This window comes from Zonotrichia leucophrys, chromosome 11 (genome assembly GCF_028769735.1).
Source record: "Zonotrichia leucophrys gambelii isolate GWCS_2022_RI chromosome 11, RI_Zleu_2.0, whole genome shotgun sequence".
NCBI lineage: Eukaryota > Metazoa > Chordata > Aves > Passeriformes > Passerellidae > Zonotrichia > Zonotrichia leucophrys.
This window is the reverse complement of record NC_088181.1, coordinates 15231509-15303597: the sequence shown is the minus strand read 5'-3', so window position 1 is coordinate 15303597 and position 72089 is coordinate 15231509. Positions and strand designations below refer to the sequence as shown.

Genomic DNA, 72089 nt, shown 5'->3' with positions numbered 1-72089 from the left:
TTCTGAGTACCTTTGCTCATCATCTCACCTGATGCTTTGTCATTTAGGAGTTTTAAACACAGAATGGGGGAAACACTGAGGAAAGCACATCAGAGGAAACAGGCAAGAGTAGGCAGGGTGTGGGCTACCTGTGTGTCCTGCTGATCTTCTCAGTCTTATCAAACCTAGATAAACATCTCTCCAATCTTACACTATCACAGAGTGCTTCACACAAATGTGTTGATTCTGGGGAATGTCTGCACATCTCAGTCACAGAGGCATTTTTACCAAAATACCTTTGCTGCACTATACTGAGATTTATTCAGTGAACTTACAAGTTTTCTTATCTGTGGCTGAATGGATGTCAATCACGCTGAAGACTGAAAAGGAGGAAGAGCATTAAAGCTCTCCTTTGCCCTATGCAGCTCTCTTATTCAGCATGTGCATGTTCTCAGCCCTGTGCTGAGAACATTAAAACTGCTTAGCATGGATGTAAAAAATTTTACTACAGTAATTACAGCAAAAGGCTACCTGTCAAGAAAATAAATGCAAGTAATCAAACATAGCCACGAATCTGGCTTTGGGCTGGGAGAGCCATTCAACCATGCTGGAAGGAGGCAGAGCTCCCAGTGACGTCAGGGGCTGATGCCAGAGCACAACTGGGCTGGGAACCAAAGCCACCACATCAAAATCAAATATTCTGGAATTTAACTACAGCTGTCAGGCTGTGCAGCAAAGGGAATTTAGGCCTGCATGTGGTTCTGTTCCTCTTTGATTATTTCCAAGTGAATTTAGAAAGGTAGGTGTATATATATATTAGATATATTATATATATACTATATAATATATAATATAATATATAATATAGATAATATAGTATATATTATATATAATATATTATATATAATATAATATAATATATTCTAGATAATAGATAGAATATATTTTATATGTTATATATTATATTATATATATAATATCTAGAATATATAATATATATAATATATATTCTATTATAATTATATTTTTTTATATGTGTATATATAGGTATATATCAAAATGGAGGAAGATTTTTGAAAGGTTGATAAGGAAATATGAGTTATCTAATAATACAGAGAACGTGGGAAATGCTAAATGCAAATCTGACCATAAAGGTACCTCCCCACTACATGGTCTCACTTTGAGGTGGCTTACCCACACCTTCCAGAATCTGACTGGAGAAACTGCAGATATGAAATCACAAATGAAACTTGGGTGGTTTCTTTTGTCACCCCTTCTAGAGCAATTCACTTGGTTATAGCTGCAGCAAGTATGGTCTATATGTACATTATCATTTTTCACCTGCATTTGAGCTTACTGGAATTTGTACCAGCTATATGATCTGTACCAGCAAGAAGAGGCCTGATTTAGAGCTTGGTGATGGAATCTAAAGCACTGCCATTCCTCTCTTTGGCTTTGGATTAGACCTTAATTTCATTTTTTAAGTTCTAGGGATTCAATCCTGTGTAAATATTTCTTCTACTCCAAAAATATGACAGTAAAATCACATGCAATAGTTTCAGAAAACTTGAATTTAAGAATAATCTCGTAATAAAAGAATACCTTGTTCTTATATTCCATTTTCATCTATACATTTGAGTGCTTTAAGGATATAGTCTCCATTTTACAAATGGAAAATAATTTTTGAACACTGTAAGTAGTGTATCTGTCATTAGGAGAACACAGTACAAGCTCTTGGTTTCTCATGTGCCATTTTACTAAAAGGAACCATTCAAGATTAACAAAGAGCATCAATTCATGGGCATAATTTTAAGAAGAAGTACATTTCATGTATTGGATATTTATATGGGCAGGAGAGAGAGAGCAGGGAGAGGTTCAGTATTTTCCCCACAGTACCCCAAAATCCCAGTTTTTCCAGGTCCCAGCACTGCTGCTGTGATCAGACCCTTTGTACAGGGGTGGAAACTCCTAGAAAAGGCAGGAAGAGGCAATTTAAAGACATTTTTGGGGTCAGAACCTCAGAGTTAAGCAAATGCCTTAATTCCCTTAGAAGTTAGGAGCCCAAATGTCTGGAAGGACATTTAGGTCTTGGTGATTCCATGTTAGAAGTGAGGATGAATTGTTAGTCATGATTTCTAGCCCTGTGCTCCAGCAAGTTTGTATTATGGAACCATTGCAGTTGTGTTAAGGAGAACTTCACCCAGAATCAGTGTTGCTGATGGCCTCTGTCAGAGCTACCTGCATAAAGAAAATCCCCCTCAGACCAATGGGGCTCTCCAGGCTGCTCACAATCCCTGAAGATTTATGGAGTGGAACTTCTGCCATGGTTGGGTGCTGGCACTGTGTCCCTCAGTTTGACAGGATACTTGGCTTTCTTCAGGGGATTCCGGATAGTTACTCTGAATGTTGCTTTTTGGATGAAACCTGCTATTAATCATTTCTAAAAAAATATTGCCAAAACATTCCCAAGATATGTGGCTCTTATGGAAAATGGACTGTTTAATTTCTGTTCTGCTGCATTTTATGTTTGTGCTGTGTGACAATTCTGTCTGAACCCAGTATCCCACCTGAATCCTTGACAGGTATTCATGATGAACTCCTGCTCAAGTTTCTGAAATATTTAAATGCCCTGTTGGTCCTGTAGGGGCTTTTGTAGCCCCTCAAAGAGTGAGGCAATTGTAGAAGTCTCCTTCACTCTTATTCTTTCCTATTTTCCTACTCAGTTTTGAATACTTGAAAGCACCTGGGCTGGAATGGTGCAAATAAATGACATCTGATCCTAAAAGCTGGAAAACATTAAGTTCACTTGAGAGGAACAAATTTCCTGCAGTGTTTAGGGAATCTCCTCATGATATTCAATAGAACTTCCCATAACTCCTGGAGTTGTTGGAGGCACACAAATTATTTTCCTGTAGTTGGGGGTTGAGATCAGGGTTACAGGAAGCTTTTTGAACTGTGAAATGATTTTGACAGAGTAGTCAAAATGTTCTATCTCGAAACCTTGGGCTTATTACTGAGAAATAAAGAATTTCTTCATCCCAATTTTTTTTTCTGTTTCTTTGTCCTGCTGCTAACTCTGATCAGTTGGTTCCCTATGACCTGTCAGAAATGTCTTGCCTTTCATGTGTGCAGGGGCTGTTTGCAAAGTAGTCCTGCACCAAACAATTTTACTTTTTTTTTTGTGGTCTGTATTGCAGTAAACCAATTTATAAATCAGAATTTTAACTTAAAGTAAAAGTAGGATTTTATGACTAAATCATTATTGTATAGCTTCAGAATAGTAAATCAGTCACTTGTATCCTAAGTGGAAAGTGAAGATTTATAAATCAAAGCATTTTATTTAGGAATTTCTCAGGGTGATTTGTAAATCTGCTGTAAAATTTGTAAATCCAGATTGGTGCATGTAAATCCATTTCATGACTTATAATGCAGTTGAATGTTTTAGCTAAATCTAATGTTTAAAATAATGATTTCTGAATCAAAACTTTCTGCTCAAGATTTACTGGTGAGTTTTATAAATCAGAGGCGAGATATATAACTCAAACTGTGAGAAGTTCAGATTTATAAATCCAACTTGTAAATCAACGGGAAAAACATCATGTTTTACACTAAATAATATTTTACAAATGGCACCTCATACATCATGCAATTGCCACAAATCTTCTGCATGGGAGCCAGGGTACATAATGTGTGCCTGAATCAAGAAGAAGAACTGTGGGAGAGGCAGCACAGTGGGGTAAGGGCTGGGTTTGGGTTTTCCAAGGCTGGGTTTGTGCTGCCTGCCAGCCAGGAGCAGTGGTGTGACCTAGGCAGGAGTGGACATTTGTCCAAATCAATACAAGATGGCATAATTCACAACCTTGGCAATTGCAGCAGAGGGGAGGCCCCACACAGGAGTAACAGGGGTGTTGTGGATCATGATTGAAAAGCATTGGCAGAGTTATGTAGGGAACCTTATGCAGCACCTGTCTGCAGTGCACCTGTTATAGCAGGCTGTCCCTTCTAAAGCAGCCAAAATCCACAAGGAAAAATAAAAGTAAAAGCCCTAAAACTCCCTCAAATCCAAAAGACTTATCCCCATAATCTTACAGACCTTTCCACTAATGTAATGACTAGATGAGAGAAAAAAATAAAAGTTATATTCTAGGTGTATGCAGATGTCATTAAAAGGATTTAGGAAAAATCCTCACTTTTCACTTTATAATTTTCAGAGCAATTTTTATTCCCACAGCAGTGCTTAGGTCTAGGGGCAAATATTAGAGAATAAGGTTGGTCTTCAGCTTCTGTAAGAGCTTCACATCAGGACGACTCCAAATTCTAATGCTGATTTGGAGGTGGTGGGTTTGCATTCCCACAGCTGTGGAAAACTGTTGGTTATTTTTTCCCCTTACCACTTATTTAGACCCAAAAACGTGCCTTAGATGGGCAACTGCCATTGTGGTGCCTTCCCTTTTCTTCCACCTCCATGGCTCACATGGAGCTGCAGGTGTTGGATGTGGTCACTATTCTGTTGGATCTGTTGTCAAGATTCAGACCTCTGTGACCATGGAATAAAACTCTGGATATAACCCTCCAGCAGAATCCATCTCCTTTTCCTCCTCACCATTCGCCTGAAGCCTTCGTCCTGAGGTAAAAGGAGTTCCTAACAAGCCTGGACTTGTTCGGCTGCCTAGCTGCAACCACCAGCAAGCTAAAGGTGTCTCTGGGGTGATACACCACAGCTGCCGCCTTTGGCCCAGCAGCAAGGGTCAGACTGGCCCAGACACAATCTACCTGGTAATATTGGGATTCATATTCCAATAGATGGGGTTTGATGTCCCGCACCTGGAGCCCCTGGAGCAGGACAGGCAGAGCTCGGGCACTGCTGGCCAGGAGCAGCAGCAGATGCCCAGGTGCGACCGTGCTCACAGGGGTTCTTGGGTGAGGGAAGGGATGAGGATCTGACTCCGTGTTTCAGAAGGCTGATTTATTATTTTATGATATATATTGCATTAAAACTGTACTAAAAGAATAGAAGAAAGGTTTCATCAGAAGGCTAGCTAAGAATAGAATAGCAAAGAATAAAAACCAAGGTTTGGGGCTCGGCTCTCTGTCCGAGCCAGCTGACTGTGATTGGCCATCAATTACAAACGTCCAATCACAGATGCACTGTTGCATTCCACAGCAACAGATAACCATTGTTTACATTTTGTTCCTGAGGTCTCTCAGCTTCTCAGGAGGAAAAACCCTTAGGAAAGGATTTTCCATAAAAGATGTCTGTGACACCCATGGATCTCCAAGGCTCTCCTGCCTTCCTCAGTGGGAAAATACACTTGAAAGGGAAGAACTGAGGGTTGGTGTCCAAGTCAGAAAACGACTTGCTACAGAGAAAAATGATAGAGGGAGAAGGTATAGCTGTCCTTGATTCTGACAGTGTTTTTCACCTGGGAACAGGTTCCTGTCACCCACCTGCGAGTGAAAAATATCCTGTGTCTCAAGTTATTTTTTTAGAATTCAGCTGTTGGGAGGTTAAAAAATTAACCAGGGATATCAAGCTGAGAATTGTAGATGAGTGCCACTAATTTTTATAGCAGAATTCTTAATTGGCTATTTTTCAGAATTCAGTTGAAGAATACAAGGAGCTCTGGATATTCCCTAATGGAAACATTGAATTAAAGTAGATTTGAAATTGAGAGTACATTTTTGGTAACTTGGGGGTAAAAGAAAAAAAAGAGGGTGTTGTAATTATCCCTAAAACAACAAAATTCAATAGACACAAAGGAAGTTAAAAGAAAGGCAAACATGTTAAAGTGGGGAAATACCTAATTCAGCCAAGTAAACAACCTTCCCTGTGCCCTGTAGTGATGTCATAGAGTAATTATATAGTGACACATTTTATTGGCCACTGGAACTGAGTTTTGATCCTTTGAATTTTGTATTTCTGCCTTGCTGTGCAGCCTCAGTAGCTGACAGGGAGCTCGGGATGTGCTGAGGGGGGAGGGATGATGATGATGATGATGATGATGATGATGAGGGTGCCTTTCAGGGGAGCAGCAGGCAGGAGCCAGGGCAGGAAGGGAGGAGGAGGAGTCATTTGGGGACAGAGGAGTCTGAGGGACAATGGTTCATAACAGAGCGAAACCGGGGCTGGGCAAGTTGGCTTTTTGAGGCTTTTTTGACATTTTCAGCAGCAGAGAGGAGCTGGGCTTTTGGATTTTTGTAAAGCCAGACTGCAGAGTGAGTGAGCAGCAGTGCTGAAGTGACCATGGGCCCGTGACTGGGGTGGGAATGTCTCAAACAGGTTTTGTTCACCAGAGAAGATTTCTGCAGAGCTGCATCCAGAGTCATAAAGTCACTTTTTTTGATTTGTTTCTCCTGTGTCCTTGCCCCAGAGCCATCATCTGTCAGCATCCCATGGAGCCAGAGCTGCCTTCCAAGGGGCCGTGCAGCTGTGCAGGCTCTGTTGGGTGGCCAAGTCTTCCACACTCAGAACTGTGCAACACCAATCAAAGGTTCCTTATGCTTCCACTTGTTACCATTATTGAGACTGTACCATCAAAATTAGGCTCTGAGTGGACATTCCCCACAGCCTGTTACACAATTAGATAGGAAAACCTTTGCTAGATTCCTCAGTAACTGGAGCCTCACAACAGCCCACTGCAAACTGTAACTGCCTGGGATATTTTGAGAGTTTTTAATGCTGCTCCTAAAGCCTTTGAACCAGTGGAAGGCAGAAAGTGTGTTAAAATGCCAAAATATTTTAAATTTTTTGTTGCTGTTGTTGTTAATCAAAGCATTCCTGGACAAATCATTCCAAGTTATGAACTAAGACAGGATATGGTGCAGTTTTCAAACATTACAGAAAGGTGATCCCTCACTGTTAAATGCTTAAACTTATATATAAAGCCTTCAATTGCATTTTCTAGTTTCCTATCTCCCTTTGGATTTACAGTCCAGCAGAGATATAACCTTTTTTTCCCCCTTCCAATACTTGCATTTCTTTAATAACAAAGTTCTCTTGCAATTTTTCTCTTGTAAATGCTGGACAAATGTTTTTGTTTTATCTTCTCATATTCCAAACAGGCGTTGAGTGAGATGCAGTCAGTCCCTTGGAGAAAAACCTCTGACTGAATTTCTTCCTTGGGAAACAATGTAAAACTGTGTGGGCCTGCAAGTGACCTGGCAGTTGTCTAAATACATTAGGATAAACTGCTTTAAAAGGCAAGGTTGTGTCTGATTCCTCTGAAGTGGTTGCAGTTTCCTCAGCCAACCTTCCCTGTTCTCCACAAAGGTCTGGAATCCAGGGGCAATGCTCAGAGAAATCTGGGCTTTATTCCAGGAGGAGTAACAAAGAAGCAGAAACTTAAGTGATTTTGAATGCAGAGAGCCCTATTCAAAGACATTTCAAATATTATTCTACTATTTGTCATGGATTTTTGTCTTATCGAATTTTGGTTCTCAGCAGGAGGCAAAGTTGAGTGGCAGTAAAGTCACATCCCTTAAGCTGTGTGACAATACTTGTGTTGAAGGTGGAGCTGTGTCATATGTGGAATTCCATGATGTGGAATTTCTGATAGCACCAGCCTCTGCTCACACACAGAGTAAAATCTGAGCTAGATATGGAAAGGAAAGGAGGGGATGGGTCACAATGGTGAATGCAAGCACTACCAGAAATCCAACTGATGATCCTAATGCAAAACCAAACACCTCAGGAGGCTGTGCTTCAGTGGCTGCAATCACCAAAAGAAACTGAGAATATTTCCCTTGCACTGAAACTCACATCTCAGAGAGCCCAAGTGCAGTTGTACGGTTGCCTGATTTACAGACACGTTCACCAGAGCTAATTACAGGTTTCATGCCCTGGTGATTTGCTTCCAAATCACAGAAATTGGTTTAAGAATTCCATCACCCCCTCTTCTTCTGGAGGTGCATTCTGAAAATGAGAAATAAAAATACTGAGGTAAAAAAGATATAGAGGTGGATTAGATTACAAAGATGCATGAAAGTTACTTTCCAGTTGTATGGAAATATAATGTCATATTAATACCCACATCTTCTAGTTCTACATGATGCCATTGCTGTTCATATAAGGAACTGAAATTTCTCTATGAAAGTACATAAATGCTCCCCCAGCCTTGCATGTAAAAGAATGCATCATGTAATTTACAGGCATTGTATCCAATTTAGTCAAATCCATGTTAGCAAGAGGTTGAGTGTCAAGTCTTGTGACAGTGTTCAGAGGGGTTCTTGGAAGAGGGAAGAGATGAGGATCTGACTCCATGTTTCAGAAGGCTGATTTATGATTTTATGATATATATTACATTAAAACTATACTAAAAGAATAGAAGAAAAGGTTTCATCAGAAGGCTGGCTAAGAATAGAATAGGAAGGAATGATAAGAAAGGTTTGTGGCTCTCCTCTCTGTCTGAACCAGCTGACTGTGATTGGCCATTAATTACAAACATCCAACATGAGACCAATCACAGATGCACCTGTTGCATTCCACAGCAGCAGATAACCATTGCTTACATTTTGTTCCTGAGGCTTCTCAGCTTCTCAGGAGGAAAAATTATAAGGAAAGGATTTTTCATAAAAGATGTCTGCAACAAAGTGTGGGTATTCAAGCCCAAAACATTGGATTTTAAATAGGACTTTTGGTCACCTTGCAGCTCAGAATTCTCGGCAGTGACAATACCATGAGAATGAGTTACCAAACCATGGTGTCCATGCCAGAAGGGACCCCAGCCCTTCCTCTTGTGTCCCCATCACATACACCTTCAGCAATGATGACAGGACAACATTTTCATGGTGCAGAGCTCAGCTGTCCCAACATGGAAGTGGCACAGGAGAGAGGACCACCCTGCAGGATGTAAAGAAAAGAAAATCTACAAAAACTCCAGAAGAAGTCATGTCACCTTGTAGCCCAGCAGACAGAGCTGGTGGCAGGAGGCTGTGTCACCTTTCAGCTCTGCACTGCTGTCCTCGTGTCCCCTTGCAGCCCTGGGTGCACTTTGCTGTTTGCATGATGTCACTGGCACTGAGAGGGGGGTGAAGTCTGACTTTTTCATAATCTCTAGAATATAATGATGCAGAGTCTGCTGAAGCACCAGCTCAGATTCCCCAGCTGTGGTTGGTGGTAATACTGATGCTAATGATGAGCAGTAATAAGCAGTACTGATACTTAAACTCTTGCTAACATCTTTAGTCATCTTCCTGACCTTTTCCCCTCTCCTGGCTTGCAATATTCATTTAAAAGGAATATATCATTATATAATCATGGAAGATGACTTTTCTTGTGTTTGCACTTTTTCATACTATAAGAGAACCAAATTTTTTTCCTTCTTTTTTTTTTTTTTTGGCAGTAAATGGATTTGCAAACTTTTCGTATCAGAGATTTAATAAAAAATTATTCATCATCTGCTTGAAGCTTTTGAGTGCAAGCACTTCTCATCAAGTCTTTCTTCATCTGCAACAAACATAACTCATAAACTTTGTCTGACAAGGGAAAGTAGTTTTTCTTCTGCTAGTAACTCTTATATTCCAGTTTCAGAAAAAGAGAAAAAAATCCTGGAAAAACAAGGAACTCTAAATGCTTCAATTCATTTTGCAGCCATTTCTTCATCCAAATTTTAGGGATGATTTCTACCTTGTACGCTCTGGCTTTCAAACTAATAATTCAAGTGAAAGACACAGATCTTCCTCAGAGAGCAATGGCTGGTAAAGTGCTGTATGGGTTTCTAATGCCATTACCCTCAGAGGTAAAGGGGAAAGTCTGGTTATTCTGGGTTGCATTCTCCTAATGTGTGTCTTCTGTCTTTGCCTGACAACTTAAATGTCCCTAGCTCCCATTGCAGGGTGATTTTTAGCATAAGATCCATGTTGCAATGTGTTCCTTGCTGCTTGAGAGGCAGGAGTTAACCTGGTGAGCAGAGACTGAGACCTGAGTACAATCCACTCCCAGATTATGGCCCAGAAACCAGAGCAGCACAACACCAAAGGGTGTGCTATTCCACCAGGGTGGAGAAAAACACAACTGTTTTGTGAGATTGACATAAGACTGGCCCACAAAGCCATCTGCCTCAGGAAAAAGGGTTTTGTGTTAAAATTTTTAGGTAAGTACATAAGAGTGTATGATATCATTTTGGCTGAAAAGCCAGCAGTGGAAGCTTTTTTTAGTTTAAGGAACTATCTTGTGTTTTTTTAAGATTTTTGGATTAATGCCCTAGGGATGACTTGGTTATTGATGAAAGATAAAATAATTGCTAAAGCAAACAGAGAAAATGATGCCTCTTGTGTTCTCCACCAGAGAATCACAGCAGGATCCAAAGGGAGGGTTCTGTTCCTTTCCTGGCATTTCCAGCATGTTTTTGCATCCAAGGGTCTTGGAAGACCCCAAACTTCTCTCTCAGCCAGTCAAAGCTCTTCCAGGCTGACATAAACTCTGGATGTATTTTACTTGTTAAAATATGCGGGGCAGTGTCCCACACTGAATAAGTTTCTCCATCTTTTTGTTACCTTTTTCCAGCATTTTCTCCTGTGCTTCATATGTAAAACTTGCAGCTGATTTTTCCAAGGGAAGGAGTGCTTCAGGAGGCATTGGCTGTGCTTGGATCATCCCATGCAAGGCAGGAGGTGTGCAGGGACCCTCCCATAACCTTGCCTTAGCTGGTATAAAACAGCAGTTGAATTACCCCAAAACTCTCATTCTCCAGAGCAAAACAATTTAGTACCCTCAAATTCTCTTCCAATGCCTCCAGTCCACCGGACTCTCCATTACAACTGAACTATGACTACATCTATAGCTCTAAAATGAGTAATTTTGTCATTAAGATGACTTGCCTGTGGGATACTTGTAGCTCTGAATAAATACACAACCATGTTTCTCTCTTTCATAAAATTACCCAAAAGCATTTGTGTAATAAGGATGCTAAAATAATCTTGATTATACTTGTTTATATCAATTCTCATCAGACATGATAAATATTAATGTAAGAATGAGTGTTAAGTAAATTGAGATGATCACAAAACAGCACTTTAAAACAGCATTATCATCCAGTGGATCGCCCTGTCTACAAAGGATGGCAATAAAATGTATCAGTTGACCTCATAATTTGCTTTCATTTGTCTATATCCCTTATGAAACTTGGAAACTGATATGAAATGTGGAATCAAGGCTTTGATTTATTAAGGTAGAATGGGTTCAACAAGTGCTCTAAAGACCACTTGATTCTGATAGTTAAATTTTGTTTGTGTGAGACTCTCCAGGACAGCATATGGCACTCTGCTAACAATGTGTGTTTTTTGATTTTAACAAGACAGTCAGGGAAAATTGAGATGAGGGAAACTAACAATTAGAAGGTGTTTAATGTTAAAAAAAATCCAACAAACCAACAAACCCAAAAGGAGGTTGTACAGAATTACAGCAGTAAGAGCTGCCTGAGTAACATCAGCTATCTGGCAAGCTCTTTCTTAGGAAAGAAAGGGAGCTTGGGAAATTGGGAAATTAGGAAAAGAAAGGGAGGCAGGGAGTGAATGTGGATGGGTCTGCCAGCTCCATGAACTGCCCCTCAGTGACACAGCTTGAGGCTCAAGTAAGGACCATGTGTGTGCACTGCAGCTGAGTTTCTTTGCTGTTTGTTTTGTTGTTAGGTACTTGGTTTTTTGAAAATTTCCTTCCTTGCATGTGGATTGTAACCCTAGGTGCTGCACTGGTGGGTGCTGCACTGGTGGGTGCTGTGGATGCACAGCTGGCACCAGCAGCTCATGGCACCTTCCTGCTTGTACAAACACCAATTCCTGCTCAAATGCAACAGATGAGAAGCTTTAGTGTTTCTTTCTTGTGCCTTTTCTCTGCTGTTTTTTTTTTTTTCCCTTGCAATCACTGATAGGTTTTCTGGGCCATGCCCAGATGATTAACTGCAGTTTAGCTCAAGGCTTCATAAAATGTGGCTTTCAAATGACTTAGTGATAGATGAGTTACACCAGAGTGGTGCATGCAGAGCTGGGAATGACAGCTCTTGCTACTACTTAGGATCATATTAAAAACAGAGCAGGAAATTTCTAATTCAGAGAGATTTAATTTAAGAGATTGTGTTTATTGCCCTGGCTGTGGGAAGCATGTTCCTTATTCCATCATCCTCCATCAGTCAGGCTACTTCCCCTTTAAGCTGGTGGCCAAACTGCTGATTGGTAATGAGGGAGGACAGGTGCTATTGTGTGAAACCAGGCAAACAAGTGCTGCTGAGATGAGGGCTCTGGGGATGCTCCAAGAGCAGCAGAGCTTCCCAGGGGTTCTGTGCTTTGAGCTTTTCCCTGTGTGTGACACCAGGAGCCTGGACTTGGTGAGTCATACTATAGATAGTGTGGAAAACACTTTTAACATGGATTGTTTTAATGATCTTTGAGTACTACCTGATTTTTTTTTTTTCTTATGTGGTACTCTTCCTTAATCCCTGCCCTGGCTGGTGATCATATTTCTGTACAGCAATGAGTAGCATGGACATCTTGAAAAAGTTGATAACTGCCTGTATATGCTGGGAGGTAAATAGGATGTGAAACCCTTCTAATTTTTGAAATCAAAAGATAATCATTGTAATAGATGAAGAAATGGCACAACTCTTTATGCATGAAGAAAAAGCATTGAATTTCCCCATGTCAGAAGTTTGATGATAATAATAGTATTAAAAAAAAAACCACCTTATTGGACATATTCAGGCTTGTTGGGCTTTGTTTTTTTGAAATATGCTAATTGTGATAATGTTCGTATCCGCTTAAAGTGTTGCTGAAAGTTTTTGTCTATGTTTGAGGATTTACGATCATGAGGAACTGAACACCTGTTCCATGAATAATAGGAGGACTCTCTATGGTCTGATATTGGATTAACTCGGTCAAAATTTTATGGAAAAATTATTCAAGTGAGGATTCAAAATTATTTGTTAGTGAATTCAAAGCACATGATGTCTTTTTCTACCTTAGACTGGAAAAACAAGACCAGTTATGCTGTTAGCTGGACTTTGAAAATGCAAATAATTATGTAATTAAGAATGTGCTTCAGTCCTATTACACTACCCATAAAATTTCACAATCTTAAAAACAACATGTTTTAAAATATTTTACTAAATATAATTCATGTAACTGATTTTATTGCCTACCAAGTTGTGCAATTAAATAGTACATGACTATTTCTTACAATTAAAGATTGCAAGGATCTTCCTACATACAATATGATATATTTAACAACTTTTTATGCTAAATAGTTGATATAGTTAATGTTGTAGTCACTTAATTCAATTTTAATTAGCCAAACACTAGTTTGAAAATGTGAGCTTTTCATTAACTGACATTGCTCATATTTTTGCTGCTTGTTTTCCCCGTAGTTCTTTCAAATTATGTATGTATAATGTGTTAACGTTCATGAAATGCATTTATCATTGAAGGCAATGCCAAAATTGGTGCAGAGTGAAGAGAAATATATTTGTGTGTTTTTTGACAAGTGTAGCTTGAGCCTGAGATGATTTTTAAAAAAATTAAAAAACAATTTCTAAGCATTAACTGAGTACCCCTCCTGCAGAAAAAAAACAAAACAGAGGAGTTATCTTGGGCCTTTTGACAATCACAGGTGTCCAGGCTGAGATTTTTGTCACTGAGTAGCCTTGAAATACACAGAAACCATGAAAACTCTGTGGAAAGGGATTTACACCCTGAGCATGGATTGAGGAGAAGTATTTCATGAGGGAGGGTTTCTAAAGGACTTCTATAATTTATTGTTTGATTCTGAATTATGAAACTGGGAAAAGGTGATATTAATTTGACTTTGTTATAATACTTGCTTTGCACTGTTAATCCTACTATCTATATAGCTGGGGAAAAGATACCAGCTGGTTATAGGCTAGAAATTACCATATTAATGTTTTATTTGTGTGGGAATATAGTTGTGTTAATTAATGTTTTGATGTGGTTACCAGCACTTAGTGGTCTCTGAACGTCCCCTGCTGACTTGGGGAAATTAGAAATGCTCAGGTATGAATGTGGTGGGGGCAGTTTTACCATCTCTGCCCCAGCTCCCAGGGGGAACCCCACTTTATGAAGGGTGGTGGTGTGGACTTGTGCCATCAGGGAGAAACCTTGCTGTGCAGGGTGGCTGGGGAAAGGGAAAAGGGGGAGGTGTCGAGTAGAAAGAGGGGATTTCAGCTGATGTGCAGCTTGGCTCCAGCCAGGGATGGCTCTCAGCACTGATGAGAGTTGCCTCACTTCATGAGAAGATCTCTAGGTCCTGTCTTGCTGCAGAAGTGTATTTAGAACTCACAGTCTAAAAGATGCTTTTTGTTTAGTCACAATTGCTTCCAATTTTTGTTTCTTAAAACTGCTGGAGCTTTTCTTTTATTTTTTTTAATGACAAGATCAAAGTAGGGACAGAAAGCCCCCAAAAATACTGTGAAGGAATATGTATGAAGAAAATGAAATGTTAGTCTTGATGTTGCAACCCTCCCTTCCTTTTCCCCTTCCTTTTCCCCTTCCTTTTCCCCTTCCTTTTCCCCTTCCTTTTCCCCTTCCTTTTCCCCTTCCTTTTCCCCTTCCTTTTCCCCTTCCTTTTCCCCTTCCTTTTCCCCTTCCTTTTCCCCTTCCTTTTCCCCTTCCTTCCCCCATTATTCCCAAAAAAGTGTCTCCCAATATAAATATTTTAATCCAGTGGACAGGCACTGTAGTTTTGCCATTGATATCTCTCCTGTTCTCAGTCTGCAGACGTGAAAGAGTTAAATGTACCAGAACTCTGTAACCTAGATAAAAAATATGCATTTTAATTTCTAATAAAAAAAAATCAAGCAGGTATGAATAGCAATAAAATTACTCAAAATGTTTAAATTGAAGGAAAACAATTGGAAATGGATTTAGAAATATAATGTTTAGTTAAGCAAGCTATAATGTTCTGTTATTTTAATCAGTATTGTGAAGCAATTTAAACTATGCTGGAAGAGAATTCTGATGTTTTAACATATAATTCTCTCCCTCCCCCAAACAGTCACCAAAAATTCCTTAATGTTTCAGTCCTATTCTATGGTCCTTGGCAAGAGCAGCCTCTTCGTGCAAAGGTTTTCAGTTTTTGCTCTGTTTGCTGGCTGGCCCTGGCACAGCCAGCCCTGGACAGAGCAGCCAAATGGACCCCCAGGCTGTCACATCAACAAACAAGATGCTTTACATAAGACCTGGAACAACAAATAAACAAAAAAATCACTATCAGAATTAGCATCTGAGAGAGATGCAGAGTGTTGGCAGTGCAGGAGGAGCCTTGATTCAGCATCTCCCCTGTCCCTGCCTGATTGGGGTGCTCTGCCCCAGCTCTGCTGCTGTGCAGGCACCTGGAGAAAGAGCAGGACTTGACAGGAAAAGAGGATTGGCAATTTCTGGAGTCCCCTCCAGCCTTGGTGCTCTGCTGAGAACAGGTGACAGCTCAGTGCTGACTCTCTTCTGCGCCACCAAAACCTTGGGATGTTTAAGGGTGTGTGGCTTGGTTCAGAGAGACCCCTTTGCTCTAGGTGCTTATCTGAAAAATATGTAGGCATATTTCCAGCCATAATTCTGATTTTTTGCGATGCTTCTTGATTTTTTCACCTGCAGTGAGTGAAGTGGGTCCTGCTGGTAATCCGTGCAGCTTCTTGGGAGACTTTAACAAAACTTGTCTCTTTGTCCTCCACCTTTTTCTGCATAAGTTTGTAGGCTTGAGGTACTGGCTGTACGTCTCTGAGGACAGTGCAGAACTCCTGATTTTTAGCACAAATGTTTGCATGCTTTTTTTCTGCTGTTAAGGGAAGTATTTGCTCGTGAGGATTTAGAGGTTTATCTTCTCCGCCTGTCTCAGAGAGCCTCAGCTCTTGGAGGAGCTGGGGTGTCAGTGCTCATCCAGGCTGGGGACACAGCTCTGGCCTGGGCACTGGCTCTGTCCTGCCCAGGGCCCTTCTGGAGGAGCTGCTGTGTGTGCCAGGCTGTGCCCAGCAGCTGCTGAGCGTGCTGAGGGCCAGGAGGCCGAGCTGGCCCAGAGGGAATGCTGTGCACAACGCTGTCCCCTCGGTGGCCTCCTCCTCCTCCCTCCATATGGGGCTGTGGGCAAAGGAGTCTCTCGTGCTGACCCCAGCTTTACCCCACAATTGTTTCTGCCTGTTCATTTAAATTCCTAAAGAAGTGCAGAGAAAAGGGAAGATGCTGCCCTGTGTCTGTGGAGCACCAGCCCAGCAGCCCTGGGCTGTGCCTGGGTGCTGTGGTGCTGCTCCAAAGGGATTCCATTCCTCAGGAGAGAAGCCACGTTGGTGATAAATCACCGTGCCTGAAGCTGCTGAAGAAGGAAAGAGGGGGAGAAAGGAAGCACTTTGCCCTGCCTTTTATTTTCAGGGTGGCTGGGTTTGTGGGATGGGAGCTGTGGGTTGCACAGGGACGTTTCTCCCCTTAATCATCCAATTCTCCTGAGAGGGAACTTCACACATGGACCCTTCAGGCACGTCCCCAAACAGCACACACAGGGACACCTTGGTGCTCTGTGTGCAGCCCCTGCCACTTCCAAACTAGCTTTGTTACTCCTTAGAACGTGTTTATTAAAGAAGATTTGGGCTTTGCAATAGGTACTAAATCTCTGCAATGTGCTGAATTCCCATTCTGTGAGACTCCAGTGCAGGCTCTGAACTGAGGGGAGGCGGGTGAACTTAAATTAACCCAGGAGAGGAGGGTGAATGCTGCTTTCAAGCAGCAGATGCTGCAGCACCAAATAAGCATATTGCACAATAAATAGCAGTCATGGCTTTAATTAGGAATTCAATTGAAGTTGGAAACCACTTGCCTACAGTAAAATTGTCCTATTTAACATTTCTATCAACATATTTTTTTATCATTGGCATTGTTGCTTTTAATTTAACTTTCAATTTTAACTTTCAATGTAATAGATAAAATCTTTTTAAACGCTACGTTAATAGTTCTTTCCCATGCATCTATCTTGATTTTGTATTTAAATCACAGACACTGAAGAAATCAGGGCAAAAAAAATAGGCACATCCTTCAACTAACTGTCCAAAACCTGGAATACCTGTGCTTTTGGATCACTAGGTCTATTTGGAGCTCCAGGAATGTGTGCTTAGCACACACACTCCTACAAAATGCTCTCTCTGAAAGCTCTGGTCTGGTGGATTGGAAAGCAGTTGAAAGGTGACAACCTGTCAATATGTGCCTCAGAATTAGAAGAATACAGGCTTCACTTCCAAACAGCAAACACACACGGGCTAACTTTAGGTATTGAGCTTCCTAAAATGTAAGAGTTCAAGGAGGGAAAACTGTGCTTGCTTTGTTACACCAGTGTGCCTGTAGCTCATCTACTGGAACTGAAATTGATGGTTAACTTAGAGGATTTGCTGTTTATTGTGCTGGCAGGCTGGAGGATCTTTCTGCATTTTTATCTGGGGATCTGTGCATGATAGGTGATTCCTGGTGCCCTTAGAGGCACTTTGTGATGATGGCATTTTGTGTGAGATGGGGCAGATGATCTGCTAGTGGGAATCTCTGGATCTGTCCATGGAAATGTTGGAGTGGGAGGGACAAAGCAAAGTCCCCTCCATGAACCTCCCACCCCCAAAACCACAGTGTACTTGCTGACAAATAAATACATATCAATTATGTAAATATAGCTCTGAAAAAATCATAAAGCCTTTACCATCAGAATAGGGCCACAGTTTTGAAATGTGGAAATATTACAAGAAAGAACTCCTGAAGCAGATAAAAAAGACAAACAATCTTATGAAATCAGTCAATCCTTCCAGTACAGAAGAGACTAACTTCTGCTAGTCCCAAGTTCCTTGTTATTTCACTCAGGGGAATTCTTTCCTGGTACAAGACCTGATTTACAGTAATCCTGGGAATGTAAGCAGGAGACACCAATCAAACTCTTGTGAGAATTTAATACCATCAATAACACCAGTGTTAATACCTTTATCCCCCATCAGATGTGGCCAGTCTGTATTGTGACAGAGGGAAGAGCAAAACCAAATCCCACTGAACTCTGCAAAGGAGTTTTGCCCTGCCCCAAATCTATGGAGAGGGGGTCAGGCAGAAGCTGGGCAGAGCAGGCGCTGTGGCTGGGTTGAAATTTCAGACTGACAAAAGTATGCTAAGTCATAGGCATCCATTTATTCCTGCTCGGGTTAGGAAATAACTTTCTAAAGCCTGGATTACACAAGCAGTGTTTATGCTAAGTTGAAATTCATCCAACATGGAGCTGGATGTAAATTGTTCAAAACTGTCCTGGGAAAATGATATATTAGTAAATACATTAACAAAAAAGAAAAAAAAAAAGTAGCATTGAAGTACCTGCCTACTAGCGTAACTTCAAATATTCTTGAAAAAATACAGTAATATAAAAAGAAGCAGCAAAAAGTTCTTCCTGGTCTAATGAACTCTGAAATTTTTCACTTACTTACAGACAGTTAGGCTTCAGGAGGCAGCCTCTCTGTCAAAAGTTTGACACACAATATTCCTCAAGTTTTCTTAAACTCTAATACAACTTGAATTTACTTGTCAGAAGTGGAGATAGTGGTGGATTTCCAAATCTGTGTAATTTCAAGCCATGAGTCACAATCAATAAACTATTCCCAGAACTATAGTTAGGAAGGGAATAAAAACAAAGTGGAATCACAGAGGAAGTAAGGAAATAACTTTTAAAAGAACTTTAGCTGACAGGATATTGGCTACTGATACTATATCCGTTATTTAGGTAAATAATGTGTGGAGTTTGGTTTGGTCAAAGTATAAATGATTTTCCAATGGAAGGAAGCTTTGGTTTTGTTGTTTTTGTTTTTTTTGGTTTTTTTTCCATTTGAGATTTACCTTTTGGGGTGATCAATTTTTCTGCAATTTCTTTTGGAAACACAAAATTCTGATTTCATGTTTTGCCAAAGGAATGTTTTCCCAGAGAAGCTGTTCTCTTTTTGTGTGGAAAAAAAATTTTTTTGAAGACATTTATAAAGAAATTTTTTCCTAAGAGGTTTCTGAGCCTCATTTTGTGAATTTTTGCAAGGTACTTTGAGATTTAGATACTGCAACATATTTGTTTTTAGTGACTGAGGTTTTTTTGTATGACTGGAATCGATTTTTCTGAGAGGAACATGCACAGACTGAGAGGTGGCTGGAGTGAGATTGTCAATGGGGAGAAACCTGACCAGAGTATGGGACAAATCCTGTGAAAATATACATGACACATGTAGTCTTGCAAATAAAATCCAATCAAATTCAACTCCTGAATGACATCTGTCACACAGGTTAGAAGCAGTGGATATGACCTTTCCCAGTTCATTCTCTGTGGGTGATTTTGGATTTTGTAATTTTAAAGATCTCAAGGAGAGTGCTTTGTATGTGATCTCTTTATACCCTCCATATTCCATTCTGTGTATGACCAGGATTAATATAACATATGCAAACTAAATCCAGGCTATTGCATTTACCAACACTGAATTTTTATGAAGGTAGGGTAGCTCTTTGATAATCCTCCCTGGCTTTTATTTGCTTTCCTTTTTAATATTTCAATGAAAAAAAATATTTGTTACCATTTGTTATTTCGCAATTTATTTTTGTAAAGGTCTATTTGTGTTGCATTTGGCCAGAGAGTTACTGTAACTTGCTCCAAATTGCTGTCCTCCTGGAGCAATCCATGGAAATGTGTTGCTATTGTGTTAGTACCAAACTATTTCATATCTAGAAGACTGAAATCACAGGGACAAATGCAATATTTTTCTTTGCTCGACTTCTGTCTAACGAGCTCTGCTGTTGGGCAATTGGAGATCTTCATTGTAGCCCTCTTTCTTGCTGGTTCCTGTGTGACTGAGTACATGAATTCTTAATATTCCCATTTCCCCATCTGTAAAATGGGAATTTTTATACTTTCCAGCTCTATAAAATTTATAATGCAATTAATAGGATATTGACAGAGCAGTCTGAGACCTCAGGTGGTAGGCAATATATGTAAACATTTTGACAGTTTTATTATTTCTTCCAGCTTAAAAATAGAAAGGTTTAGGAATCACATTTGGAAGAGGCTAAGAGAGTTTTGTGGCTGTTGCCAATAGAAGTATTTGGACCCTCTCTCTTCCTATTTCAAAAAAGTTGCCTTGACATGCAACTATTTAAAATATAGTCCTCTTTCACAAAATTGTTGCAGTGTGCTATTTTTTTTAATAGAAAATTCAATTTTTCTATTAAAATATTTTCTCAAAATTCATTGGGGAAGCAAAATAAAAGTGAAAATAATTCTGTGGGATTTAGACCTAATATTTCTGTAATTTTGACCTGTTAAATTTCAGTGCAATGCCTTATACTTGTTGAGAGTAACAGTGGCTAGCCCAAAGGATCAGAACTAAGAATAATGTTTCCAACTATTCTTTTCAGCTGACCTTTTGCTTAGCTGTGAGCTAAGGTCATTTTCACTCTTGGCTGGGCTTCCTTGACAGCTCAGATGGCTTCTTCATGAAGATACTGAGATAAACTAGGGCCATGCATTCATTCACATTGCTAAAACCACTTCATCAAATACTGCTTCCATATAAAATACTCCCCATCTAATCAAGAAAACATCAAAATCCTGCAAAGTGCCCTTGTTAATCCTGTCACTTACCACCTAGACCATTTTTCAAGATGATTTAATTAGCAAAGTAAAAGAACGTGCTATTCTTCCAGCATCATTCACACAAGTTAAAATGTACTCTTTGCTTTAAGATATAAATAACTTGCATAAACTAGTAGAAAATACATGCAAATGTAACACTGACATTTAAAAGCAAAGATATATCCTAGAGTCAAACGTGTTCTGATTTTCTGCCAATATCACCAGAGCCCCAAAGCCACAGTGAGAGGTCCACCTTTGCTAATTTTCAACCAGAGTTGCAGTGAAGAAGATCTGCCAGTGGAAAGAGCCATGCACAGCAAAAGTGTAGTTAGATCTTTATTTTTACCAGATCCAAAGTGGCTTTCTGATACCAAGAACTCTAAATGTTCCAGAGAAAAGGAAAAAGCTGGAGGAGATAAATACATGCCAAAAATAAGAAGTGCAGGTGTTGTGTGCTCTATGCATATATGCTAACCCATAAAAATTGGCTTAGCAAAGGCAAACCAAAAATAGCAGCAAGAACCCATGATGCTACTCTAGATTAACCCTAGAAGCAATTCCCCCTCTTCAATAAAGTGTAGACTTACTAGAGGTAATTGTCAGCATATTCTTTATTACTGCTTCATAGTTATAATATCAGAGTGCTCCTAAGGTATAATTAAAGATTTACCTAGATTTATGAGACTTTATCATCACCAACAGGGTTAAAGAATGCCAGGGAGAGCCATTGTGTGAGGGTTTTGCTCAGCAGTTTCCACAGCAGTGAGGGTATTGTGGAATTACTTCAGTGCTTTAGCAAAGCTTGACTGCTTGGCACTAATGTAAGGGGCATTATTAGAGAGGGGACGGCGTGTTAGGCCAACTGTGCACCTCTCCTTTGCTGGAAAGGAGAAAAGTGGGGGAAAAAAGGGAATCAGAAGCCAACAGAAGGGGATGGATGCACTCTGAAGAGTGGAAATTAAGTAGGAAGTAGCAGTTATCATTTATAATGATGACAATAATGATATGCTGGAAAGTTGTCAGTGTCCACACAGCCCTCTCCATTTCCCTAATACTGATATCCTTGGTGATGGATCTGTGCTCTCCCACCTGAATTCTGCACAGCCCACACTTTTAAATGTTAACTAAACAGTGCTGAATGTTGTAGGCTTCCAGATGTTACCATATTTATTACATAACCCTTCACTGAATGTATTTAGCAAGCATAGATGATAGGATGAGCCTGGAAATTCTGGAAGGGATAGAAACAATCTGTGGTGGTATTTTAAGACATTTTGGTCCCTTACCTCCCAGTTTGCTATGTACAGGATCAAGTTGCAAAGCCAAACCTGACTTTGGTTAGTACTTTATTCTTCAGAGGATATCTGAGGCTGAGAAATCAGAAATCACTGCTAAGGGCTCACAGTTTGACTTTCTCTTAGCTGCATTTAAGCATACTAAAAAGTGATAAGACACTAGAATAGAAACATGGTTCCTATATTAACAGCAAATGCTTTGATGATGAATTGTATCTGAATTTGCCTATGGTTCCATAGATAGATCTTGTTAGAAATTGCTCACTCCTCCCATGTTCACAGTCTGCGTTGCCGTGGGAGTTTATAGAGGGCAAAGGATGAAATTTGTAGCTGAGTTAAATATAATACTCAGTTCTGCACCTGGTCTGGAAACACTAATTGGTTATCTTGCCCTCTAATATTAGTCTTTTGCAGTGTGAATCTTTGATCCTTTGGGCAAACATTTCAGTTTCTGTTTGCTAAGGAAAGGTTTCATTCTGTGCATACAGTACATGGGTGCCTTATCACACTCACTGCAAGAGTGTAGAAAAGCTAATATTCGTGGCACATAAATTGCTTCTCTTATTGCAACTTTCACATCCTGTTCCTTCCTTCCTTGCAAATTCAGAGTTGAAGCTGTAATAGAAATTTCAGTCATGTGAAAAGGATCTAAGGTAGAAATAGAATATCTTCTGTGGGATGGATTGCCATTTTGAAAAAAAAATGAGATAAAGGAAGTCAGAAGAAAATATAAAACAATATGATTGTTATTTTGTGCTGCTTTCCTAGAAACAACTAACATTTAGAACTGATTGAACTAAAGAACCTGTAGGATTTTGAGCACATGGCACGCTCCTGTAAGACCATTGCAGTCTCACTTGTAAACACTTGACTTTTAGAAAATTCTGGAGGTTTAAGCTACTTATTCAAACTGTACTTTGTTGGTGTTGCCTGGCACATACGTGATTTTTTTAGCTCCCAGATCATGTAAATTTTTTTTTTTCCTATAGGATTTTGCCCCACTTGCCTTCTCCTAGACCATGGCATGAACAGTTTTCTGGACATAAACTCAGGAACAATATCAGGTAATTGTCTACAAGGCAGTTATCCTTGCCTTAGTGGCTCTAACAGTTGGAGGTTAACAACATCCCTTGTTACTTTTTTACTGCAAGGAGAGAAAAGACATGGCTAAAACATGAGAATTAATAATATGCAAGAAAACTCAATCACAAATCCTTCTGCTCAGCATGGAACATGTGGGGCCTGAACAGCAGAATTCCTGAGCTCTTACAGTGGTGGATCAGGTTGGTCAGGCAGTGATCACATATGCAGATCTGGAAGCTGGAGACAAGAGGCTTTAACTCATGCCCCAGACTCACTCAGGGGCTTTTTTGCATTGCAAAATGGGATGAGTATTATTGTCCATCTCCCTGTAGAGAAACACCATCAGGAATTTTGAGGCATGCAGATACTAGATGTCAAAGCAATTCAGCATTCCTCAGAGCAAACTCATCAGAGGCAGAAAGTGAAACAGAGAGCTGAAAAGATATTCTTGGAATAGCCCCTCTTTCCCTGAGTTGTGGTGCTCCCCATATACTGCATGATGCAGGGCTTGTGTGGAGAACAGTAATAATATAATTAAAGACAGTTTATGTTACACTTAAAAAGAAAGCAGATTTGAAGTCATATGGACCACCTAATTTTAGTATTTCCTATCTTGTGAGTGCTTAAGTTTCATAAAATAAATCACAATCTCTCAATAGTCTTAGTGGAATTTCCTGGGAAGTTTTTTTGTTGTTGTTCGAGAAGTAGGGAATGAAAAAATTCTATTTTGTGCAGCCTTAACAGCTCCCATCAGGCATGTGATTTGACTCTGATTTCTCAGGACAGATTTAAACTATTTGAATGACATGACTTTTTAAGTTACTGGCAGCAGGAAAAGGTTCCTGTCTTGGAAAGGGTGGGCTGTGGCAGCTCTGCTCGGAGCCAGGGAACCCAGGCCAGATTGTGTATGCAAGCTCATGATCTCTGTGTGCCTCCCCATGCTGCAGGAAACTCCTCTGCTGGTGGGGACGCAGAGGTGGAGCACGTGTGAGAAAGTCCTGTTAAACACTGGCTTTGTTCCCCTGCAGGACATGTGTGTATTACTGCTCTATTGGCTGTGGGGTGATTTGGCCTTTTAAAATGTTCATTTTCCAGCAGTACTGGGAATTCTGTGAAAATCCAGTAGAGAGATGAGAGCAGGAAGGAAACTATTTGTAGGAGGGAGGGAATTAAGTGCAAGCTGCAACCAGTTTTTTCCCTCTGCACTACAGAAACAGTGGAAGAACTTCCTTAGCTTCAGCAAATTCTCCATGTCTTACTTTGAAAACTGAATGGAAAGAAAGGGTTTGTAAGAATGTTTCTAAAGTGAAAGAATAAAAAAATAATCTTTTAAAATGAAAGGTGGAAAATGAAGGGGAGTTCCTAAGAAAAATTCACAACTGCGTCCTAGGTAGAAGTCTGCAATTTTAGAGTTTAAACTCCAACTTGTTCTCAGTTTTAGGGATATTCATAATTTATTACAGAGAAGAGGATTTACATGGGAAGTCCTGCTAAATATCCCAACAGAGGAAAAGCCTGGGATGGGCCTTGTGTCTCGGTAAATTTTACGGTTACGGCTCCAAGACAGAAATCTACTGGAAAAAGTGTTCTGTAACTATTTTTTAATGTTGAATTGTGAAATTATGGTTTCTATGACCTGTTCAGTGAATGCTACTGGACAGATGGTTGACATTGCCCATTCCTCTATGTGTGTGTGTTTCATACTCATATGATATTCTGGTCACTCTGATGTCTAAATCATCATTTTCCCAAGTTGCAAAGGGTTGGTTTTTTTTCAGGAGTTACCTGCTACAGTAGTGTGTCCAGGAAGGGATCCTAAGAAAGATGTTTTTGAAGCAGAATGCTGAATTGCTATCAAGGTGATTTTTCAGCCACCTGCTGTTACAAATTCTCTCCCAGGTTCCTGGGTTCAGAGATGCCATGTGCTTCCCTGTGGTCTGTTTGCACACCAATGGGAATTCAGGTTTGAAGAGAAACCTCTCCTCTGACAGCTCATGACTGAGTGGCAGATGGGCAGGGACAGCTGAAGGCAGTTTAGGTCCTTCCAAAATGACCTTTGTAATGAGGGTGTGGTGGAGGAGGCAGAAGTGGCCTCCAGAACCTGGAATGTAAGGATGAGGGTGAGATGGGATCAGCAAGAAGATTTAGGGACACCATGGCCTGGGCAGAGCTGGGGCACAGGAAACAATTTTAGCAACTGTATATAAAAATATTTGTGATAATTAAAACTACTGTCATCCACAGTAGGAACAGTAAAACATGAGGGCTTGGGCAAGCAGGACTAGGCTACTGCTGAAATAGCCCATTCCTTAAATGCTGATAAGTGTTTTTAATTCTGTTCCAGCCAGGTTAGTTATAAGCTCAGTGATATCCAGCTGTATGGGAACACGTGGCCAGTCCTGTCATCTCTCACCTTAATGAGCACTGAAAGCCAATAACTAGAAATTCTACCCAGTGCTCAGCATAGCAGTTCATTATATAAGTTCTACATATAGTTAAATTAGTAGCTTAGTTGACAAGAAGGTGACATAGCTCAACTTATTTTTTAAATTGCTTAGCTTTATCACTCTATTGAACAGATTGTTCAAGTATTTATAGAATACTGTGCTACAGCCAATGTGATCTGCAATTAAGGCAAAAATGGTCAAGTAAAATGACATGATCAAGCAGTTTAAAATGAATTGACCTCTGATTGCCATCAAACAACCAGAGGTTGAGTCTTGAAGCACAAAATTGCCATCTTTAATTCCTTAAGGAAATTGGGTGCTGGGACTGGAACATGTTTTGAGTGAAACTTTAGGAAGGGAAAAAAAAAAAAGTGATGTTTTCAGACCAGGAACTTTGTTGCTTTCCATTGTGGTTTAACATGTTGCTGAGTTTCAGTGAGATGACCTTTTAGAAATTTCTGTAAACCTTACAGAAATTGGAGTTGTTGAAGTACTAAGCCACAGACCTTGCCACCTCAAAGGGGTAACATGCCTGAAATGTACAGAATTTAAATTTTGGTTTAAAGGGAGAAAGTATTTCATGGAAAATTAATGGAAATTCATGGAAAACAGTCCAATCGAATGGTCTAAGACTTTGCCCCTAGGACTTTCAGTTTTCCAAGACATTCATTTCAGCCCTGAAGGAATGTGGAAGTTGTGTCTCCTTCTGTCCAGACCTGACTCAGAGAACATGATTTCAGAAAAAACAAACAAACAAAACCAACCAAACAAAAAGCAAACAAATTTCTTTGCAAGAACAATTTTTGTATGTTTTCATTTTATGTGGAGCTAAATAATCTCTTGCTTTTGGAACCACTGGTGAAAAGAGAAGTATGAAATAAATGAATATTAAGGAATAAAGTCCAGGTTCAGCAAACTGAAGTACTTCAGGTTCTACTAAACCTCTACTAAAACACTTACTTTTAGAACCATGATCAAGACATCTAAAGTGGCCTCTTTTTTTTCTTTTCCTCTCAGGAAACTTGTTTAAGTCCACAGTGTGATTTTTTTGTTTGTTTGGCTTTTTTATTCCAACTTCCCTTTCACCAAGGTGCTTTATTTGGAAAAGGAACTCTTCATTAACAGTTATTTAATTGACTCTGGTAAGCAATTGTGTTGAGAGGAGTCTTGCCCATCATCACCTATGGCAAACTTGGTTCTCGGAAGGGGAGTTGGCAAAGAGATACTGAGCTAGAGGAAAAAAAAAGCAGAGACTGAAGAATGTATGTTGAGAGGAGCCTTTGAACAGCAAAAAGAGAAAAATTTTCTCAGAGAGAACCTCAACCAAGTGACTTAACTTCCACTGATAACACTTGGGCTAGAGAGCTCCTGGGGAGGAGGTTGTGTATCACAGGAATCAGCTGGACATTGTGGTTGGAATGCTCTCACCCTCTAGAACAGCCTTCACAACTCAGTCATGTCTTTATTCTGTTCTCAGTTATGCTCATGGTGACAATTCCTGTGATTTGGAAAACATCTTTATATATTTCTGTTGCTAAGATGGTCAGATATTCCCTCAGACTGAAAAACACCTGGGCATTATTGTCCCAGAATTGATTTAAAGAATTAGCAATACATCATGTTTCAGACTGAAAGAAAGTCCAACTGTTTCAAGCAAGTTTTACTCCACAAGCTGCATTGTTGTAATTCACTTGGAGGTTCCTCAGGCTTTTTGTATTTTTAGTTTAGTTTAGAAGCTCTTAAAAAAGAGGTCCAGTACTGATAGCAGTTCCCTCTAGCACAGCAGACTATGTCTTGTTTCCCAATAACTGCAGATTCTGATGTTGCCAGGAAATATTTCCAGCAGATTTTGTAATAGAGGGTGTCCACTGGAGATGGGAAACAAAGATACAGGAATATCTGACATCAGTCTTGGCCAGAGCATCCGGTTCTGTTTGTAACTGGCTGCTGCTGGATAGAGCAAAATTCATCAGCACAAGATGAAATGCTGCAGAGCAGGATTTGGACAGCGTGTGGTCCTTGCTACTGCACTCCAAATGCATCCTCAGCTCACATCCCCACCAATGCCCTGGCTTGCTCTTCTCTCCTGTGGTATTTTGAGATGGACTGTGAGGAAGAAGAGGTGTTACACACATTCTGCTACTTCTCACAGCAGAATAACAGATTTTATCATTGGGTGTCTTGGTTTGCAGTTCAGGCTAATAGCACTGCATGAATCCCTGCAGCTCTCCTCACTGATTACCCCTGCCTGGCATCCAGGAGCCTGTGAAACGCTTTTTGTGTTGCTTTTTTACAGGGGAAATTTGTGAGAGGGAGAACTTTTTGCTGCCAGGGGGTGGCAGGGCAAATTTAGCTTAGCAGCTCACCCTAATTGAGTCTGCTGGTGCACTAAAGTGCCGTGCACTAAAACTTCAAATTTGATCTGGTCAGCATGGCTGCATAGGTGGTTTGAAGTTGGATTTACCCAGCAATGGGAACTGTCTCCACCAATGAAAGGAACAACCTGTGAGCCTAGTGGTCTGTGACAGCCTGGAACTCCAAATTGAAATGGGTGTGTTGGCAAGGGATGAGCAGCTGTTCCTCAGAGCAGTTAATTCTGCTCCTGCTGCCCCTCTTTCTCCACACAGGGATACACAAGTCTACAGAAGGAGTAGAAAGAAATATAGGTCTTCTCCACTGCCCACCCCCTCTCATTTTTATTTTTTTTTTCAGACCTGGTAAGCCACCCTCCCCCTTTTTTATTTTTTTGGCCAGTCAAGTTTGCAAAGCCAGCCATTCTGACTCGCTGTACAAGCAAGATAAAAATTTTAGAAGTGCAAGTTCAATGCTGCAATGTGATTTAACTGTACCTGTCTAAACCTCCTAAGCCTGACATGTCAGTATCAGAATGTGACATGACCTCATCAGAATGATGTGTGAAGCCTGGGGCGCTTCAGGAGTGCTGTTTAACCACACTAGAACATTTACTCTTAAAAAATGCTCTTTAAATATTTTAGGTTCTGATATCCCTGATATAGTTCAAGGCCTGTGTGTAGCTGTTTACTAAGCAGGTAATCACAAAGAATCCAGCCAGAGAAGCAGTGGGATTGGTGTGTGGGTGTTGGAAATGAGGCAGGAAGGAGACTCAAGGAAGGTTGACTTTGCATGTGCTCATCCATGCTCTGGGTGCTCAGGGCTGGTGGCAAAGACCTGGTGTGCATTCACACTCAGTTTGCTTGTCACTCCCATCTGGGAAGGCCTGGAAACCTCACCACCAATCACTCTTATTTCTCTTTTTACCACTTCTTTTCAAGCAGGGGAACCCCGCTTTCCCCCCTCCCATTTTCCCTTGTTTTCATCTGAGTGACAGAAATCCTGAGCAATCCATCCCCAAAGGGGCATTATGTGCCAGGCACCACAGCTGGGATGTTCCTCTCCTTGGATGGCCAGTCTTGCTGGAATGATGTCACACAGGAGCTTCAGAAGAGAGTTCTGTCATCAGGAGATTGTCACAGCCAAATTTTATTGCCTAAAGACAAGATGTTTCATTTCTGAGACAATTTGTCTTTGCTTAACCCTAAACATTTTTTAAGACATTTCTACAGGATTTGATGGCCAATATCATGTCAAAGAGGGGATTTTTTCATTTGCTTCTCTTCTCCCCTAAGGTCTCCTTCATTAACTTCAGCTGCCACAGCAGAGGGTGGGAGAAATGCTTTTGTGTTTGGGCTAGAAAATGATAATTTTTCAAGACTGTTTTAAAACATCAGATGGGAACAGAAGTTCACAAAAGTATTTCTGCTTTTTTCTTTTTTCTTTTTTTTTTTAACAAACTGTTTCATAGCATATGTACCACTTAATATGGCATATGTTAACTTCAGTGTTTTAATTGATTAGCAAAGTAAATAGATGCATATAATGGGAATAATCTGTCAGCAGCATCATGAGGCTCCAGCAAGGTGAATTCTTTCTTAACTTAAGAATGTCGTTTGGGGGGCTTTGTTGCCTGTGATTTGAAAGAAATTTGGTACGTTGTCTACTGTACATTTTGCTTTCCCCCCTGCAAGCCGCACTGTCTGACAGCATGCAAATGAGAGATGGCTGTACATACAGAGGGAAGGAGAGAAAGGGATTAGGTGGACTGCTAAATACACAGTGTGGAATATTGTCAGTGCTCCCTGGTGACCTTGGGATCAGACCTTGGCCAGGAAGAAAATGGACTGTAATTAATAACTCAAAGTTCCAGGCAGCAGGGCCTTTGTTTCTCCAGGTAGGAGAAGGAAACCATTTAATGCTCTTAACAAAGAAACTGAAGAGAGCTCTGTTAAGGGCACGTTGGGAAAGTTGACTTGCATGAGCTTTTCTGCAGGCTTTTCCTGGCTGCTTTGTCTTAGCAGAGGTTTTGCTCCTGGATAGACTCATGGAAAGCAAAAGTACCAAAGCATTAGGATTACAGCAAGGATTGAGAACTGTTACTTGCCCACTAGCATAAGCTGAATTTCAGTTGATTAAATGGCTTTGTCCTGTGAACTACTGGGTAATAAAATCCAGGCTGTGCTATGAGTGTCTTTCTCAGTACTTAAGCTGGTCCTATGAACGTTCTTACAAACTCTAATTTCGTATTGGATTTTCAGGCTTGTTTACTGTTATTCTGATTTTCATTGGAAAAATTCAGCTCGGACAGCACTGTGAAATGCTCCATTCCAGGTCTAAGCAACCCTATTTCTGTAGGCAAGCTGGTGGACTCTGAGCTGCTCTGCAGGTGGGCCTCTCAAACCTGGGTATAACTCTTCAAACACAACTGTTATTCTTACTTACTGCTCTATGGACAGCTTTCCTGAGAGACACAGTCCAAACAACTTCTCTAAAATCAATCATTCTATCTAGAGTATTGCAAAAACATCTATGACAGATTATTTTAGATGCAGTAGATAAGCACAGTTGTTTTTTAACTTGTACACGGGATGTAATTTTCCCCACAGTTTTGATAACCTCCGTGCACATAGCAGTTAAAAGCCGAAAAACATTTCTTTGGTTAAAGCATATCAGCAAAACACAAAAGCATACATTGAGCGGGACAAAGGCTTTGGGGACCAGGACTTGTTGCTGCTGCTCTCTGCATGCAGCTGACCTTGTCTGTGCTCGATAATGGAAGTTACTTCATCATCCAGCCTCGGGCCTCTCCTGAGCAAACGCTGCCAATCACCCTGAATGGTGCCAAAGCCTCACCAGCCACGTCGTGCTGCTCGCTGCTCGCTGTGGATCAAATGAGACCACCAACCCTTAACCCCAGCAGAATGGAGAATTTGTGTAGTTTCAGAGAAGCAAAAAGCACACAGGTCTGCAGTGGGCTTTTGTTTTTGCATTAGCTGTTGGTGGTTTTCTAGGGATTACATACAGTACTAAGAAGAAAGTGGAGTTGTATTGGTTCTCTATGTACTGTGCAAAACCCAGTCACATTCAGTACTTGATACTTAAATTGATATGGAATATAAGCTTCAATGAATTTGCCTGTTAATTTTGCTTGGTTATTTTTTGCCTTATCTGTAGTTACATTGTGCATATTTGTTTTAAAAATATGAGGTATGTTTGTTACAACAATATAATACCCCCAAGACTTTATAACATACAAAGCTCTTCAAAGTTCAAGTTGCAGTGTAGGTAATGGCTCCAGTTTAATGTGGGAAGTTTTCAAAGATCCTATTGCATAATATTTCAGAGTTTTGTTAATTTTTGCAGCAATTGTTCAGACACAAATTGCCATTTAAATGTTTTCCCCTAACTACCTTCATCAGCCACAGATCATAGGACACAGAGAATCCTGGGAAAAAGTATTTAGCCAACAATGACTGTAAGCAAATTTTGAAGACCCAGGCCAATTACAAACCATATTTTCCCATTATTCAAAATCAAGGCAGTATTTTACCTCTTCCAGAGCCTTTCTAAGCCCTTATTAGCATTCCAGATTTGCTGCAGCAAAATCCTCATTTGTCCCCACAGGAGAAATACAAATTGATTTTTCAAGGTATGGTCCATTATCTTCCTTGTGCCCCCAAAGCCACAATTGTGCTCCAATCAGTGAAGTTCTTCACAATAATATTATTATTATTGCTGAGCATCAGTCCTGGTGGTCATCTGACCATCAATGCTTTGGTTGTGGTCTGGGATGATCTCTAAGTTTGCTCATCACCAGGAACCCTCTGGTGCATCACCTGTACCTGCCCTGCCCTGGATTTCATGTCCTTCACCTTTTCCTCTTGGCACCATTGCCCAATGAAAGGCTGAGCCAGGACCTTCAGTTTTAAGGTTTTTTATAAAAAATTCCAGAGAAGATGTAAGCACAGATGTTTTTAGGGCCAAATTGTATTCCTGAAGTTCCTTCCAGTTCCTACTTATTTTGAGGTAGAATTTTACGTGATGATTTTTCTGGTCAAAACTGAGTTCACCCTACTGCAGTGAGATGTGGAATGGAAAGAACTATTTTTAAAAGGTCACTACAGAAAGTGAATAAGCTTCCTGTATCATACTCCTCAGGGCTGATTAGGAGTGTTTCTCATCAGAATTCTCTGGCTCCTTTCAAAAGAGAAGTTGCATAAAACTCTCCTTTTTTAATGTGCCCATTATGAGAATGGAAGAGCCGTTATGTGACAAAAAGGCCAAATGCAATCTTAGAATGTTGTCAGCATCTTCACACTGGTGAAGCTGTTAGTTTATTGCAGAACTAATAGATCCTGTGCACTTTGATACCTTCTCAGCTCATGAATGTTTTTCAGTTTTCATGTCACACCTCAGTCACTTCTCTAAAGGGCTTTTCCTATGCACAACTACTAAATTTCTCTATTGACATATTTCAATGTAATTAAACTGATTGCTGAAAAAACCATAATTCTTCTTTTAATAATTCTTCTTGCCTTTTAATAGGGCAATTTACATACTGGGTAACTTTAGACTTCGTGAAAGGCTCTTTGAAATTTTATTTATAAATTGTTTCTCTTCAGTGTTTTGAGAGTCACTCATCTTGGTTCTATTATCACGCCAATGAATTAGTTCAAAATGTAAGACAGTTTCTGTATTTTTCTTATTTAGCAGATTATAGTGAAGGCCTTGATTTGAACTACAGTAGCTTAAAGGTATTTGATTATTTATTTAGTAGTCCAAAGAAAGTATAATTCGATCCCCAAAGCTCCCCCAATCTGAATAGAGAGACTGTACAACAAGAGTCAATTAAACAACATCCCAGGTAATACTAAATTTTAACAGTGACCTAAAATCTGTTTTGGACTCATACTTCAAGTTTGATTTTTAAAACACAGACTTCAACTTGATTTCTTGTGAATATTTTTGTTAAATGCCAACAGGTTCATTTCCTGTCACCAATAAACCCTGAATTCTAGTTGTAGGTAAAGATATGCAGTAGTCCCATAATGGGATATCCTTTTATCTTTTTATGCCACTTCTGCAGATCTTCTGATCATTTTTGTGCTTATTATGCACAATTTAGTTCTTCCTTGGTTTGCAAATGAGCCACAAAAAGAGATTGATTTTTACAGATGTTTGCTATTCAATATTAGTTGATAAATGTTTTAGATGTGGTGTAGAGCTCATGATTAAGGGTTTGCATTCCATAGACCAAAACTTCTTGATATAAAACATTTATTAGCTAATATGTACCACAGATACTGGTAGGTGCAGTGCTATTGGAAACTTCCTATATTTGTGTTGATCACTGAGATCAAGTTACTGTTTCTGCTTCCCTGGTTCCCTGAGTAAAAGGCTTACATGCAGGAGGAAGGTCTGTGTAAGCTATTTGCTTGTTACAGGAGATTGAACTTTACTTCAAATACATTTTCTCATGCATATGGATGGGAGAACTGACATGGGTATGGCTTTGGATTTTCATTTTGAGCCTTCCTGCCAGTTCCATCTCTTTGAATAGGAGAAGCAGAAGACTCATACTTCAGCTCATGGAACTAAAACAGATTTAAGTGGGGTAAAGGATTCTCCATAGCCCTTGGCTAAGTGACCACCCAGAAATGCTTCCTAAATGCAAGATGAAATCACATGAATTCAGTCATGTGAAATCTTCTTTCAATGAAAATGTACTAGGTTGAAAGTCAGAGGCTAATAAATTTTAACAGAATATGAAGATTGTATCTGAGGAACTGAATGAATGCTATCAAGGAGTCATTTGCCATTTTGAAAGTTCTTGCAATGAAATGAGAGGACAAAAATGATAGTGATAGAATTCTATTTTCCTGCCTGTTTTACTTGCCTGACCCCTAGTTAGCTATGTCTTCATTAAAAGAACAAAACTGAGAATTTCACACCCATTTAACACCAAGTTAAGTATCACTTAACCCCTTGGTACTGACCAAATGTATCCCCATTAAGCAGAGTTTTTGTTAGTACCATCCCAATTAAACAGCAGTCACAGCTATTCACTAACATTATACCAAATTAGTTTCCTGGGAGGTATCTTAATAAAGCAACCATCCCAATTAAGCCTGTCCTCATTAGATGGAGGATACAGTATTACTATTTTATTGTAATTGAAGAAAGGCTCGTGGTCCCATTTCATATAGTTTAGCTACAGAATTATTAATAAACAACAGTCCCAACTAATATATTAGTGCTGACTCAGAATATAATAACATTGACCTATTAAATATGGCATTTGCATGTAATCAGTGGCTTCTAGCTGTAGTTTTCTGAGCCACTGGAAAACAGAAGGATTTTTTCTTCTTGTGATGTCCTTGCTCTTCTTTGTTGACATCATCACATTTAGTCTGTACAAAAGAAGTGTTGAAAAACATAGAAATTGCTGACTTAGGCTCCTTGGAGCTTTTGGAGGTGATGACTGTGATAAGCTGGAAATCTTTTGAGCTTATGGTGTTTGCAGTTTCCCAAATGTAATTCAGATACTTTGCTAGCTCTAATTTTTAGCTTTAGCTCCAGTTGTTTTCTAATACAATCCTGAAAGGGTGAATTTGGACAATCTCATCTTGGCCATTTCGAGCACATATGCTAGAACTAAGTCTTTTTGGCTCAGCTGTAGCTTGAATCTAATGAAAATGACAGATAATGCAGAGCGCTGTGTGCCTGCCAAAAAAGAGGATATTTCCCATGAGATAGCACCTGGTGATGCAGAAATAGACACTATAGATTTGTGATTGGCTGGTACTTACCAGTATTCATATCTAGTCAGTATTATCAACCACACAAGATCACATCTTGGATAATAACAGCAACAATGGCATGCATAAAAAATTACTGCAGCAAAAAAGGGAAAAAAATAGATCAATTATGTCAATTATATGGTAGCACTTTTTTTCTCCTCACAGTTTCAACACTGAGAAAAGGTGGCATCTATCTCTGATCTAATTATTCACATGCTTATCCATTTTTTTCTTTCACTTTTCTCTTTTTCACACACATAAAGCATTTTCCCTTTAAAAAACAGTGTAGAATCAAGCATGCATACATTCTGTATGTGACTTACATTTTAGCAGCTGAGTAGTTGGCTACTTGAAAATAAAAAAGCATAAAAAGATTCTTGTGTTGGCTTTCTCTAAACGGATATATATTGGGATGACCTTACCTGAGAGCAAAAATGCCATCAGCCAGAAAACTGCCATAAATTAAAGTGCTATTTAAGCCCTGGTTCTAGTAAAAGGGTCCAAATTTCCAAGGTGCCCCTAATGGGTCTCTGTTTGATGATAATGGAGCTTTTCTCTGAGGGAGTGTATTCACCAAAAAAAAAAAAAAAAAAGACAAAAAGAAAAAAAATCACAAACACAATGTCAAAGGAAAAAAATCATCCTCCCTTTATTTGGAATTGTTGTATGTAAACTCCAGCCTGGAAGGGAGACTACAGCTCTGCTGAATTCAGCTTACCTAAGGTGAGATAATGAACAAGGTGATTCTGAAAAAGAAATACAAAATCATTAAGCAGATCTGTAAATTTTATAATGAATCATTTCAATTAGATTCAGGCAGCAGCAGATGTTAACTCATTTTGGCACGCCCAAGCTTTGAGGTTCTTAGGCTGAATTGCTTTTTTTTTTTTTTAGGTGGAAACTTGATGAATCTCACATTTAGAACTGTGCATGAAAAAAACGTGTTATGTAAAAACAGAGCAAATGGGCCCTTCATTTGCTGATTAATGGGTCAGGCCTCTCTTCCTATACCACGAGGGGCTTTTAATGTGAGAAAGTGATAATAGGTTCACAGAGGCAACAAGCTAGGGCTTAATGCTGCTGGTGAACCCAAAAGTATTTTTGTGGTTTTTCTTGAGATTTCCTTGCAGTAGTCCAGCAGTGCCACGGAGGGACAGGCATTCCCATCCACAACACAGGATGTGTTTGCAGAGTGAATAATTTGCTCTGTTCAATGGATTTGTTGGGCAGTCTCTGGGCAGTTGCATTCATGTGGTATACTGTGAGAGAGGCTTTATTTTTTAATATAGAAGAAGGATCCCTTGAAATGCCCACCTGTGTTTGCATAGAGATTTTAATGTTCACAATGTTCAAAGTCCTTGTGTTAACCTAACCACAGAGACTGTGTCACTGCACAGGATTTAATAGTCCTCCCTCTCACCACTTTGCTTTCTGCCTAGACTACCTGAATGGTCTAAGCCATCTGATTTTTGTCTTGCTCGCTCTTAACCTTGTCTGCTGTGATGAGAAGGGTGGTGTTTGGTTTACAGCTGAGCAGATGTCTCCGTGATGGCACTGCCTGCCTTTGTACTGGGAGGGAATTTCTGCTGGCTCATAGCGCTTCCTGAAAGAGCTGTCTCTTTAAGGACTTATCTCATATTTTCAGAAATTGACTGTGAAAATTCTAAGTAATGGTGTGACATGATCACACTCACTTTCCGTAGTTAATCCTTCACTAGGGGTCAGGCGCTTTCCCTGCTCAATGAGTCATTTGATTGTCATCTACCTTGCACAAAAAAACTACGGAGCCCCAAGCACTGTCTGGTAAGGATGACAGGCAGTCACAGTGCTGAGCTCTGTGCAGGAATAACTGAGTTAGAAAAAAGCTGCTGGCACTGTAATAAAGCGTTTAATGGACAGACAGCCTCTTTTACCTTCCTTGGGGTAACACTAAATCCCTTTTTATTGTAGTTTGCACAGATGTTAGTGAGTTATCCATTTCTCTAATCATACTAGAAGTTGGCACATCCATCTTGAGTAAGAAGACCAGCCCACTCTGTTTTTGAGAGTCCTTTTTCTAATAAACTTGTGTCACTTTCAGGTCAGTTTCACCAATACAAATAAAATTCAAACAAATAAAAAGTATATTGTCTCATGATGAGATGTATGTAATTATGTCCCTTAGGTCAGTTTAAATTTACAGTGGGAGTTACACTGTGTATAACCCTTCCTGCAATCTAGATTTTCCTGCTGCTTTAAAAAATAAAACAAACCCACCACAATATTTAGCCAATATATTGTAGCCGTGTGGTAGTCTCAGTTTTGGAGCTAAATGCTCTATATGATTCATTTTACTTTGCAATTATTTGTATATAAATGCATCTTTGTGTCCTGCGAACAATATCTCCCCTCCTCCCTCCGATAAATCTTTGTGAATGGAATCCACTTGTTTTGTTTATCTCCTCTGCAAAGTGATGCTAAACTGCAGAGTATTTCTATTTGTTTCTATTCTTTTGCATGCTGCATCCTCATTCAATTTCATCCTCTTGCTGAAGAGTTTATTTCCCTTCACGTGGTTATTCCCGAACGCAGCGCATTTATCGATGAAAGGAAATAAAAGCTCGGGTTTGGGGCTGGGTGGGGAGAGAGAAAAACCCAGAGCCTTGGTCGTCCCCGCCAAGGTGCTGCATGCTCCAACTGCTGGCGTGCTCACAAAGGTCAGCTAAAGTTCAGGAAGGGATAAATGATTGCTACTTTGAGGGGGTCCGTGGTAAGCCTTGTTCTTTTTTGCGCTCAGTTGATGGGTTCACAGCGGTAGCTGAATTTTGATAGATTGGCAGACACTGAAAGGAAATGCTAAATCTGCCACAGGGACTCTAACTAACTTCATTTTCTGGGGGCAAAGGGTAAAAAGACAAGGGGTACTGTTCAAGGGCAGGACATCATATGACCTGGTCAACAAAGCTGCCACTGTTGTTTGTTTGGATCCTTGCCTTGTTGTACCTGGCTTCTTAACAAAAGGCCTTACCAGCAGGGTGGGCTATCAAAATAAACATTAAAGGTTCAGGGGTTGATGCTAGTCCTTTGTGTATGTAAATTTACTGCTCTCTGGGGTCTCACTGTAAATGAGAAGGCCTGTCTCTGTTGTGTTTCCTGGTAAAATACTTTTAATAAATAAATCAAAGACTATGGAACATTAACTATTTCTCACCAAAATGGAAAAAGACTGCAGGGTTGTTTTTGTTGGGTTTTTTTCCAACTGTTTCCGTACTTTGCTATAAAAAAAGAAAACCTCTCTCAGCTTCAAAACACCTAGAGTGAGTTACACTGACAATCTTGCAAAACAAAAACCCAACCTCCCAGGTTGGCTGTTGAGTTTTACACCGAGCTGATGTGCTGAATATATCTGACATTTATACACGCCTTGAAATAAATAAAACAATTGATTAGGCTGAAGGCCAGGTTTTGCTAAGGTCAGTTTTACCATAGGTTCTGTACAGTCTAGGCACATCTGACATCCGGTTAGAACACGAAATTGTAGAGACTTTATTCACAAACTGGGTAATTGTGCACATAAATGCTTAATTAAGTGCATTTGTCCGGGTCATTAAGCTGGTTGTATACACAGTTGTGAAAACTGTACGTTTCTACCTTTTCCTTCTTTTTAATCTTAAGTTTCCTTTGTGATCTCCTAACACATTCTGGAATGAATGAAAGAATTTATGCTCTGAGAGAATGGGGAGTTTGAAATGTTTGCAAGGGAATCTGAAACCATGTGAAACCAGCTAATGTTTCAGATTTCATCAGAAACTCAGCTCAGTGATTCTCCAGGTTTACAAACCATATGGTGAACCTGAGTCTAACTTTCAATGACCAGAGTCTGATTTATAGTTTTCCATGGCAATTGGTCAAAAACTGTGATTTTTCCCAGGCTTCAAAGAAAAACTAGACAAGCTTAAGTGATTTGACTGAGAGCTGGGTTTAGTCTGAAATCAGCACTCACAAGCTGACTGCAGGTTGGTGAACATGGCTTTAAAACTGCCCAACCACATTATCAGTATGCAAAAATTAAAATTGGCTGCTTTGCTGGCCAAATATTTTTAGTACTATTGGCTTCATCTCTTTGTTTATCTTTAAGGACCACTTGGGGAAGAATAGAAAAATCTCATTTTGATTTTTTTTTTTTTTGGTCAGTGTTTAACAAGAACAGAGCTCACATAGCCTCCAGGAACCAACCTCTTGACCAGCTCAGGTTAACTTAGCTTTGTTCCCACCTCTGGGAACTGGACAGCACATATTGCAAGGATTTTATTTTGTTGGGGTTTTTTTGCCTAACAAGGAGCAGGTCTCAAAGCACTTTACCTCACCCAAAGCAGCTCTGTGAGAGCTTTCTTCAAATACCACACACATTTTGAGCTCAGCTACCCGAGTCAGGACACACAAGAGTCAGTATCTGTTTATTGGAATAAATGAGAGCTGGAGAGGATTAGAAGATGAGCCAGATTGAGTTCTACAAGAAGAGCATAAATGACTGCACAAGACTTGCAAGCAGGTTGATTTTTCTTTTTTTTTTTTAAACAGGAGAGCAAGAGGGTTTTTTTTTCTTTTTTTTTTCTTTTTTTTTCCCCTTTTTTTGTCCTTTAGTGAGGTGTTCTGTATAATGCTGGAGCTAAGCACCATACCGAAATGAAACAGGAAAAATGAATTTACTCAGTTGTACATCCTTCTAAGCTGAAGGTTGAAATTCTGCTCAAGCTAGTGATTTTAATGAATTTTAGATGGAAATCCTAAATAAATTATATAGGAGGAATTTCAGAGGTTATTCTAATTTGGCATATTTTGGTTTAGTTTAATTTAAAATTCAGAAGCCGGGATGAAGTTGAATTGAATGAACATTTTGTACAGCAAGTTCAGCTGCTGTATTTACTAAAGTTGTTGATGTTGCTGCTTGATTTCTGTACGATTTGGATGAACAATGATCTCCTAGATCAGTTTGGGGTTTTTTGTTTATTTTTTTGGTGTTTGTTTTTTGGGTTTTTTTGGATCAAGAGGGCACATCAAGATTGTCGTATTTAATGGAAGTATTTTGTGGATAAGATATAAGCCCACGTCATGTGCAATGTAATCAGATTTTATAATATTCCATCATTACAAAATGAGGCTTCTTTAGTGAAGAGTGCAATAAATAAGTGTTGTGTAGCATTCTGGATTCATCAAAGGCAGTGGGTGATTTTGTCCAGCTAAATTCCCCACAGTGTTGCAGCTCAAGGTGTGGTCTTGAGAGATCACTGTCTTACAGTACCTTGGAATGTGCTTTCACATCTGTTTCTCAGGAAAATAAAAGCATGTTTCTCTTGATGGAAACATCAGTGGTTAATGGGCTGTCTTTGGGGAGGTGAGCCTTGCCTGTGTGCAGGCAGATGTGAGGCAGGGCTGCCTGGCTCTGACTGTGAGGAGCACTGAGCTCCGATGAGGGATCTTGCCCAGGGCTGCTGCTGTGCCTCCTCCTCCTTAGAGCCCCTGGGCAAGGAGGGGAGGGCAGGGCAGTGAGCAGGGCTTGCAAAACACCCTGCAGAGCTGTCTCCATGGGGTGATCCAGCCCCTAAATCACCCACAGGTCAGTTATTGTGGGAGGGAAGCCATCCCCGTCCCCAATGTGGGCATGGTTGTGACCTTCAAAGCCTGCTGGAGAAAAAATGTCTGCAATAGATCAAGAACAGATATTTTTTGTCAAGATGAACCAGAGTCATGCAAGAAGATCATGCAGGTTGTAGGCACCCCAGGAGATACACAAACCACAGAGCTGCTGGTGTCTTCTCCTCAAGATGTTCTCAGTGGCACTGAATCTCTTTTCCTTCATGTCCTCTACTTCTACTCATCCTGAGATTTTCCTTCACAGTTCTTTCCTCTGAGGGCCAGAGAGGAAAGGAGCTGATGCTCGATAGCATGGCAAAGTTTGAGTTTATTTAGTTCATCTTTTAAACTATCATTATGGTTTCAGCAAGCATCACTTGCAAAACAGTGAATTTTGTCTTATTGTCTGAATTTTGCAAACAATCACAGGCACTGAGCTTGATATTGTTAAAAGCAGCAGAGTTTTAGTATAAAATAACAGATGTTTGGCTCCAGAGCATGGGCACCACCTTCTAAAAAAGGTGCTCCCCTAAACACACATCCAAAGGTCAGGCAGTCTCTCCTTGCTCCCAGTGCACTGATGGACAAGCATATTCTGAGGTAGTTGTGTTTTCTGGCTCTGTTATACACAAAATATTTGTTCATCCCAAGAAGATTCAATATTGAATTGTGTGACTCTGATAAGCTTGACAAAAAGAAGGCTCTTGTGTTTGCTGGAAGAACAAATGCACTTGCTTTCATGGTAATGCAAATCCAGCAGGAGAAAAAGGTGTAATTAATTGCACTTGAGCCAGTTCAGAGCAGGAATGTAATGTCTCCCACATTTCCATCATTACTCTGCAACCACTCAAAACTTGAGGGGGCCTCCCAAGAGCACCCTCAGGGATGTGCAAGTACAAAACGTGGGTGTCAATTATGCATGCCTAAATCAAATTAATAGCTTGGCCTGACCTCACTTTCAGCTGGCCTTGCTTAGGAACAAAACTCCTACAAAACAAGAAAGTTCTTGCAAAAGGAAGTATTCTTCATAATTTTAACCTTTCCACCAGCTCAGCTGCTATTTTATGGGTGTAAGAGGGTGCATCTACAGTGGCTTTTTTTCCTCCATGTTTCTGTCTTGAGGCGAGGAACCTTTCTTTGAAATTAGAGACCATCGTAGCTCTTTATGGTGTCGGACGCTATCAAATCTTTAATTGGTCTTAAATCTGTCCTTTAAAACCTGTCTTTTAAAATGTGATCTTGGCAGAGAGGAAGACTGGCCAGACTGGGCCAGTGGATCAGGCTACCAGCATATTATCCCTGCAGGTTTTCAGGCACAGCTTTGGAGAAAACAGTAAATCAAAGAGTTGGCTGAAAATAGATACTGCATACTATTACTGAGTTCTAATTCTCTGTGTGACAGACATATTTGAGAGGTTTTATTGAGTGATAACTGAGGAGCATCTCCACATTCCCAATCAGGAAATCTAGTCTAAAATTGCTGGCTATTTGGGTGCCTAGGCTTGTCCATTTCCAGGAGAACAAGATGTACAAAATACAGCATTGTAACAGAAGAATTGGTTGAACAGAATGAATCATTAGTGCTTACTCAATAGGTGGTTCTTTGGAATAATTTTATATTTAAATGCACTACAATTATAATTTTCTTGGGTACTCACAGTCTTTGAGTCAAAGTCATATCCCCTTTGATTTTCTGTTAGAACACCAGAAACAAAGCTCCCCTTAGAAAGCATTCTTCACTACATTTAATCTAGATTTAGTTTAGGATATTGATGGTCTCAAGACACTCAAATGTATTCAGAATTTGGTGTTCAAGTAGGTTTTGAGCACCATTTTCCAGCTTATGACAGACTGTAATTTTGTTCTCTGCCCACAGTATTTCCTGTAATTCAACAAAGGCCTTGGTGGAAGGTTTGGAAATAGCTTAGGCAATATTGAGAGCCATTGTTTGAGGATTCTGACTCAGTTTTTGACCAAGTGGCCCCACTGTTACCTATTGCTAGTAAAGTCAGTTCTCCTCCCAAACAACAGCAGCAACAAAAAAATTAAGGCTAAGAATTCCTTTCCTGCATCGCTGCTGAAGGAAATAATTCTGTAGCAAATTGACTTGTATCCACAGAAATGGTGTGGCAAGACACCATATGTGGTAATTGTATGCACTGCTCAAAATATTTTAAATGTACTTGTTCTTACAAAGAAGTTATGAAGTTAACTTTTATATGTGTGTGAATAATTAAACTATTGTCACTACTCTAAATTATCATCTATTGTTAACTTACATCATTAAATCTTGCTTCTTTGCTAAAGAATAATGAAAAATACACTTAATTAACAGTTATTGCAAGCTTGAGGCCATTGATAACACAGTTCTCAGACTGAATTTCACAAGTGTGTTTTGTACTTGACTTGAAATTGCTGCTTTATTCCAAAGCCCTGCACAGTGATGTGGGCATAACAAATTTCGTATCAGAAGAACGAACTCCCTTAGTAAATTATGTCACTGTTGGTTAAGATTAGGTTGCTACAAGCAAACAACTCGAGTGTTATTTTTTTTTTCCAGTGCAGAGGGAGGAGTTATGGCTTGAGCCTGCTGTTTTAGTTGCTTTTAGCAAATTTATGAAAGGCTTTTGCTGTGTGCCAAATCTGAGAAAAACCCCACCTCCTTTGCCTCGCGGCCTCTCTGTGCCAATCCATCAGGAGATTTTGGGGGTTCTGTAACAGTTCCCTGAGGAAAGGGACTCTGGTTAATTTCCTTGTTGTTTCGATTACAGAGGTGATAGGGCTTTTTTTCCTTGGATATTGTTAAAGAGGCTTGCCAGCACTGTAAAGAATGTGCTGCATTCTTCAGATGAAATAAGGCCAATCAGTGGAATAATGAGGAAAGTAATATCTCCCTAGAGAGTCTGATTGGGTTTTCATCAAATCAGCCAACCTTTTCCAGTCATTTACACCAACGTTCACTCCATGCAGGGTGTTATGCTGTCTCAGATTCTTTCCTCCTTTTAAATCCCTTGTGATTATTACTGATAACTAAATAATTGGGATGAGGCAAATTTATGTATATTGTATATGTTCTTCTTTTTAAAATTAATTATTTTGCTCTTATTTTCTCTGATATATTTTAAACTACCTTCTGCTACCCTGGAAGCTATTCCAAAGAAAAGAGGGATATGCAAGAGCTGAAAGATTTATTCCTTTGTGACACTGAATGCCCTTTTATTTTTAATATGTGGGGTAGTCTCCTATGAATGGAAGGTTACCTACTGCTAAGAGTACAATCCTATGACAAGATGCCCAATTCTTTTTGTTAATTATAGCTTGACACATTTATTTTTATTTATTCATTAATTTTCCTTTCCAAGATAAACCTCTAAAATGAGCCTTTTAATTTATTGAGGAGTGAGGAGAACAATAGTTACCATGATCTTCCCTTATTTCCTGTTCTTTTCTCCGTCAAGACCGTGGCATTAAATGCAGGAGGAACATCCAGCTAGTGAGACAGAAATACTTCTCCTTCTCATTCACTCACACAGAATTCAAACTAAGAAAAGGTTTGCACATAGCTTCTGCAGGTGGTTTCTTGCTGTACCTACAGACATCAATAATCCGTTCTGAAAAATATAAAGATTACAGTGTTGGGCCAGATCCTGCCATGGTGTAAATCAGCTTGGTTCTACTGACACCAGTGGCTGTCACCCAGCATGAGTCCCTTCAGACACACATGGCAAGTTATTGGCTCACCAGGGCTACTGCTCATACATCATTAAGTAGCCCTTTCCTATGAAACCAGTACCTTTTTGCCATTGAATGAGAAATAGGCAGGAGCACAAAAGATGCAGGGTGCTGCAGAGCTGTGCTGCTCCAGCGTGTTTGCAGACTAAATGTAGCAGTCAGCCTGTGCTGGCAGCTGCATACATGACTATACAGCACCTAAAATAAGGGGGGGCTGTGATTCCCTTCTGTGCTGTGCACTGCTCTGTTCTGGAGCACAGACAAAAAGAAATCTGGTCTCCTGTGCAAGTTATCTTCCTCCAGTGGCTGGAGCAGTGCAGCTTTGTTATACACGAACACATTTATGGCATCTTTGACAAGCTCCTGGACCACATCAGCCATGATCTGATTACATCACTAAAATTAATGTGGTCTTTGGATGTTTTACACAACAATCTGGGAGGCATTTATTTCCTGCACTTGGGGGGGGGACATGTTTAGCATGTGAAAGTTTTCAAAATTAACTGAGTTCCATTCACACCAGTCCTCCCACACCGCTCAGCAAATGATTCAAAGCCTTCAGCGTGATTTCATCTGTGCAGACTCTAATCCACTTACTTAATGAAATACATAATTAACATATTATAATTGCAGTAAAGATGGTTTTGACAGAAATCATTTCCCGTATCTAATACCGTGGTAATTTAATCTGTTCCCCACTCCCTAACACGACCCTCCGTGATTAAGTTTCATAAGAATTTTTTTGATTGATTGATTCATCTGACGTGCCTGGGCCCTGCTAAAGGAGTGTCTGTCAGTTTACAGAGCTACGTGATGTTGTGGCAGATGGTTGTGGAGAGGCTCTTTGCGCTGTCTCCCTGTGTGGTCTTTCTTTTTTTTTTCCCCCCTAAATGCCCTGATAATCCAAATACAGCAACCCTGATCCACTAAATCGCTACATGTTTTTATATGCTGTCTTTTAGTTGTGTGTATAGTTATTAAACTAGGGAAGGCAGGATGTGTTAAACTAGGAGGTCTAAATCCTAATGCTGTCATTCACTTCCACAATAAAACAACCCACACAGATACTTTTTATTTGATTTCTCTTTCTGTTTGTTTTCAACACAATCTCTCTAGTCTGTCATTCACTCTCAGGCAGTTACTTGAGTTAAAAGGGCCAGCAAGCCAAGTTATGCAGGCCCTCTCAGTTAAATATCACTTGTTACCTGCAGGAATATATGGGGAACATTACCAACCACTCGCTCTTCAAGTCAGGCTCAAACGGCTGCTCTCTGGATATGGGTCATGACTCATGAGATAATATCCAGTAAAAGGTCTGTGGCAAATGATTACTTCCTATTCATAGACTGAAAACCTATAATTTTTTTAATGCTGTCAGTCTCCAGGAAACTGTGTCCTAGTGACATTGTGAAAAAAAACAAAATCCCAAAGGAAGCGATGCTGGATGCCTTCCTCTGAGACAAACTAAATCCTTTGGCAATAAAATCATCCTCCTCTCACCTTAATCCCTGTCCCTTACGCCATCCTATGCTCCAATATAGCATTTTTCCATTTCTGGTTTGCTTCTGTGGTAGGAGTTAACCAATACCCAGTTCTGTACTGCATTTGCCTTTGTCCATGGCTTTCATGCAGCTGGTCAGGTCTCCAGCACCTCCAGGGAAAAGTAAATAACTGTGTTTGGGGCAGATGATAGACAAAGACATGGCCCTGTCAAGTAATCCAGCCATTGTCAGAACTTGCTCAGCTTGGTAAAACCAGCCATCCTATTGCAGGTTTGGGCACTGGTACCTGCAGACTTTATCCACAGGGTGGATAACACTCTGAGCAGCACCACTGGCAGCATTTCCTCTTTATGTCTTGACTTTGTACACCAAATGGGATGCACAATGCAGTCATAGGTATGTGAGAGGGCTCAGGGCTGTGGTGTCTGGGTGTCTGGGCCTTCTCCTGGGGCCAGGCAGGAGGGGGACCAGCAGCTTGTCATGTGTGATGGTTTACCCCAGGGACAAGGATTTCCAGGGTTTCTATTCTGGAAGAGAGCAGGTTATATGTGTTTTAACCCTTTTAAGTCCGGTTGTTCAGACTTTTAAAAGCCTGTGTCATGAGGTGAGACAGCACCACAGGGAGACAATGGTAGTGGAAGCTCAACCTCTCTTTGGAGCCAGGATGCAGCAGCCACAGCCATCCAGGCAGCAGGGTAATCCCTCAGGGGCCAATTTTGCCCTGCAGCTGGGTCAGTCTGTGACACTGGTTGGTGGCAGGCAGTGTGGCACTGGGAGGGATGTGGCACTGGGAGGGATGTGGCACAAGGAGCATCATGACACGAGGAGCAGTGTGGCACCAGGAGCAGCATCACAAGCCAATTCCCAGCCTGGTGGTGTGAGGGATGCTGACATGAGTGGTTTATGGCTTGTAAGAGCTGAGGTGTGCTGCAGGCTCAGAGACCACAGTGAGCTTCTGTGTGCTGTCATGCCCCAGCTGCTGGAAATGTTTTGAGTAGCAGTCCCTTGGCTCTGTTGGTCAAAAGGTGGATGAAGGTGGTGAAGTTGTGAACAGTGAGCAAATCTTTGCTTCCTGTCAGCCTGAGCCTTAATGTTTTGCTTTCCCACAACTGCAAATAGTCTCAAAGGGTCTGGTGGACAATGCTGCTTGTATGTCACAGGGCAGAGATCTGGGTCTTAAAGAAATTGCTGGACAGAGTTGCAAATTGCAACATTCATTCTGTTTTACACTGGAATGTCCAGGTGGGTGTATTCACTGACAAGGAGGGTAAAGACAGTAGAAAATAACAGAAAATAATTTACAGCCTGTCTTTGCTCTGCTTTGTTTTTTCACTTGATAGTAAGTCAAAGGTGACTCAGGCTCCAGCCTCTGTGATGGTCGTAATGCACAAAAGGGACTGGAGGCAGAGCTGCCTCACCTGTCCTGCTGCCTCAGAGCCCTCTGAACATTAGATCTTGGGCAAGTGCTTCCGACAGAAGCCTCTGTTCATGAAAGGCTCAGTCTTCGTCCTCGTAGGAGGATGCGTGAATCATTTCTGATGATATGGAGCTGCATTTAATTGTGTCATCTTTCATAAACTGAGTGTGTACCAGTGCTTGACAACATCCTGGGTTTGTGGGGCTTTGTTAGTGATTTGAAATACAGCATATTCATCCATTTCAGCAGGGTTTTAAAGACTGGTAAAGGTTTAGGTGCCTAATTTGTGTCGATGAGCTGATGCAATAGTTGGGGTTTATTTGCCTATCAGTTCTCACTGACCTGTGTACTACTGGTGTGTCTGCATTAAAAGTTATGCCAAGATTATCCTAGCAAAGTCTTTCCATGGTGCCTCTAAATCTGCCACTCCTCCCAGTGACAGATTGTAAATGCTCTGATCAACAAAAGCTCTGCTTTTCCCATTGAGTTGTGAAACACTTACCTGGGAACAGCTTGAGCACAGAATGTGAGACAAATTAAGAGGCATTTATGCAAAGGGAGGGCAGAGATTTTGAAAAAAACATAATTCAGATGGTCAGCTTTTTAAAACACTGGCACAAAATCAGAAGCGCAGAGAACATAGGCTCCCACCCCAGCCCCACAGCCAAACCCACAGTGCGTTCAAGGAGGCCACTCACAACGATGCACCCCAGCTCCTACATCCGAGCCAGTGAACTCATTGAACTTGACTGAAATTCCTGTCGGAGCATTTTCTCTTTCCTGTGAGTGTGGAGGGAGGGGGGAGGCTCCTTTGTGAGTGGCAAGTGTACATGAACACCACCACATCAACTGCCAATATGTTATGAGGCCTTGGTAACAATCTGGAGTCTCTGGGGAGCTCTGCTGCAGTTCAAGTGAGTATCAGACAGAGAGAAAACAATTTCTGGTGCCAATAATGCAGCACAGATGAAAAATGTTTTAATATTTGAAGCTGCTTTATGGCAGAAGCAATGACAGTGATGGAGTCAATGTCAGCTTTTTTCCTTTAAATGTCATCTTTCGTCTATGAGTTTTTTCTGCTCTGGAGGCATGCAAGCCTGATGCTGACTGTTTGCAACCATTGATCATTGATTTTATTCTAAATGGAAAGCTTGCCAGAAGACTAGAAATTCTGGAATTTATTAGGATTTCTTTAAGAGGCACTTTAGCTCAACAGTTCTCATTACTGTCTTTACAATGTTACTTATTTTTCTTTTTATGTCATATGATTTGTAAAGGGTTAGTACTCAGAGAACAATATACGATTAAACCACTGTGCATGCTGGAGTTGCAAGCTTAGAGGGGAAAAAAGGATTCTTAGGAAGGCTAAGCACATATCTGAGTGTTAAACAACTAATGTCTCTTCAGAACCAAAAGCTCTATTTTGAAATCTGTGAACATGATTTTTATTAAACAGCAGTTTTGATTAAATAAGGTCACTCTTAAATTAATAACTCTTAAATACATAAATAAAAGGGCTAAACCATCTTTATATTCTGACATTTAGTGCATAAACAACGTACTGTGTGTACCAAATGTCAGAATATAATGAAAGTTTGTCCTGTTAAACTAATACTACTGATGGGCAAAAATGTCCTGGACTCTAAAACCTCTTCAATGTATTTATTTACAGTGACATTATTCTGAACATGCCAACTAGGAGTGGTTTAAGGCTTTATTACATATTAACATTTAACATATTTGTGTGCTTATGTATAAGTGATTATTCTTCATTTGGTTAAAAAGAATCCATTTACAATTATACAGTGGGCTAAATGTTTTCAGTTTGTGATATGTTTCCATTGGCACAGGACTAGTTCAAACAGGTATGTTAGCTCTTGGCTGACATGCCTGACATTCGAGCTTTATTATGGAGCAGTGTACCCAGGGAATGTGAATTATAGAGAGTATCAGCCCTGGCCTGCTGAAAGCATCATTCAGCCTGGTTGATTATGGAATTTACTCCGGAGTTTGGGTCTAGAGATCCATCTACTGAGCTGATGCTGTTTATTTGTTTAGTCACAAATGTGTTTCAGACCAGACAAAGGGAAGATGGTAGTGGGAAGCAGGGGGATTGGATAACACTGACCAGTGAAAATACAAAATCCTTCAGGCTAAGGGGCCAGTGGTGAAGTTTATTGCCACTGTTTAGATATAACTAATTCTGGCAAATCCTTTAATAAACCCCCAAGTGCAGCACTTGAAGTGTAAAAGAAAACTTTCCAGCAAATGAAATGTCCGCCTGCAATGTCACCGTGGATGCTGTAAACAGAGTTCCTGGTGCAGTGGGTCTGTTGTACCCCATTGATCAAATTGCTTTTAGTATTAACAGTAATGGACTATCCTGATTTGCAGTGCCACATGTGATACAATGTTGTATTGTGACTGGAGTGGAGGAACAGCAAAATATTTTCTGTTTGCCTCAACTCCTATCTATTCTGCACTGGCCATATCCCCACATATTCATTGTGTGGGGATCACTTGTTAGCAGGCAAGTTTCTTTGTCTACAGCAGTGAAACTCACCTGATAAAAATAGCTCCTTTTCCCTTTATTGTTGGGTAACCTCTGCTTCCTTCTGCATAGATTGCCACCAAAAGGGCTTGTTTAGATTTGTTCTATGCCCAATGGTCTATTATTTCTGTCAGGGTTTTAATGATTCTCTGATGAGGCCACACTTTTTGGCTAAATGCAAGAGTTGGGCAATACTGAATACTATTCAACAGCCTTCTCTTGTGAGTGCCATTTAAAAGGCACTGGTGCTAGGAATATCTGCATCCATGGAGTGCAGCTCCATTTGCACAAATAATTTGTGCACTTTTGTAAGGTGATTCTTCAGAGATGCTCCTTTACAGCTTAAAATCCTAATGAGCATTTGCAAAATAACCAGGAATTTGCCATAGTAGGAATAGCTGGAAGCCTATCTGACAGTTTTGGTATTGGTATGCTTGTGAACCAGGGAATCCTAAAAAATTATTTAAATATAAAGTGGTGTCAGTGTATTATGCTCCCATGGTGTAGAGATCCTCCTTATCATGAGTAATTTGTGTTGTAGCAGAATCTAGAGACTGCAGGGGATTTAAGGGTCCCACTGGGTTAGCACTGCACAAATACATCACAGACACTTCTTGCACTTAGGAGCTGTGTTTCAGAAAAATGGGATAGCACAGCCAGGAACAGGAAGTCACAGATTGGCCTGGGTTGGAAGGGATCTTAGAGACCATCCAGTTCCCTTTGCCACGGAACAGACCAGGTTGCTCAGATATCCATCCAGCCTGGTCTTGGAAACTTCCAGGATGGGGCAGCCACAGCTTCTCGGGGCAACCTGTGCCAGGGCCTCCCCACCCTCACAGTAAAGAATTTTATCCAATATCCAACCCAAGCCTCCTCCCTGGCAGTGTGAAGGCATTCCCCTGTGTCCTGGCACTCCATCCCCTGTACACTGTCTCTCTCCATGTTTCTCTGTAGGCTTTTTCAGGCCCTGCAAGGCCACACTGAGCCCACCCCAAAGCTTCTCCTCTCCAGGTGAACAATGCCAGCTGTGCCAGCCTTTGCTCCCAGCAGAGCTGCTCCATCCCTCTGCTCATCCTGGAGCCCCCTCTGGGCTCTCTGAGCAGCTCCAGGTCCCTCCTGGGCTGGGGCAGCTCTGCAGGTGGGAAATCACCTGAGCAGGGTAGAGAGACAGAATCACTGCCTTTAATCTGCTGCCCAGGCTGCTTTTGAATATGACATGTGTTATTGATAGTAAGATCATCTAATTTGGGGGTGGAATTGAGATTTAGTAGGCTTTAGTTCACTCTTGCTTAGTGCACTCCAAGAGCACCATGTGTTTCTGCATTAGATTCACTGTACAGGCTTCTGCTTGGACAAATTATGGGTTGTGTTCAGGTCTCTTGTCCCATCAGAAAGTGATTGCCAAGGGAAAGCACCACCCCAGAATGTGATCCTAAATAATTAAATTAAGGTAGTCCACAAAGAAAAATTTACATTTCTGTTCCTTGTTTGGGAAAATGTTTTTATGGAAAAACAAACCTAACTTTTCCATTCCTAAGTGGATTGCTGCTAAGTGGCAGCAGAGTACTGCAGAGGTAGTGGCAGGTGTTGAGAACAGTGATAGTAAAAAGAATATAATTTTGGGGAAGAATCCTGAAATTTTTCAGAGAAAATAATTTCAGCTGAAAATCCTTGAGTAGCTCTAGTAAGGAATTTGCTCCTTTTCAGTGGAAATCAGTGACTTTAGCATTCCTGTGCTCAGCAATTCTCAGCTTTGTGCATTTATCCATCTTTCTTTACAGATAACCAGCTAACATCAGTGAAAGGACTCAGTTCCTTCACTGTGAGGAGCTTAGCCTTGCAAGAAACCTCCTGCTAATCCATATTCAGAGAAGCCCTGAGGGAGCTATCAAGACTATTCTGAGAGTAAATTATCCACCCAGGAGAGGATTACAAGATCCTGGCTCTGCTCGAGATCCCCAGCCAGACCATGCAAGTATTTGAAAAAGGTTTGTGCCACTTGTGTGTTCAATGTGCTGGTGCCCCATGACCAATTCTTGGAGACCTCTGAATTGAGGGAATGAAAAGCAAAGGCTTTATTTTGGAGCTGAGGAAAGCAGCAGTCACTGGTGACTTCCAGCAGGGAAGCAGAAAGCTCCCAGCACCCTTTTGAGTGCTGACCACATGAGCAGGAACAGAGGGCAGCACTTGAGATTGTCCTGTGGTGCCTGCAGAAATCACTCACTGGAATGAATTCTGCAGCCCCCTTCTGACAGGGGAGGGGAAGGTGCCCCAAGGCAGCCTCCTCCCTCCTCCATGGGCAAGAATTGAGCTGCAATAGCTCCCATCAGCTCAGCTGGGCTGCCTCAGGCTGTGGGCTCAGCCAGGATCCTGGTGCTGTGCCCCACAGCATCCTTCTCATCTTCCAGATCAGGAAAAGATGAAGGAGCCACCTGGCTTGTCACTCCTGCTGACACCAGGTTGGAACACCAGCTGGGATCACCCTGTCACAGTCTGCACCCCTGCGACTGAGGAGAAAAGTTCAGCTGCCAAGATATTCAATCTGGAACTCCTCATTAAAAAAAAAAAAAATCCATTAGAAGTTATATCTTTTATAAATGGCCTATATATTATGACATAATTTAATTTAGTGCTCTGAATGTATTATGGCCACCATAACAGTTTTACATTTATAGATTTCATAGTTTTGCTTCTATAAAACAACTACAATCTGTACCCCTTCCAGCTAATTACAATAAAATGCTTGGATTCACATTTACAATGTAAACTAAGGGCAGAGGCGTGTACGTTCTGACTCAGGTTCATGCTTCACAGGCTACTGAGGATGCCCAGGATTAGCCTCCCCTGACTGAGGTGGTTTCTGGGGTCAGGGCTTGGTGGAAACCTGCCAGGAGGAAGCTGTGCCCATTGCTAGGAGATGCTGGGGTTACTGCTGGGGCTGGATAAGTACTGAGAAAATTAAAGAAGCTGGGAGTAGATACCATGTAGGCTGAGCTGGAGAAAAGAGAGCACCAGATCTGAGTGTGATAGGACTCACTGGGAAAAAGAGAGGAAATCAGCTGTCAGGGATGCAGAATGAGTGAGCAGGATGTAAGGGAAATGAAGATGTGGAACTTAACTGACAGATTCAAAAATGGCACATGTATTTGAGAAAGTCCTGGAATCATGGAATCACAGAATGGCGTAGATTGGAAAGGACCTCAAAGATCATCTTGCTCCTTCCCCTAACATGGGCAGGGACACCTTTCACCAGACCAGGTGGGTCAGGGAGGGTCCCATTCAGCCCCATCCCAGCGCCAGGGATGGGGCACCCACAATTTCTCTGGGCAAAGTGTTCAGAACCCCCCACCCTCACAGTCAACAATTTCTTCCTAATATCTAATGTAAATTTCTTCAGTTTGAACCCATTACTCCTTGTGCTGTCACTGCAGCTCCCAATGGAGAGCATCTCTGTGGCATCCCTGTAGCTCCTTTAGATATTGTGAGGTCCCCACAGTTCTCTTCTCCAGGCTGAACAAACCCAACTTTCTCCTGTGTTTCCATAGGGCAGGTGCTCCAGTCCTCTTTTCAACTTCATTGCCTCCCCTGGACTTGTTCAGCAGATCTAGGTTCTTCTCATCTTGGGGGCACCAGAACTGCACACAGTGAGGATGCAAATACAAACAAAGACACGTTATAAAGAGCTTCATTTTCCTATTGTGGTATAATGTATTTACTCAAGAACTGCTTGTGTACAGAAGACCTGCTAAAAGCAATGCATGTTTTATTATTTTTTTAAATTAAAGCATACAATCACAGGTCCCCAGTGGCTAAGGAGAAAGAGAGCAAAATCCTTTCTCATTTCAAAATCCCCAAACTTAAAATAGGCTTGTGTCAAAAAAAGAAATAATTTCTGAGTTAACAATAATAGAACACAATACTTAATGGACTTTCTCTGCTTATTAATTAACAGATAGATTTCCCATATCTGTACAAATCAAAAATGAGATACCACCTGCCTTTGATACCCTATTTGTTTAGCCTTTCACCAACCTGTATGTACTCAGCACATAGGAGTTTCTGAGAGTAGCCAACAATAAGGACTTTTGTTCCTCTGAAAATCCTTACTCTGGAACCCACATTCTTGCTAAGTTCACTGGAGGTGAGCAATTCCTGATTTTCAGTCATGGCTAAGGTTTTTTAACTTATAGTCAGTTCTTCTTAGTAATCAAAATGCTCTAAAGAGGTCAAATTGTTTCTAGGATGCAGCTTGGTCAAATAGTTTTATGATCCCTTCCCAAATATTCTGATTTTGTGAAAATATATCTACATTTACATGGTTCAGAGGTGGCCATTGTTTCTATCAGTGATGACCACTGCCACTGCAATTCCAGTGAGACAAATGCACATATGAGTTTCCATTTGTAGATGTGATAAAAATATGTCTGATTCCATATCCAAACAGCAGCCCAAGCATCTCTGTCAACCCAATTTTTGACGCTTTACAATGTGTCCCCAGGTCTAACAACCTTCCTCTGCAGATGCTGTTTCTGTATGTTTTTAATCACGAATCATTCCTTATCTATTAACCAATCATATTTGCTAACTGGATTGCTTGTGAAGACCTCTTATTGTAATTAGCATGCTTCAGTTGAAGAGTAAACAAATATTCTAACAAACTACTATCACATAAGTTGATTTTCTGTTCTCAATCACTACCATTGTGGGTACAGCAAGTTTTGAATTAAACACCTCTCCAAGATGTAATGATCTCAGTGAAGAACATTTTAATTAAATTAAGGGATTGAAACTTTTGTTTTTGACAGGGCATGAATAAATCAAGAAGAGGTGAATCTGGTTCAGTGAAAAGCTTGATCCAGAGAAAGAGTCTTGGAAATAATTAAAATGGTGTTGACCAACAATGCTGAAGTGGAACAGTAAATATTTTGTCGAGGGATGCTAAAACATAATGTACTACACAGAGTTCAAAGTATGGTTTTAAGGAGGTGGCCATTTGCCTGTGTAACAAGAGTCTCTGGTGAGGAGGTCGTGTCTTCTTCTCGCACCAGACCCTGGTTCTGTCACTCTGTGTTTGGACTGACAGGTGTGAGTATTGGGGTGTTTCATGAGCTATATTAGTGACATTTTGGGAGGGCTGCATATCCTGGGTCTGTCTGATAGCATTGGTACAGGGTTTGCTGCCTGCAGCTTGCAGAATCCCCTACTGGAGAGTCATCCACCATCTCTGGACCTGTGATATACACATTTACTATCAGAATAAACAGAACTGGACCTCCACCCACAGCAACAGATTTATGTGTATAAAAACTGTATGATTATCATACTCAAATCAACCAAAAAGCATCTGCCTCGCTCCCTGATTTTAAGTTTGTACCTTGTTTTGGAACACACGTGCACGAACACACGCCTGTGTCTGGATAGTTAATCAGTCAAATTAGCTAGGAAGTAGATTTTGAGTATTGAATATATTATGAGCTTCCAAGAAATATATTTACCCAAAATACTTATCTGGCATCAGTATAAAATTCTCAAGGTTAAAGTGACTTAAGGATCCAGACTCCAGAAGCTCACTCATGCACTAGACAATATCTCTTTTCATATTCTTTAAACCACTGCACACCACTCTCCTAATCTTAATAGTGCTCTGGAGAGTGTGGAATGGCCAAAACATGAAACAGAATAAACGAAATACACAGAAAACTGTTACATTTGCATTGCAAAACCTTGGCTTGGGTTTGAAAAAAATGGAATGACAGTTTGTCCTCTAAACAGTGTCCAACCTTCTTAACCTTTAGGTGTCATCTGCCTAGGCAGCCCTTAATGCTTGTTTTTAGAGATGAAAATAGGGCCCATAGGACTTGAGACAGATCAAATAACTGGGCAATAACCACTGGGCTTGCTCTTAAAATAGAAGATCAAAAAAAGGCAAACCAAAAAAAAAGAGGTCTGATTAAGAAATGGGTTTATTTGGCCACACTCAAACCTGCCGGACATGGGAAGGGATGGAAAAAAGAGGGTGACCAGGTGGAAGGAAAAAAGCCTAATAAAGAAGGACACTCCCTTAAACCATGCTGTGGAAATCTTTCCTTGGTCATGTCCTGGAGGCACTAAAGCAAATGGAAATGGGAGAATGTTCTTCCAAACTCCATTCGTGTTCAGCTCTGTGTAGATCACGTTTCATGCACAATACATGATAACTTGTAGATCTCCTTGTTTTATCCTGGCTTGCCTCCTCTTCCTCCAGGAAAGAAGCCAACTTTGTAATATTTCCTTGTGGATGCCCACCTTTCAATTTGAATGCAGTGTAAGAAGAGCTGAATTCCTAATTTTTCATCAATTAAGTAAGAAGAATTATTTTTCTGGCTGCCCTTGTCACAACTCCACTTACAGACCATATCTAATTTCTCATGCTTATTGTCTCAACCTCCTTCAATTCCAGGATATTCTTTCCAATTCTTGCAGCTAAATCTCTTTGCCAAGCCATCACAGTTTCATGTCACAAGTACTACAAGCTTCTCCACAGCCTTTTTAACCCCCATTGCCCTCTGAGAAATCAAATGACACCAAAAGAAAGGTCTAAACAGGGGTTTCAATATGTTGTGTCAGAAAAAGTGGCAATTTTAGTCTGTAATATGACACTATAGAGAAAGGAGGGGGTTTTTTTTAGGATATTTGTCCAGTTTTGTTGAAATAGTCAGCATTGCCCGTGGAAATATTTTTGCATCTTCATGGTGGGAAGATGTCTTTGTTCTCTCAATAAGATTTGTGAACACTAATGAAAAATTTTGTCTTTTTCTTCCAGAACTGGTTTCACTGGCTTTGCCTTCCCTCCTCATAGGATGAAGGGCAAAACACAGCAGGAAACCGAGACAATATTATTAAGTGTGCAAAGGAAAAAATGCTATAAATATTTTGGTTGAAACAGCAGAGACATTAAAGATAAAAGTTAAATGGAAATAAAGGCAGTCAGATGGTTATTATATGTTGCTATAAAATCCAAGAGCTGTTAGAAAAGGTAGATCAGGATTTGCTTTTAAAAAAATGACAGGCCTGTAAGAAAGCAATATTTTTGATTGATAGAGATTTTAATTGCTCTGATATTTATTGGAATGACAGCTATTAGGAATTGAAGCAGTGATAAGGGATTCTCTGAAGCTTGAGGGTATTTGGATAAACACCTCAAATTTGAATGCCTATCAGAAGGTTATTAAACTTATTAAAACCTTGAATTTTTCATTTGGGCTAAAAGTCATTGAAAAGAGGTTTGCTTGGTGAATTTCTTATGAAATTATATAGATTCTGTTAGTGATGACTTTTTCTTTCTCTCCTCTTGAGAAGCATGTGCAAGCTAGGTTAGGCAGGAATTGCTGACATGCATATCTGCAGAGATTATAGTGTTAAGGACAAAAATTCATATGGGTAAAACATGTTCCAGAAAAATATATAGCCTTAGAATTAACAAATGGTGTTACTTCCCCTAGCAATTCAGGTTTTATTTTTAAGAGACCTAATCTGCACATGGGCTGTTTTCCATCTATGGCAACTTGTGTTTTTAGAAAGTTAATTACTTGCTTTGGATATGTAATTGGAAAATTTAGTCCTGAATTATTAACAGTTCTCTTCCGAATGCCTGATTTTTCTGTGGTCCAAAATGATTTTTCAGAGCTGTTGAGCATCCAAAGACTGAATCAAAGAGAGGAGGAGGCTCTCAGTGTGTCAGAGACCAGGGGCTGTGAGAACCCCAAGTGTGGTCATCACATCACAGCTTTGCTGATCTATGTGTCCTTTATTATCCTACAGAGATGAAAAACGAATAGCAAAGCTAATAAAATGGCCATTCATTATCTTTCATGCATATTTTCTCCTTTAAAAAATGTTTTATTTAGTCTTTTCCACATTAAAAGGCAAGAGGGTAGAGCTCCAGTACTATTTAACCTTGTGACACTGGTCATATGAGGGTAGGATTTTTCTTTCTTTTTTTCCCCCTTCAAATGCCATCCCAGTAACATGACAGTCATGACCATTCATTATCATTAGCTGAACCAGTTCCCTGGGAGATGTGATAATAAAATGTTGAAATTATAAATTGATTAAGTGCATATAGTATATACTGATGGTTGGATATAAAGCCTAAGTACAGGTATGCTTTGCAAGAAACATTTACATGGATACTTTGAATGAGTGGGATGGCCTATAACTCTAACAGCTTGAATTGTTGTCTCCAGGAATATTGGTAAAGGATGATTTGAGGAAACTGTCACTATTTTTGGTACAGTCTAGGGTGGTCATATCAGATCACAGATGAAATATAACTGTGCTACTGCAGAACTGTGCTGCTTTGTGCACAGTTCACATGGCTAAAGGTTTTTTGAGTAGATGGGGTGAAATGCGCGGGAGTGGATCCTTCCAATGTGTGTACATGTTGTGAACCAACAGAGCCATAAACTGCTACAGGAAAGAAAAGAAAAAGTGTAAAAATCAATGCAGAGGCATAGGCCTCTGTTGCATGGGTTTGGGAAGAAAATGGAGTTCAAGGGGAGATCTGAGAGACAGAAAGTAGTGCCCTGTATTGTAGAGGTGGATGGAAATGGAGCAGAATTAGCTGAGAGATATACTGAGAAGAATTAGGCTGAAAAAGTCAGCATTGACAAAAAGGAAGGCTCAGCCCACAGTTTCAAATACACGTCTGCTTTGGAGATGTTATTTGCAACATGCTTCAATTCTTTCACATGTGGTTTTCTCTTTGTCAGTTTTTTATCCAGTCAGCTTTCTCCTCTGCTGTACCCCTTTATAATTTCCTGTATCTTGTCCTCCTTCCCAATCTTTTCCTCTTCCTATCCTCTCCCTTTTGGTCCCTCACTATGGGACTCAGTTCATTAATGCTTGCATTGAAATGATTCTGAAATTCTGCTCTAGAAGGGCATAGTCTGTCTGCTAAATACATACAAAAGCTTTCCAATGGTTTTGGTACAAGGCAAATTTCATACTATGCACTGCATATATATTATACTATTTCAGACTCTGGAATGTTGGGGAAATTTTCCTATTTGAATTCTAATGTTAAACTCAGAACTGTAGCTTTGACTTGATTTTATACTTCCATGCACTGTGAGGGTATACCAGCCAATAATTAAGAATGTGAAAAACAAGCTGTAGTGAAGAGTCAATAACCCAAACACTTCTATATATCAAACATCTAGATTGTTAGCAAATTTCTTTTTGATAATATTCTGTTTTCTTTTGCACTGACAAAATGACATGACATAACCCTTGACATTTGAGGAGAGTATGGTTGTTTTTTTTCAGATGGATTAGTTCAGGTAAGCAGATCTGATTCAAATATTTAACAGATTGTCCATAAATCTGACATTCATGGGAAGCTGCTAATTCTGAAGTGATCATAAACACTTCACAAATGCAGAGACTTCAGTTAGCACATAACTCACTGAAGACTAGAAACTGGGATGGTTGCTTGTGACAAATCTTTCATTGATGTGTGTGTCTAACCATCAAGAATGAACAAAGAGTCAGCATGTTTCATAAAATACTCTCCTTATTGTAATTCTTCTGTAAAACTATTTGACATCTCTTTAGATTTTTTTTTCTTGGATTTACTTTTTGTTGCAATCAATCTTGATTCAACAAAATGCTTTTACCAAAACATTTTTAATAATGAAACAATGTCAGCAGTGAATTTGCATAACCAATGAGTTCTTTCATTGTTTCTTTTTGCTATAGTATTATTCTTTTCTTTGTTTCAGAGTGGTGTCTGCTAGTCAGTGTGGACCAAAGAAAATAGTTTGGTTGAAATGGATTGAAATTCTTCATTAAGGCTTAAAGTTAAAACAGTTTATTGGGCAATTCTTCATAATTGCAAAGACCCTGTTGTTCTTGGTTAAAGTTTGGGACAGCAGCAGTAGTGGTGTGCAGCATTTATACTGTTCAGCAAAAATTCCACACTTTGGAGAAGTAAAAAGTAGGTTGTCTGCCCAATAATCATCCTTCCTGCCACTTGCAGTGTACTCCCTAATCTTTGCTGCCCACATGTCCATGCCATTGAAGAGATAGTGGGCACTTGTGGCCAAATGTCTCTGTGGGGATCTCCAATGTAATTCTTAACATGTCCACTGGGATTTTCCTCTTCACCAGTGGAGTAAATCAAGGACCAACCCAAAGATGAGCTGTATTTTGTTCTGGGGTTGAGCTGCAGAGACAGGGGTGGTCTCACTGAGGCCCATCTCTGTGGCTCTCACACTCTGCTGCCCTGGGACCAGTGTCCAAATCACATTTTTCCACTTCAGTCCAAGCCAGCAGGGCTCCTTTGGAGGTTTCCAGAGCACTGCACTGGGCCATGTCCACGTGGCTCCAGTGAAGGCTTAAACAGGGCTGCTGTGCTGGGGTGAGTGTGCCTTAGAGCTCCCTCCAGATGGCTGAATTCAATCACTTTGGCATTGTTTTTCTGCTCTGTTTGGGGTCTTAATACCTTCCAAAGTCATTCTATCCCCTTCCAAAGCGAGTGGCGCTCACAGTGCCAACCACATCTTGTGTTTAAACAAATCTTGTAGCTAAGGGTGTGTGGTGTCCAGCAGCTTTCCCACCTTCTGTCAAAATGCTCAAAATAGATTTTCCCCAATTATTATGTGGAAAAGGGGATGTGTAAAAAGTCTAGTCATGGCTTTCCCATGTATTTTGCAGAAGACATGAGGACAAATTTCTGCTCCTTTATTAAAAAAAGTTTAAACTCTGATTCTTCCACTGATTCTTCTACTAGGAGCTTTCTTCATGTTCAAAACAGTGACATTTTGAAATAATACAGCTGTGTGGGTACAACTAATGAGGAGAGTAAAACAGAAGATGCAAACTTCAGAAAAAGATTAAAAATATACTATGGAAATAGCCTGTCTAGGTTTTGACAGATGAAATTTGAAGACAAATGATTTGTCTTTCAGACAAAGGCATTTTAAAAAGAAAATTTAAATGTAATGCATGAGGAAGAGTTGTGCTGATTTGAAAGGAGGATTAACTGACATGATCTTGATCATAGGGTCATTATACTGCTACCTTGGAAAAAAGTAAAACAAACAAAAAATGTTAACAGGAGGTCAGGGCAGTGGCTTTTAGCAGCTTAGCCCATGGGGGGAAAATGTGATGTACAGAACTGCAGAATGTAGGAATCGCCTGATTGTGGGAGATTTATGGCCTTTGTGGGGAACAGAGGGCCATGCTGGGTTTTTTTTCTTCAGTCCTGCTGTCCACAGACCTGGGGAAGGGAGAGCAGCCAGAAACAGCCTTCCCCAGAAGTGTTTCCTGAAACGGGGCCTGCAGTGAAAACTGTCTGGATCTCTGGTTTGACTTAGCAATCAGGTCATGCTGGAGCTGTGACATTCCAGTCACTTCTGCAGAAAAAAAATCCTTGTATGGTGGAAAAAAAAAAGTGTTGCTGGATTGATAAAATGTGCTCATCACATAATCTTGTAGTGCTGCTCCGACAGAAAAATGTATAACAATATGTGCAATTTATTGATAAATGTCAGCCTAAATAGTCTGCTAGAGAAGGGGGGAGCAGAAAGCTATACATTTCCCACAAGCACCCCCTCAGGCAGCAGCTTGAGCAAATACAATACATGCAATGCAATAAACTAAGATTATGGGACTTCACCGCAGACAAGTGTGGCCTTCACCGTAGGCTAAGTAGGCAGTCACCTCAGCACTATATTTAAAGGGGCACTGGAATAACAGAGATAACATGGTCATTCTCCTGCTCAGACCAACTCCTCTATGACTGTTTCAATAACACTTGTCTTTCTGTCTGAGAAGATCCTTCTGTCATTTTTATGTAGAACCTCAGGCCTGGTGCGTCCAGCGGCGTTTGCGCGCGGGATTTCCAGCCCTGCTGAGCAGGAGCCTGAGCTGGATTTACAGCAGGGCCGCTCCAGCTCCTCCAGCCTCTCTGGAATTGCCTCTCTGGACTCCCTCTCCATGTGGGGTTTGGCCCATGCAGGCTCAGAGCTGGTACAGTCTTGAGTACCCAAGGCTGAGGTGGGAATGTGGGCTCCCCACACTCAGAGCAGCATTTTGGCACAAGGCTTCACGCCAAAGGGGTTCCCTGCAGGGAATGGGGCATTAAGGACTGCTGCAGTCTTCCAGAAACACATGGCAGGCTGAGGGAGTTTTCAGACAAAGAAATCAGCTGCACTCTGAGGGTACAAATGCCACTTTCACTGTGGGGATGATGGGGCTGATGCTATTATCTTGGTCCAGTTCAATTCCTTCTTGTTGCAAGGCTGCATTTCAGTAAGTAACACAAAATGACTGCAATCAAACTCTACCTTCCTGCAGGAAAACGAAATTTTCAGGTGACAAAATGACAACATCTGGCTTAAATAACAATTTGAAGAGGATATTCTAAGCTTACATTGCCAGACCCCTCTGGAAACACGGACTTTCTCACTGGTGGCATATGTAAGAAGCAAAATGCTATAAAATACTTTTTTTTTTTTTCTTTTCACATGAAGACTCTTGTAAGTGAAAGAGCCTTCCAAAAACTGCATGAAACTGAAGCACCCCAAGCAGTTAAAAACCATTCAGTTATTGCTACTTATAAGGCAGTTCAGATTTGGAAAGGATAACACCTGTGCATGTGAGATTTGGGGTCCCTTATAATGACACATGCAATGAATCCCTAAAATAAATAATTACAATATAAATAGGCTATTCTCCTGTTTTCCTGAAGCTTAAGGAGATTTTTGTTCATGTAGGCCTGCTAAAATACGTACGAGCTGAGGTACTTGTTTTTGATACTAAGCTGAGTACACAGAGAAGCATAAATCAGATTTTTCCTCTTTGCTGCTGTTTTCCTCAGTCAGCTTTCCCATAATGCCTCTGCTGGAGCTGACAGTTGGATGCAGCACAAGACCCTGCTGGACAACTGTCAGGTTTGTTGAAGGATATTAAAGAGAACTTGATCATGTGTCAGCTCTCTTCAAAATACACTCACATTGGAAAAGTGATATATCTGTCAAAGCAAGGACTTCAGCATTTGGCAGAACAGGCCATTTTCACAAACAAAACTGTCCAATTACATTAGGGGGCATGAACTTCAGGTGTGTATGCCAGGGACAGAAAGATCTGCAGCCACACATCACAGACACTGTCTCCTTAAGCCATATGGTTGGATGTGGGCTGCATCTCAAGCATAGTTTCTTTATGCTTCATAGATTAGGAATTAATTTAAAATTATCAGAAACATAAATTGCTGCTTTGAACTTCTACATGAACTTTTTTTTTTTTTTTTTTTATTTCACTGAAGGCTGCCAAGAATTCATTTTAGGAGAGAGAGAGAGAGTGGAAAATTTATCAAGTTTGATTAGATGATTAAGAACTAAGCTATGGAACAGAAATGCTTCTTTCTTGTTTTGTTTTTTAAATGCTTTTAGGAAGACTAGTGTGAGTTTTGATTAAATAGCATCATTGGTTAGGAAACAAATTGTGCCTGAGAGAATAACAGCAAAGGCTTTTTCTTGGAAATATGTTATAGTTGAGTTTAGGTCTTTCTTGGCTCACACAGAAATGCAGACATTTGGTGGGAGTGAGCTTTCAAGTTGAAACCACTTGTATCACACACAATATCCTGTGTGTGGGGAACTGTTACATCTAAGTTCAAGAAAACCATCAAGATTCAGTGATGAGGATGGAAACTGTCTTGATCACATTGTTTATGCCAAAATGCTCATTTTTTGTGTATAAGAAATTTCAGGCTTCATCTGTGTGTGGAGGTAAAGCACTGCCGTGTAGTACAGAGTCATACAGTCTTTGGCAGGCAGAATTTACAAAGGATGAGCTCAGTTTTGGGAGTAGTCTTAAGAGATCCTAAGGTGAATTTACCTTTTTTTAGCTTGTTTGCAACTCTACTTAAGAGCTCTCAACATTTGTGGAACCTTTTAAATATAAACTATGATAAGATTTCACAATGGAAATGTGAAAACCATGACATTAAGTTTCTTATTTCAACTAAACATCTGGGCTAAATTTTATGACTTTTACCTTGTGCAATCCCATCAAAGGCTGTTCATTGAAATGACAGCTCTCAATATTATTTTTTCTCCCATTCTTTCTGAATTTGCAGAAGCAAAATGCCGCTTTCATTAGGAAAATTATTTATTTCAAATGAAAATAGCAATTCTTCTTTCTTCTCCTCTGGGACAGGGAATTCCACATGAACTCAGTTCCAGGAGAACAAACACCTCTTCTTTGTGTCCTGGTTATGATGTGCTTCCTTAGGCAAGCTCAGGAGCAGGAAAACTAACATATAGTTATAAGGGTTTTTTGGTCAAATTAAAGAAAAAAATATGTAAATATACATCCACTTATCCATACTCTCCATTAGCAAAATCATCCTTTTTCTTTACTTTGTCTTCACATGCTCTGTGAAAAATGATGTCTTTTTACAATAAAAATAACACACAGCTGCAGAAATATCTGGTTTTAAACCTTAGTGGGGACAAATCTCAGAGTGGTTTGCTGTGAAGTTTTTGGGCAAGATTGACAGTGTGCCTGTAACAGTCTGAGTTCACCAGCTGCTTTGTAGCAACTACTGGAGGTTGTGAATTAGCCATGTGTGCTTGCAGGATAAGCAGAAAAGCCATAATAGTTTTTGGTTTCTTGGGCCATGAAAGCCAATGTAGGTGAATAGCTCTATACCTTCTTTTTGAGGCTCTCTTCAAATTTAGAAAAGATATTTTTACAGTACTAATTGCATGTTTTCAAGATTGCTTTCATTCACAGCTAGATTTGTCTTTTTTTTCTTGTGAGATCTCTGGAAAACAATAGAAAGAACCCTCCCTTGTCTCCACCTAGTCTTTTGTGTCATTGCCCTGATGGATGTAACCCACATTTTGAGAAATAGGCACTATTCTGTGTTATTACATTTGTTTCAAAATCCTCCTCTAAAAGTAGCTTAATTTCTGTAGAGCTGACATAATGATTGATAGGAATTTCTACATCACAGTCAGTAATCCTTAAGAAACTAAATACCTAAGTGGAAACAGTTGTAGCAAGAGCTTTTAACTGTATGTCCATGATAGCTGCACAGTAATGTGGTGACATGTCACCATGACAATGATGTGACATGTCACCTCACACAATGACATGTGACAGCCACAGAGTAACTCTGGCACTAGGGGATAAATCACAGTTTGTGTGGAGCTGCTCTCTGCTGCTGATCCAGTTCTGGGACAGACACAGCACTTCTGATTTCTAATTAGCCCCAAAACCTCACTGCTTCAAATCCACTGGTGGGGTGGGTGATGAGGTTAAGAGAGATTGGAGGGAGGTGGGCTTATTTGTGTAGAAACCTTCAGCATAGGGCTGGCATAGGGGTTTTCTGCTGCTCTGCAGCAGGGCCATGGGGAACTCCAGGTGGGGACCCACATCTGTCACCCCCTGGCCATGTGCAGGCCATCCAAAGGGCTCAGGAGTGGATCTGTCCTGATCCCTTTTTTCCCAGCTCTCCATGAGTCAGAGAGGATGCAGGGATGAAGGGCCATGGGCAGCTCTGCTGGGGTTGAGGGGCAGGAACTGGTCCTTGCCCTGAGTCAGCACAGCTGCTCTGAGCTTTGGTGGGTCCTGGGGGAGCTGGGCTGCTGCTCTGAGTTTTCACAAATTACTGCAGTTCTTAATTCTTTTAAAGGAAAAAAAAATCCCATCTCTCCCCATCCACATTGTGTCCTTCCCATCTCTGTGGTGCCTGTAGTCTTGGAAGATGAGCTCTGGGGGAGACCTTCAAAATTTTTAGTGTAATGAATGTGGTGAGTGGGTTAAGATTTTTGGGTTTTATTCTTTATGAGAATCCAGTCCCATTCATGTACTATATACTTGGAGTTACACCTGAAGATCAGTGTTTATAAGAAGAGTAAGCTCTATTATGGGTGTTAAGAGCTGAAGGAGATACTGAGATGCTTGTGATGCTGACCTCTGCAAATCTGGCACCCAAGGGATCCCTCTCTGTGGACCCAGCACTTCACGCAGCTCAGAGCTGTAAGGAGTTGGGAATAATCTGGATGGGCTGACACAAGCAGTCATGCTCAAATGTAAGCCAGAATTACAGCCGAGCTTATTACAGTGTCCAAGCTAACACACTGTGAGTCTCAGCTGCAAATGGGGGCACAGCAATGGGAAAATTCAGCTTTATAAATTTTAGAGAGGCACTGAATTTTGCCAGTCTGGCTTGCAGGGTGGGTGCAGCCATTCTGTGAATATTAGCACTCATGCCTGCAGTAACTTAGAGTTTAAAAAAAATGGATTAAAAGGCTGCTATCAGGCTGTTGTAGCTGGTTCATTATAGCAAATTGTTTTCACTCAACCCCAGAAAGCCAGCCTGAATATGGTACTGTAGCCTATATATGAGGTGGGAAAAGAGGAGCACTTTGTTCTGGTGTAAAAATTTCCTATGCTTTATTTTTTTGTGTAGTGAAGCTTCTTCAGTGTAATTCTTCAGTGTTGGGTAATGTTGTCTACAGGGGAAAATATGGATTGGGTTTGTTGCCATGGGTGTATCTGTGTTTTATGGAATCACATAAGGGTTAGAGTTGGAAGATTTGAAGATCACCTTGTTCCAAGCCCCAGCTGAGGGAGGGGATGCCCCTCACTGGATTGTGTTGCTCAGGGCCCATCCAGCCTGGTCTTAAATACTTCCGGGGCTGGAGCATCCACAACTTCCCTGGAAACTTGTGCCAGGGCCCCACCAGCCTGTGAGTGCTTTTGGACCCCCATGGTCCTCACAGCAGTATTTTGAGAGAAGCTTTGCAGCAGCAGGGGAACTCTGCCTCCCCCTGCCCAGGCTGGCACGGGGGAGATGCTGGGCTCTGCACTGCTGCCAGGACACATGCAGCTCTGGACACACATACACACAGTTTCTTATTATCCAAACTACTTGGCAGTCCAAAAGTACCACCCACCTGAACCTGAATTCAGCAGTGTGTTTAAAGTACATCTGAACCGCTTTTTTTCCCCCAAATTTTCAACTATAACATTTAAAATACTTTCTTTAATTGTCAATATAAAACATATTGCATATATGAATAGCCCCTGAAGTTCTTGTAATTTTGTTTTATTGGCATATATGACACATATGTAGTAGTATTTACTATTCAGAAGCAGCAGAACATATCCAAACTTTGCTGGGAAACTTTTATACCTCTTTTTCTCTTTCCCTCCTCAACTTTCTATCTGTATAGGAATCATGACAATAGAGAGCTCCACTGCCAGTACAATTTCAGCTTCACAGTAACCTCAGCTGACGTGATGATTTGAGATATTCATGGTTATGGCTGTGTCAGGCTCTTCACAAGCTTCACTTAGTGGAAGAGCTCCTCCAGTTGACAGATGACTTGCCAGAAAATACAAGGGGATCTTAAATTTTAGTTCTCCCTCTGCTTTGTTCCATAATTTAATCTCTTAATTGGCATGCAGAGTATGTCCCTTTATTTAATGAGCTGTGTGGTGACCTACACTGGGTTTTAGTAAAGATCTTGATGCATGTGATTCTCAGCTCCCAGCCAGAGCTAAAGGCTCACCATGTGAGAGCTCAACAAGTGCTGGGAGAAGGTGAGTGAAGAACAAAAAAAATAAAAAAATCAAGGTTAAAAGAAGTAAGACTTTTTACTAAACTTCAGTTATAAGACCTGCTCTTTTAGTAATGTGAAGAGATTGAAAGGCTTACAGATTTACCTGGGTATCCCTGAGTTGAAATGGTGTGAGGGGAAAAGCTTGTGTGTCTGTGAAAGAGCTGAAAGCTCAAATCTTTCAATCCTTCTTTCGCCACAATCTGGGTTTGTTCCCCAATACAGTGTGTACCTGCTGAATCTTTGCTTCAGACCAGTATCTCCACCAGAAGTGGATTTTACCTTTAAAGCAATCAGCAGCAATGTCAGAACATGGGGGGTCCTTTTGTTCTCCTGGTTGGGGCGGTGGGTTCCGAGCTGAAGGGAGGGGAAGTTTACAGACAGATTGTGGTGCCCCCATTTTGTGCTGCAGAGCTCTGGAGAAGCAGAAAGTCCCTGATGGACTTGTGAGAACCCTCACAGAGAACCCTGCAGGTCCCGGAGCTGCTGCAGGGCACACAGGCTCTGGGCACCCTGTCCTGGCCCAGCAGCACTGGCACCTGGAGAGCTGAGGGGGAGATGCTCCCTGCTTGGGCACAAATCTCAGAAAAGGAGTCTGGCAGGGATTTTAAGAGCTTTTTTCATTGCTCCTGCTCTCTCCAGACACAAGGAGTCCCAACAAGGGTGTAAAGACTGTTGAACTCCACGTTATATTCACAAACTCTATGCTTGAAAGCAAAGGGATGACCCAAAGTTTTAGGTGTGAGCCTATAAAGCTGGGAAATAGCAACCTCCTGAAATGATCTTTGCTGTGGAAGCTGAGCAAAATCTGCTTGGTAAGCAAGCACTCTAAAAAAGTCAAAGCATTAGGATGGTTTAATTGGCTTAATTTACTTCCTGTTACTTTAAAATATGCCTGTTTGAGCCTTGACATTACAGCACTTCAAGATGCTCCCTCTCTGATGCTGCATCAAAGCAGTGGTGAAGCAAGACGGGCTGTAGTTTAAAGTGGCAGCTCTAAAAATTATGGTTCTCCTCTTGCCCTCCTTAACTCCCAGCAGCAAAATCCCAGCCTGATTAGCAGACTGATTTATTTTACATAAAAATAGTAATCTCCCTTTTTGCTCGTCTCCTCCCAGTTGGTGAATTCCATTCCTGACATCTGCAATTTCATCTGGATACTGTTTTATTTTTTCTCCACACCCTACCTTCAATGCATATCCAATTGCTGGGTGCTGTTAAGTATCTGCTATATTTCACTGCAGAAGTGGGTGCATTTGGATGATGAATTGAATATTTCCTATATATGAATAATCTTCAATATCCTGCTTATATCCTTTGGGGTGAAACACATTATGGGTCACATTTTAAAACTGTTTAGGTGCTTTGTTCAAATCAGGCATTTAAATAGCTTTGAAAATCTTTCCTTCTGATGCTGACTTTTATTTATTATTACCTCGTCACAGTTTCTAATTCAATTAATTAATTTTATGCCACAGTAAAGGAGAAAGATTAAGACACATTTAGTGTGAAGTCTTCTACCCCTCAGTACCCCAGGATGAAGGCCATCTCAGGGGTGTGCTGGCCATGGCAGTGCAGAGCCAGGCCCAGAGGAGCAGCACGCTGTGGGATAGCAGGGAAATGCTGGCAGGGCAATATTTTCTTTCCTCTCTGCATTCCTATGGTTCTCATGAATGAAGGAAATTGCTTTGCCACGCTTCCTATCAAACAAAGCTCGCTCACTCAGGTTTCAGGGCTGGTGAAAAATCTTAGAAGATTCAAAATTATTTTTGTCAAGCCTCCAATGTTTGATGTTTTGATGGAGCGAGGGGATTTGCTTGATCCTGTCTTCCTGAGATCTGGACCATCAGTGCATCCTGGTGTCTGTAACCAGGCCCTTTGTGCCTCCACTCTGGATGCCAGAGGCGGCTCTGAGGGGCAGGAGTTTGCCACCTCAGGGGGGAATAGGCAAAACAGGCGCCCTGGTGCTGTGCTAATTGAATGCTGTTCCCTTTGAAGAGACCATACTTTGGCAGGATGATGTTTTCTTCCTCTTCTCCCATTAAGTTCAAGTGATTTTCCAACGCTCTTTCTGCTAAAGCATAGCTGGACCTTAGGCTAAAGCAAGGATGAGCATTTTTCTCATCCTGCTTTCTAATAAGCTGAGGGGAACTTGTGGAAAGCGCCTTGAAGACTCTATTGACTGGGAGAGAATCACATTTCATGTTTGCTGAAATACTCTGTCACTCCCTCACGATCAGAATGACATTGGAGATATGAACGAGGTCATCCAACTTGCCAAACATTTCTGAAAAGAGAGTGAAAAATGCTTTCCTTTTCAGAGGGTACTTAGGGGTGAAAAGGTGGCGAGCAGGAGCTCCTGGAATCCCTTCCTTGTGGAGGGGATGTTTCAGGAGCACAGGGTGAGGGATCTGGACCTGGGTAGGTCTGGTTGAAATGCTTTGTGCATCCCCAGAGGATGAGGGAGAGAAAAAGGAGGAGAGGCTTTATATCAAAACCAGGTGATCTTTGTCGAGTATTGAGCTGAAAGTTTTGCTCAGCATTAATCATACTAGAAACCAATTTTCATCCTACTGTATTACAGATCTCAGGAAAAAGGGCATTTGGAAAGAAGAAAAATGCAAGGGAACTCGACTGAGGTATTTAATGCTGGGAGTATGCAGTGAAAACTGATCAGTTCTTCCTTTCCATGTTAAGTCCTAATATAGCAACAACGTGTCAGTCACTGAAATTAATGGGAGGTACATTTAGGACAAATGAGAGAAAATCTTTCTTCACCCAGCATGTCCCCAGCCTCTGAAATTCACTACCACAGAAGATCATAAGGACCACTAGTGGAGCTGGAAAAGCTACAGAGGTTTGTGTCTAAATACCATCACTTAGACTTGTTAAAACAGGAGTGATCTAACCACATCTCATGTTCAGACTCTGCAGTGATCTTTGAACTGACTGCAAAAAAATTTGGTCCTGTGGGTGCTCCAAGATAGCAGGCAGATCTACTGTTCTCAGATATTTCCATGGTTTTGTTATTTTTGTGGCTTCTACAGTTGAGTTTCATTTTTTACTGTATGTTTTCCCTTTATAAGCCATTGGGGTTTTTACAAGATGGCTGATATTTGCTGTTAAACTTTCATTTCCCAGGAAGTTTTTTTGCTTCATGCTGTAAACACCTGCATGAAAATTGAATATAGATGCTAGAGATTGATAGGCACAACTGATTGCTGTACCAAATGAGAATACCAAGCCCTTAGACACTGTGAGATCAAATTGATGACCTGTAAGAAATAAGTTCTGATTAAGAAATACCAGGTTGAGAGAAATTCCTGAAAGCAAGGAGACAAGGGAAGATGAAATACTTTTGAGAGTGAATGATGAAGTTGCTGGTTATGAGTAATTTTGAATTCCCTTTACAGTCTGTTACAGTACATCAGATATATGGCTGATCAGAAAAAATCCTGCATTGTGGCCAGGGATGTGTCAGCACTTGGGTGATTAGTAAAAATTTGTGTTTGTATTATGGCTTTTCAGCATAGGCAGGTACTGAATATTTACCCCTTCTCTTTTCCTGACTGCTCCCTCAGCAAAGGAGCATCTTTGGACATTCCACGTTCTTAGAGAAAACATTACATTATTGTCTCCCTCAATAATAGCTCAGGTTATCCAGGACATCTGTCTGGGATATGGTGAAATTTAGAGTATTGCTTCAAAAGAACTCCCTGAGGGGAGCTTACAGATGTGTTTTGGGGCCTGGTTTTGAGAATCTGGCCCTGCAGACACCTATTGGCCTAAATTGTGAATATCTGACTGGAGCCACAAAGGCCAGTAGGACTTCTTGCATGACTAAGTAAGAAATTATTTGCAGGGCTGAGCTGTTACTCTTTGGTAAAGAGGACTCATCTCTCTCTAGGTGGGCTGTGAGCCCTCTAAAAGCCAGACCGTGGTTCACATTTCCAAAAACAAAGGCTCTGTCAGTGCACACTCATGACTCGGTGCCTTTGTGTGTTATAACTGGTGGAGCAAAAACCCCAAGGGCTGCAGGGGTAGGTGAGCAAACCTGATTTTTTCTGATGCCTCTTTGTAACTTTACTTGCCTTTGCTTTGGTACACTGCCTGTCCCTCCAGCTGTACCTCTACAGCAGGAAAACAAAGTGGTAAATCAGGCTTTGATGACTTCTGGAGAAGGTGCCTGCATCTGAATTTTGGTCTCAAAAATGGCTTAAGAGGATTACAAATTGAAGATAAGTTCCTTTACTCTGATATGGATTTTCGTTTGATTTTTACTTTATGTTTTCAAAAAGAACTGTCAGTGTGTTTGTTCAACTGAGTATATATGATGTTATAATTGTTTTGTTTAGTACTGTAAATATTATGTGTGATTAATCTTGTTCATGCTGGAAAGGTATTTGAGTTTCTTACCAGCCAGTATATGTTTAAGGTTTGCTTTATTTATGTGGAGAAAATGACAAATACTGTAGCTGAGGAAACAGAAGAAAATGAGAGTAGTGCACTAAAAAAACCCTGAGGTTGGAAACTGGGGGAGCAGTGCTGCTGTGCTGTGCTCTGGATTGGGGTGACACTGCGTTGTGAGGGTCAGAGCTAAAGATTGCTGGCAATTGTCACATCCAACCTACGATAACAGAGAAACTAACAGGAGCCCGAGGAGCAGGATGTGACCCTAAAGGCTAAGGAGAATAAGCCAGAGAGCCTGCAGGAGACGTCTTCCCCAGAGTTTAAATCTTTTGTAAATAGCTTGTTCCATCACAAGTACTGATATCATGACCCTGAGCTATTGAAGTTGCTGCTTTCAATAGATCCTGGAGGCTCCATTAATACTGCTAGATCATTCACACAAGATGACATGATATTCCTTTCCTTCCCTTCTTTTTTCTTCTTTTTTTTTCTTTTTTTTGTACTTCCTGAGCAGTCTGCACTTAGGAAAAAAAAGAAAAAAACCCCAACCCAACCAGCCTTCTCCAAGAGAGCATCTACTTAAAATGTAATAATAAATTGTACCCCATTAGGGTTAAAATAAACACAGCTACAGCCCTGCCATACTTTTGGGAAACACCGCTGTTCTATTTTATTT

General features: G+C 40.6%; 1 long non-coding RNA gene across 1 annotated transcript; it reads left to right on the top strand.

Moving 5' to 3' along the window:
- Positions 1–12210: 12210 nt before the first annotated feature.
- On the top strand, positions 12211–52080 carry LOC135452963 (uncharacterized). The gene is made up of 4 exons (XR_010441742.1): positions 12211–12299; positions 22872–22946; positions 51164–51370; positions 51791–52080. It is a non-coding gene; the product is annotated as an uncharacterized LOC135452963 (long non-coding RNA).
- The last annotated feature ends 20009 nt before the right edge of the window (positions 52081–72089 follow it).